General features: G+C 37.3%; 2 protein-coding genes and 2 non-coding genes across 4 annotated transcripts; 1 reads left to right on the top strand and 3 right to left on the bottom strand.

The window, feature by feature from the left end:
- Positions 1 to 19422: 19422 nt before the first annotated feature.
- Positions 19423 to 26985, bottom strand: LOC130941833 (uncharacterized). Its single transcript, XM_057870438.1, has 9 exons — positions 26760 to 26985; positions 26250 to 26454; positions 25697 to 25787; positions 24843 to 24988; positions 23557 to 23800; positions 22668 to 22772; positions 22321 to 22503; positions 20469 to 20670; positions 19423 to 19935 (listed from the first exon to the last, which is right to left on the bottom strand). The coding sequence occupies exons 1-9, from the start codon at positions 26926 to 26928 to the stop codon at positions 19436 to 19438; spliced, it is 1845 nt and encodes a 614-aa protein (XP_057726421.1). The 5' UTR covers positions 26929 to 26985; the 3' UTR covers positions 19423 to 19435.
- A 1994-nt stretch (positions 26986 to 28979) lies between these two features.
- On the bottom strand, positions 28980 to 33051 carry LOC130939664 (uncharacterized). Its single transcript, XM_057867753.1, has 3 exons — positions 31926 to 33051; positions 30172 to 31091; positions 28980 to 29342 (listed from the first exon to the last, which is right to left on the bottom strand). Exons 1-3 carry the CDS (start codon positions 33049 to 33051, stop codon positions 28980 to 28982), a joined length of 2409 nt encoding a protein of 802 aa, XP_057723736.1.
- A 10159-nt stretch (positions 33052 to 43210) lies between these two features.
- Positions 43211 to 43318, bottom strand: LOC130943013 (small nucleolar RNA R71). Its single transcript, XR_009071552.1, has one exon. It is a non-coding gene; the product is annotated as a small nucleolar RNA R71 (small nucleolar RNA).
- Positions 43319 to 53105: 9787 nt separating this feature from the next.
- LOC130943026 (small nucleolar RNA R71) lies at positions 53106 to 53213 on the top strand. The gene has a single exon (XR_009071565.1). It is a non-coding gene; the product is annotated as a small nucleolar RNA R71 (small nucleolar RNA).
- The last annotated feature ends 18876 nt before the right edge of the window (positions 53214 to 72089 follow it).

The following is a 72089-nucleotide window of genomic DNA, read 5'->3' as shown; positions in this document are numbered from 1 at the left end:
AAAATGGTCCAAATGCTCTGTCACGGCACGGCTAATCATCTGTCGGTTCTCAATCAGGTTGGAATAGAATCCATTGATTCTTTTGCGTCTGTCACTAACGCCCAGCCTTCAGGAGTTTGAAGCTCGTCACAGTCATTCAATACCGGAATCCTACTCGGAATACCACAGACAAGGTTAGACTTTCTGGATTCCCAGGATCCTACTCGGAATACCACAGACAAGGTTAGACTTTCCGGATCCCCATGAATGCCGCCATCTATCTAGCTTATACCACAAAGATTTTGTTGGGGAATCTAAGAGATATGCGCCCGGCCTAAGGTAGAACGGAAGTGGTTGTCAATCACGCGCGTTCATAGGTGAGAATGATGATGAGTGTCACGGATCATCACATTCATCAAAGTGTTGTGCAACGTATATCTTGGAATAAGAATAAGAGAGAATTGAATAGAAAGTAATAATAATTGTATTGAAACTTGAGGTACAGCAGAGCTCCACACCCTTAATCTATGGTGTGCAGAAACTCCACCGTTGAAAATACATAAGTAAAAGGTTCAGGCATGGCCGAATGGCCAGCCCCCCCAAAACGTGCTCAATGGCCTCCTAAGATGAAGAATAAAACAAAACTGAGACCAAAGATGAAACGTGGTCAAAAAGACTTCTTATACAATAGTTAAATGTTCTATTTATAATAAACTAGCTCCTAGGGTTTACATGAGTAAGTAATTGATGCATAAATCCACTTCCGGGGCCCACTTGGTGTATGCTTGGGCTGAGCTTGATCTACCCACGAGCTGAGGCTTTTATTGGAGTTGAACTCCAAGTTATGACGTGTTTTGGGCGTTCAACTCCGGATCATGACGTTTTTCTGGCGTTTAACTCCAGACAGCAGCATGTACTTGGCGTTCAACGCCAAGTTACGTCGTCAATTTCCGAATAAAGTATGGACTATTATATATTGATGGAAAGCTACGGATGTCTACTTTCCAACGCCGTTGAGAGCGCGCCAATTGGAGTTCTGTAGCTCCAGAAAATCCATTTCGAGTGCAGGGAGGTCAGAATCCAACAGCATCAGCAGTCCTTTTGTCAGCCTTTTTCAGAGTTTTGCTCAAGTCCCTCAATTTCAGCCAAAAATTACCTGAAATCACAGAAAAACACACAAACTCATAGTAAAGTCCAGAAATGTGAATTTAACATAAAAACTAATGAAAACATCCCTAAAAGTAGCTTGAACTTACTAAAAACTACCTAAAAACAATGCCAAAAAGCGTATAAATTATCCGCTCATCAACTTCCTTACCTCCTGAGTTGCCTTTCAAAGTGAGGCTCTCATTGTAGCACTTCCTAACTAGCTTTTGGTCTCCTTTGATGGTGGCAATCCCTTCGGGGTAGGAAATTTCATGCAAAGGTGAGGAGTAGAGACAACAGCTACAAGTTTATTTATGGTGGTCCGACCTTTTAGAGCATTGTAGGCTAAGTTCACGTCGACTACAATGTAGTCGATACTCAAGGTCCTTGACCTGGTACCCTTTCTGAAGGTGGTGTGTAATGGGATGTAACCAAGAGGTGGGATCGGGGTGTCTCACAGTCCGTACAGCTTGTCAAAAGCGGGTTTGAACAAGATGTCAGTTGAACTTCCTTGATCTATCAAGGTGCGATAAAGGTTAGCATTAGCCAGGATCAGTGTTATCACCACTAGGTCGTCGTGCCCGGACAGTAGGCCTTGTGCATCTTCTTTAGTAAAGGAGATGGTAGGCAGGTCGGTTAGTTGATTGTTGTTCCTGACCTGGTATACTTCTTTGAGGTGTCTTTTCCGGGAGGATTTTGAAATTCCTCCTCCTGTGAACCCTCCATTAATCATATGGATGTGTCGTTCCAGGATGTGAGGAGGATTTTTGGATCGTTCCCCTTCTTCATCCATTCTTCTCTTCCTTGGGTTGTCCGACCTGTCTGCCAGGTATCTATCAAGTCGGCCTTCTCTTGCTAACTTTTCTATGACGTTTTTTAGGTCGTAGAATTCATTGGTGGAATGTAAATAGAGCTTATGATACTTGCAATCTTCTGTCCGACTTTCAGCTTTCTTGTGCTTAATCAGACAAGGTGGTGAAAGTTTCTCTGTGTCACATATCTCTCTTTAAACATCCACTAGGAAAACCCTGAGAAGAGTGTAGTTTTGATATTTGCGAGGTTTCTCTACTCCTGGATCCTCTCTTTTCTTGGGTTTCCTTTCTTTGTCCTAAGGTGGATAGGGTGGGTTCAATCTTGAGGGAGGCTCTTTTAGTTGGGAATTTTCTTCCATGTTGATATACTTCTCGGCCCTCTCCTGAATCTCATTCAGAGAGTTCGAGTGTCTTTTAGATATCGAATGGGTGAATGGTCCTTCTCTGAGGCCATTGACTAAGCCCATAATCATAGCTTCAGTTGGTAGATTCTGAATCTCCAAGCAAGCTTTGTTGAATCTTTCCATATAGTCTCGAAGGGTTTTCCCGATCTCTTGTTTTACTCCCAGTAAGCTTAATGCATATTTTATTTTATCCTTTTCAACAGAAAACCTGGTCAGAAATTTTCTGACTAGGTCATCGAAGCTGGTGACTGACCTCGGAGGCAGGCCGTCAAACTACTTCATCGCAACTTTGGTCAAAGTTGTAGGAAAGGCTTTGTAATGTGTGGCATCGAAGGCGTCCGCCAGGTACATTCGGCTTTTGAAATTGCTTAAGTGGTGCTTTAGGTCAGACATCCTATCATAGAGATCCATGTCGGGCGATTTAAAATTTTTAGGAACTTTGGCCCTCATGATCTCTTCCATAAACGGGTCGTCTCCTCCTAAGGGGCTCTCCTCCCGAGCTGTCCTGTTGGTCCGACTTTGGAGGTTAACCTCCAGCTTCTAGAGCTTTTCTTCTAGCTCCTTATATCATTTTACTTCTCTTCTCAATTTCCATTCTGCCTCTCACTGTCGTTCAGCTTCATGTTCGGGTTGCCTCAGCCGATCTTGCTGTCCTTGGACCATGTCCAGTATCCCTGTCACCTGTGGGTAATCCTCATCCTTGGGGTGGTGTACTTCATAATGGATCCTTCTTGGATGGGGGTTTCCTGAGAGTCCTTTTCCGCGGGGTCCCTCAGTGTGTTGTGGTGGAGGATGGATCACGATGGCGTGGCCTTCCGGCTGAACTTCTCGCTCAGATTCAGATGCGGTGCGGCCATCCTCCTGTTGGTTTCTGCCATGGTTGTGAGATGAATTTCATGTCCCCGGCAACAGCGCCAATGTTCCAAGGGTTACCTGAAATGTTGATTTGGGCCTGAACGTGAGGTCTTGGTCCCTTTGAGTGGCAGCGTCCGACTTGTGGTGCTGAGGTGCCGTCTGTCTGATTCCTCTTGAGGAGGTGGGTGGTGGTACCTGCAAGAAACTCCGATGCTTAAGTTAGGAAGAGCTTTAGGCAATTTTTTAGTAGATTAGAATGTGAGTTATACCTAAAGAGTGCCAATGTATTTATGGTAGAGTAGATAACCACCTTCATTAGAGTAGTTCTATCTTTTCTGATAGATAAGGGTTCCTTTATCTTTGGAGTTTATTGAGATCCTCCTTCTTAATGAGGTAGAGATTTTGGAGAGCAGTTTATTTGCTTTGAGCAAGAAAGGTTTTTTGACCCGTGGAGTCGGTGTTCGACCTCTTTAAAGAGGTCAGACTTGTCTTGAGGTCCGCCTTTATTGGTGGGCCATTTAGTGTTTCTGGGCCTGGCTCTTATCTGTTGGGCCAGGTATGAACAAGTTTCTTTGGCATACTTGTGACTTAGACATTTGCATTCTGTTTTATACAAGATCTCTCGTACATTTCAAGGGGTTAATTAAGATTATATGCATGCATAATTCGTAATCTTAATCCAAAGTCATGCAAGTAATCACTAAATAAAAAGACAAGTATCATTTGTCGAGATCCAAAGATAGTGAACTAACAAAAATGACAAAATATAACTACATAGTTTTCTTATATGAATGTGTTATATCGAAAATAATATTTTCGATAAAGATGTTATTGAATTCTTTGACATGCCAATGTTCGACAAGTTAGACTTCGATTATTGCCAAGTGCCAAAATATTTGGATCAACCTCCAAATATATGTTAGAATTAACATTGGATTGAAGCCAATGAGGTACTCCGTTAGGTATTCTCTATTAATCGATTGACGCAAATGTGGAAATCGAAAAGGCAAACTTGTCGAGGTCAGCTGATCGAAGAAGAGGTTACTGGTGTCGAAGAAGGTTGGTAGAAAACCGAATCGAAGGTAAAAGTTTCAATCTTTAAAGCAATTTGTTAGTTAAAAAAACAAGTGAAAATTAACTACATAGTATTCATCGAGGATGGTCAATCAATGAAGGAGAGGATTTTGATCAACTAGGACTCATCAAGAAAGAGTGAAGCAATCGAAGAAGTGAAAAAGTTAATAAGTAAAGATGGTTAGTGGCAATTCCAGATGGCACTCAAGAAGAGTGGGAACAGTTATTCAAGGATTAACGTACGTGGAAGTTGTATCTGAATTTGATTGAAGACTTCTATAAATACTTGAAAGATCGAAGGAACAAATGTTAGAATCTTTTAAGAGAAAACACTCATACTCACTCACATTCCCAGCGACTTTCTGAGTTAGTCAAGAGTCTTTTTATTTAAAGGGTTCCTTCCATGTCTTTACTTTTCATTTAAATTCTCTGCAACTTTCCTTTTCATGCAATTTATCTTCTTTGCAATGTCATTTCGATTACTTTAAATTCAGTAACTTTTATCCTTTCTAGTCTTTACCTTTTAATTTGTCCTTTATTTTTCCAAATATTTTTCCTTTATTTAATTTGATTTTTCTTTTATTCAAGACATTTAAATTTTATTGTTCACTTTGAATTTCTACAAAGCTTGGTTCCTTCTACGTCATCACTGTCAAAGGCATGGATTTTTATGCAAAATAAAACTGGTACTCGCAAAGAGGAGTAGGTTTTGCTCCCAGACCATTAGATATCGAACCACCATCGATTTGCTAAAAATTGACAAAACAAATTGGCATGCCTGGTAGGACATTTTTAAAATTTAATGGTGTCAAAATTTGTTGCTTTCAACTGTTGCATTATACATGCAGTGTTGATATTTGGTGCATGCGATTAAGAATTGATAGAATTGTTACCATGTTTGATGAAGTTTCAAATGGCAATGCAGAAACAAGTAATAATACCCCAATAACTACTACACAAATTTATGCAAATTTGATTCCACATGCAGAGTATAATTCTAGGGAGAATATTGCAGTTATTGATGTAAGTGTTGGTGGTAGTGGGTGAAATTCACGCCCTAGAATCACCCCAGTGCAAAATCAACCGCAAATAACCGCAGGTTGGCTTCCATTTGGCCTTCCTCCTGGCTATACGCCTCCTATGGGCAGTTACATATTTCCAGTCAAATTTGGAAATGTGCTAGGTACGGTTTCTAACTAACCTTCTTTCTCATATCCCGACATTAATCGAGATTACAAAGTGAGCTCTTCGTCGAATAATTCAGGATCGATGGCTGAGTTTCGACAATATATTGACGAAAGCCATCATGATTTAGTCAACCTGTTGACTCACCAGATGACTACTATTTTGAATCCTATCCTGGCTGACAATGAGTCAAAATATGATCGACTGGTTAAACAAGTCGAGAGAATTGCTCGAATTGTCGATTATGATGAGGGACAGCCTATTACCCAAGATTTGGTAGTAGACCAGGAGAACGTAGGATATAATGAGGAGAATGTATTTAACAATTCTGAAAGGAAAGAAAATATCCCTTATCTCGTTCGACGAGATCAAAATGCTGATGAATTTTTGAATAGACTTCACACACAGTGTGGATATCATTACCATGTAACAAGGATTATCGAGGATGTCCTCAATGGAATGGGTATCAACGTGGGTCTCATGCATCGACTATATTTTGTTTCTACTTTTCCTTCTGCAGTGCAAATGACATAAGTGCCAATGGGTGTAAAAAATCCTAAAATAATTACAAAATTTGCAGGAGAGGTTGGAGAGTCAACTGTCGAGTATATAACTCGCTATATGGTCAAATTAGGAAATTTGGCAGATAATGAAAACCTAAGAATGAAGTTTTTTCCTGCTTCATTAACAAAAAATGCTTTCACTTGGTTTTCAAATCTAAGACCTAGTTCGATTTTAACGTTGGCACAATTAAAAAATGCTTTTCATACTCAATTTTATAGAGCAGAATTGAATGTCTCATTGATAGATTTACTTGCAAAAGAATGAGATGATGGAGAATTGATATATGACTATATAATTCGATTCAAAAATGCTCGCAATCGATGTTATGTGTCGGTCCCTAAAAGCAAGATCGTCAAAATAGCCATCAAAGGTCTTGGCTTATATATGCGTCGAAAATTACTCAATATGCATATTCCTAATTTAGCCTATTTGGTTGAGAGAGTTCAACAAGTTGAAAAAATAAAAGAAGAAAAGAATAAAGAAAGAAAAATGGTTGAATATTGATGAGCGGATATTTTATACGCTTTTTGGGGGTAATTTCATGTAGATTTTAGCATGTTTTAATTGGTTTTTAGTTAAATATTATTAGTTTTTAGGCAAAAATTATATTTCTGGACTTTACTATGAGTTTGTGTATTTTTTTGTGATTTCAGGTATTTTCTGGCTGAAATTGAGGGAGCTGAGCAAAAATCTGAGTTAGGCTGAAAAATGACTGCTGATGCTGTTGGATCCTGACCTCCCTGCACTCGAAATGGATTTTTTGGAGCTACAGGAGCCCAATTGGCGCGATCTCAACGGCGTTGGAAAGTAGACATCTAGGGCTTTCCAGCAATATATAATAGTCCATACTTTGCGCGAAGACAGACGACGTAACTTGGCGTTGAACGCCAAGTACATGCTGCTGTCTGGAGTTAAACGCCAGAAACACGTCATGATCCGGAGTTGAACGCCCAAAACACGTTATAACTTGAAGTTCAACTCCAAGAAAAGCCTCAGTTCGTGGATAGCTTTAGTCTCAGCCCCAGCACACACCAAGTGGGCCCTAGAAGTGGATTTCTGCACTAATTATCTTAGTTTACTCATATTCTGCAAACCTAGGTTACTAGTTTACTATTTAAACAACTTTTAGAGAATTATTTGGTACCTCATGACATTTTCAGATCTGAATTTTATACACTTTGACGGCATGAGTCTCTAAACTCCATTGTTGGGGGTGAGGAGCTCTGCAGCGTCTCGATGAATTAATGCAATTACCTTTGTTTTCCATTCAAACACGCTTGTTCTTATCTAAGATGTTCATTCGCACTTAATTATGGAGAAGGTGATGATCCGTGACACTCATCACCTTCCTCACTCCATGAACGTGTGCTTGACAACCAGTTCCGTTCTACATCAGATTGAATGAGTGTCTCTTAGATTCCTTAATCAGAATCTTCGTGGTATAAGCTGGATTGATGGCGGCATTCATGAGAATCCGGAAAGTCTAAACCTTGTCTGTGGTATTCCGAGTAGGATTCTGGGATTGAATGACTGTGACGAGCTTCAAACTCCTGAAGGCTGGGCGTTAGTAACAAACGCAAAAGAATCAATGGATTCTATTCCAACCTGATTGAGAATCGACAGATGATTAGCCGTGCTGTGACAGAGCATTTGGACCATTTTCACTGAGAGGATGGAAAGTAGCCATTGACAATGGTGACACCCTACATAGAGCTTGCCATGGAAGGAACCTTGTGTGTGGGAAAAGGATTTCAAGGAAGAGTTGAAGTTCAGAGGACAAGGCATCTCCAAAACCCCAACATATTCTCCATTAATAAAGTAACAATTCCTTATTCCAAATACTTGACTTCTTACAATTAAAACCAAATAACCTTATTGGTATCCTAACTAAGATTAATAAAATAAACATGCTTGCTTCAAACCAATAATCTCCGTGGATCGACCCTTACTCACGTAAGGTACTTGGACGACCCAGTGCACTTGCTGGTTAGTTGTACGGATTGCAAATTCGTGCACCAAGTTTTGGCGCCGTTGCCGGGGATTGTTCGAGTTTGAACAACTAAAGGTTTATTTTGTTGCTTAGATTAGGAAGAATTATCTTTTTTCACTAGAATTGCATCTTTTATTATCCTTTTTAAAAAATTTTTCAAAAATATTATTTTTCTTTATCAATTTTAATTTTTTCGTGAGTTTAGTGTCCTGTTCAAAGTTTGGTGTTAATTGCATATTTTATATTTTTCTTTAAATTTCGAAATTGTGTTCTTTGTTCTTCATGATCTCAAGTTGTTCTTGTTAATTTGTGTTGATCTTGAGTTTTCTTATTTTGTGTCTTTTCTTGTTTTTCTTGTGCTTTTTCAAAATTAACTTTCAAAAAATTATACTTTTATCCATAAAATAATACATCTTTAAAATACGTTACATTTTTAGCTCAGTTGGTATAGCGTTGGCTTTGTTTCTTGGCAATTGGGCATCTTCTTTTCAAAATCTTTTTTTTCAAAAATAATTTTTCTTAAATTAATCTTGTGCCAAACTTAAGTTTGGTATTTCTTGTTGATCTTTCTTTAATTTTCGAAAATTTATCTTGGTTTTCTAAAAATTTTAAGTTTGGTGTTCTTTCTTTTGTTCTTGGTGTTCTTGTGAATCTTCAAGGTGTTCTTGAGTCTTTCTTGTGTTTTGATCTTAAAATTTTAAGTTTGGTGTTCCTTGGGTTTTTCCTCCAAAATTTTCGAAAATAAGGAGCATTAGATCTAAAAATTTAAGTCTTGTGTCTTTGTGTTTTTCTCTTTCATCATAAATTCAAAATTCAAAAAAATATCTTTTCTAACTAATTTGAACTATTTTTCGAAATTTTTTTTTTTTATAAAATTCAGATTTCAATTTTAAAATTTTTTCAATTCTTATCTTTTTAAGTTAAAAAAAAAGAAAATAAATAAATAAATAAATAAATTTATCTTTTCAAAAATATCCTAACCACTTTCTCTCTCCTCACTTTTTCAAAAATCTTCATAAATATTTTCAAATTCTTATTAATTTTTTTTATTTTAATTTTCTTATTTTATCTTATTTTTATTTGGTTTTTATTTATTTCAAATTTTTTTTATTATTTATTTATAAACTAAAAATTAAATCCACATTACCCTTTACTCCAACATGGACATAAGCGGAAATGAACAGTCCAAGAGGACTTTGGGGTCATATGCTAGCCCCACTACTGCTTCATATGGAGTATATCTGTATACCCTCCATTGGAGTTAGTAGCTTTGAGTTGAATCCTCAGCTCATTATCATGGTGCAGCAAAGCTGCCAGTATTCCGGTCTTCCACATGAAGAACTACAGAGTTTCTAGCACAATTTTTACAAATTGCTGACACAGTACATGATAAGAAAGTAGATCAGGATGTCTACGATTATTACTGTTTCCATTTGCTGTAAAAGATCAAGCTAAGAGGTGGTTAAATAACCAGCCTAAGAACAGCATAAAAACATGGAAACAGCTGTCAGAAAAATTCCTGAATCACTATTTCCTCCAAACGGATAACACAGCTAAGGCTAAGCATCCAAGGCTTCAAACAGGAGATAATGAATCCCTTTATGATGCCTGGGAGAGATACAGAGAGATGCTAAGAAAATGCCCCTCTGAAATGTTTTCAGAATGGGTGCAATTAGACATCTTCTACTATGGGCTTACAGAAAAAGCTCAGATTTCTCTAGACCACTCAGCTGGTGGATCTATACATATGAGAAAAACAATTGAAGAAGCTCAAGAGCTTATTGATACAGTTGCCAGAAATCAGCATCTGTACTTAAGCAGTGAATCTTCCATGAAAGAAGAAGCTAAAACAGTAACTGCTGAACTCAGTCCTGTAGATCAGGCTAATGAATTCAATCAGCAATTAGACTTTCTAACCCAGCAACTAGCCGAATTCAAGGAAATACTACAGGAAACAAGAATGGCTAACAGGAATATGAAAGTACAGTTAAAGCAAACAGAAAAGCAACTGTCAAAACAAATAGCAGAAGAGTGACAAGCAGTTCAATTAAGAAGTGGGAAAACATTAAATACCAAACTTCAAAGCAGCAGGAAGCCAAGAAATGAACAAATGGCTACTCAAAATCCCTCTGAGGATAATCAGAGCCCAGAAAGGAATAATGCTGGCGCTGAACGCCCAGACCATGCTCATTCCTGGCGTTCAACGCCAGAAACAAGCATGAATCCGGCGTTGAACGCCCAAAGGAAGCACAGTTCTGGCGTTCAGACGCCAGTAACAAATAAGGAGGTGGCGTCTAACGCCACTCCAGCTTCCACCCCTGGCATTCAAATGCCAGTGGGGGATCAGTCACATACAAGTGCTGATAACAACCCTTCTAAAAGGCTTCCCAACCCACTTCTGTAAGTAATAAATCTGCAGCAACTAAGGTTGAGGAATATAAAGCCAAAATGCCTTATCCTCAAAAACCTCCGCCAAGCGGAACAGGATAAGCAATTTGCTCGCTTGCAGATTATCTCAGGACTCTTGAAATAAAGATTCCGTTTGCAGAAGCACTTGAGCAAATACCCTCTTATGCTAAGTTCATGAAAGAGATCTTAAGTCATAAGAAGGATTATAGGGAAACTGAAAAAGTTTACCTCACTGAAGAATGCAGTGCAGTCATTCTGAAAAGCTTACCTGAGAAGCTTAAAGATCCCGGGAGCTTTATGATACCATGCACATTAGAGGGTAATTGTACCAAGCAAGCTCTATGTGACCTTGGGGCAAGTATCAACCTAATACCTGCATCTATTATCACAAAGCTCGGTTTGACTGAAGAAGTCAAACCAACCCGGATATGTCTTCAACTTGCTGATGGCTCCATTAAATACCCATCAGGCGTGATTGAAGACATAATTGTCAAGGTTGGGCCTTTTGCCTTTCCTACTGACTTTGTGGTGCTGGAAATGGAGGAGCACAAGAGTGCAACTCTCATTCTAGGAAGACCATTCCTAGCAACTGGCCGAACCCTCATTGACGTCCAAAAAGGGGAAGTAACCCTGAGAGTCAATGAGGATGAGTTTAAGTTGAATGTTATCAAAGCTATGCAACATCCAGACACATTGGACGACTGCCTGGGCGTTGATATTATTGACTCCCTGGTGGAAGAGGTCTATATGACTGAGAGTCTCGAATCAGAGCTAGAGGACATTTTTAAAGATGTTCAGCCTGATCTGGAGGAACCAGAGGAAATAAAAGAACCTCTGAAAACTCCTTAGGAAGAGGAGAAACCTCCTAAACCCGAGCTCAAACCACTACCACCATTCCTGAAATATGCATTTCTGGGAGAAGGTGACACTTTTCCTGTAATCATAAGCTCTGCTTTAGGTCCACAGGAACAGAAAGCATTAATTCAAGTGCTAAGGACACACAAGACAGCTCTTGGGTGGTCCATCAGTGATCTCAAGGGCATTAGCCCAGCCAGATGCATGTACAAGATCTTACTGGAGGGTGACACCAAGCCAGTGGTTCAACCCCAAAGGCGGCTGAATCCAGCCATGAAGGAAGTTGTGCAGAAAGAGGTCACTAAGTTACTAGAGGCTGATTATTTCTAATAGCCCCTGGGTAAGCCCTGTCCAAGTCGTCCCTAAGAAAGGTGGCATGACAGTGGTTCATAATGAAAAAATGAACTGGTTCCTACAAGAACAGTTACAGGGTGGCGTATGTGTATTGATTATAGAAGGCTCAATACAGCCACCCGAAAGGATCATTTTCCTTTACCATTCATAGACCAGATGCTAGAAAGACTAGCAGGTCATGAATACTACTGCTTCCTGGATGGATATTCAGGTTATAATCAAATTGCAGATCCCCAGGATCAAGAAAACGGCATTCACATGTCCATCTGGAGTATTTGCATACAGAAGGATGCCATTTGGCTTGTGCAATGCACCTGCAACCTTTCAAAGGTGCATGCTCTCCATCTTTTCTGATATGGTGGAGAAGTTTCTGGAAGTCTTCATGGATGACTTTTCAGTATTTGGAGACTCATTCAGCTCCTGCCTTAACCATTTAGCACTTGTTCTGAAAAGATGCCAAGAGACCAACCTAGTTTTAAACTGGGAAAAATGTCACTTTATGGTGACTGAAGGGATTGTCCTTGGGCACAAAATTTCAAACAAGGAAATAGAGGTGGATCAAGCTAAGGTAGAGGTAATTGAAAAATTACCACCACCTGCCAATGTTAAGGCAATCAGAAACTTTCTGGGGCATGCAGGATTCTATAGGAGGTTTATAAAGGATTTTTCAAAAATCGCCAAACCTCTGAGCAATCTGCTAGCTGCTGACACGCCATTTGTGTTTGACACAAAGTGTCTGCAGGCGTTTGAGACCCTGAAAACTAAGCTGGTCACAGCACCAGTTATTTCTGCACCAGACTGGACATTACCCTTTGAACTAATGTGTGATGCTAGTGACCATACCATCGGTGCAGTATTGGGACAGAGGCATAACAAGCTTCTGCATGTCATTTATTATGCTAGCAGTGTTTTAAATGATGCCCAGAAAAATTACACAACCAGAAAAAGAATTACTTGCAGTGGTTTATGCGAACCAGTAGTAGGAGCATCCCTCCCTCCTACTGAGATCTCTGAAACCTTTCCGGATGAGCAATTGTTTGCTGTTCAGGAAGCTCTGTGGTTTGCAGACATTGCAAACTATAAGACACAAGGTTCTCATTTTGTAACCATGGAGAGGAAGCATGAAAAGCTTCTCCACTGCAGAGTCAATCAAAGCCCCCACATTCCAACTCTAAGTTTGGTGTTGGGAGGCCACAACCAAACTCTAAGTTTGGTGTTGAATCCTCACATTCAAACTCTAAGTTTGATGTTGGGAGGTCCCAACCTTGCTCTGATTATCTGTGAGACTCCATGAGAGCTCACTGTCCAGCTAAGGACAATAAAGAAGCGCTTGCTGGGAGGCAACCCAGCCAATCACAAAATTTAATTTTATTCGTTTTGATTAATTAATTGATTTTTACAGGTATATGTCAAAGTATCTTCAAGGTAAAATAGCAATTGATTGGATTCACAGAGTTACAAGGGAATTTGGAAGTCACTGGGTGAAAAAGCCAGTAAGAAAACATTTTGGGCGTTGAACGCCCAAAAGAAGCACCCACTGGGCGTTCAACGCCAGTAAGGGTAGCCATCTGGGCGTTAAACGCCAGAAAGGAGCATCTTCTGGGCGTTGAACGCCAGAAAGAAGCACCTTCTGGGCGTTTAACGCCAGATTGACAGCATCCTGGGCATTCAGAAAAACGCCCAGTGACAAAGGACTTCCTGGTGTTCAACGCCAGAAAGAAGCAACAGCTGGGCGTTGAACGCCCAAGAGAAGCAGTAATTGGGCGTTAAACGCCCAAAACATGCAGCATTTGGGCGTTTAACGCCAGGATGGTGGGGAGGAGGTAAATTCGTTTTTCTTCACAAATTTTCTAATTTTTATGTTTCAATTCATGATTTCTTGCATAAACATGTTTCCAAATATCATCCTTCAATTTCAAAAATTTAATTCTAATTTCTAAGAACCCTAATTTCTAAAATCCCTTTTTCAAAATTACATGCATCTTAATCCATAAAAACAATTATTTTCCAATCCAATCCAACTCTTTTTTTAAGTCTTCAACACTTAATTATCTTCCAAAATCTTTTCAAATTAAAATTCAGATTATTTTTAAATATCATATCTTTTTAAATTATATCTTTTCTTATCATATTTATCTTTTAAATCATCTTTTATCTTATATCTTTTTTTTAAATCTTTTTCAACTCATCATATCTTTTGAATTTCGAAATTGCCTCTCCCTCTATTCCTCTCTTATCCTTTCTTTTGCTTGAGGACAAGCAAACCTCTAAGTTTGGTGTGAATTGCCATGATCATTGAGCTAAAACTCATCAAGATCATGGCACCTAAGGAAACAGGAAGAGCAAGGATGTAACTTGAAGGAACTGAAGCATCAGAAATTATATCTGAAGGACCAAGCCCCCACAGACTAGAGGAACATCCACTTCCCAAAATAAAGGTCGTTGAGTTCTAATCTTTGCCTTAACTCTGTGATAACTGTTCTTATTAGAAATTTACCTTAGAAGTTATATATTAGTAGTAGTAATTAGTATCTCTACTTTGATTTTAATTCCAATTAAGTTATAATTTATTTTTCTCATCATCATCAAACATGAATAAAGTAGTAGATTTTTAGAATAAAGAGGCAATATTTTTTTCGAGTTCTTAATAAAGAAAATTCTAATTATTTATATGTGGTGGCAATACTTTTTGTCTTCTGAATGAATGCCTGAACAGTGCATATTTTTTATATTGAATTTTATGAATGTTAAAATTGTTGGCTCCTGAAAGAATGATGAACAAGAGAAATGTTATTGATGATCTGAAAAATCATGAAATTGATTCTTGAAGCAAGAAAAAGCAGTAAAAAGCAAGCTTGCGAAAAAAAGTGGCAAAAAAAAAAGAGAAAGAAAGAAAAAGAAAAATCAAGCAGAAAAAGCCAATAGCCCTTAAAACCAAAAGGCAAGGGTAAAAATGATCCAAGGCTTTGAGCATCAGTGGATAGGAGGGCCCAAGGAAGTAGTTCCAGGCCTAAGCGGCTAAATCAAGCTGTCCCTAACCATGTGCTTGTGGCATGCAGGTCCAAGTAAAAAGCTTGAGACTGAGTGGTTAAAGTCGTGATCCAAAGCAAAAGAGTGTGCTTAAGAGCTCTGGACACCTCTAACTGGGGACTCTAGCAAAGCTGAGTCACAATCTGAAAAGGTTCACCCAGTCATGTGTCTGTGGCATTTATGTATCCGGTGGTAATACTGGAAAACAAAGTGCTTAGGGCCACGGCCAAGACTCATAAAGTAACTGTGTTCAAGAATCAACATACTAAACTAGGAGAATCAATAATACTATCTGAATTCTGAGTTCCTATGGATGCCAATCATTCTGAATTTCAAAGGATAAAGTGAGATGCCAAACTGTTCAGAAGCAAAAGCTACTAGCCCCGCTTATTCCAATTAGAATCTGAGCTTCACTTAAAACTCTGAAATATTATTGCTTCTTAATTTCTTGTTATCCTATTTATTTATCTAGTTGCTTGAGGACAAGCAACAGTTTAAGTTTGGTGTTGTGATGAGCGGATATTTATACGCTTTTTGGGGGTAATTTCATGTAGATTAGCATGTTTTAATTGGTTTTTAGTTAAATATTATTAGTTTTTAGGCAAAATCATATTTCTGGACTTTACTATGAGTTTGTGTTTTTTTTGTGATTTCAGGTATTTTCTGGCTGAAATTGAGGGAGCTGAGCAAAAATCTGAGTTAGGCTGAAAAAGGACTGCTGATGCTGTTGGAACTTGGCGTTGAACGCCAAGTACATGCTGCTGTCTGGAGTTAAACGCCAGAAACACGTCATGATCCGGAGTTGAATGCCCAAAACACGTTATAACTTGGAGTTCAACTCCAAGAAAAGCCTCAGTTCGTGGATAGCTTTAGTCTCAGCCCCAGCACACACCAAGTGGGCCCTAGAAGTGAATTTCTGCACTAATTATCTTAGTTTACTCATATTCTGCAAACCTAGGTTACTAGTTTACTATTTAAACAACTTTTAGAGAATTATTTAGTACCTCATGACATTTTCATATCTGAATTTTATACACTTTGACGGCATGAGTCTCTAAACTCCATTGTTGGGGGTGAGGAGCTCTGCAGCGTCTCGATGAATTAATGCAATTACCTTTGTTTTCCATTCAAACACGCTTGTTCTTATCTAAGATGTTCATTCGCGCTTAATTATGGAGAAGGTGATGATCTGTGACACTCATCACCTTCCTCACTCCATGAACGTGTGCCTGACAACCACTTCCGTTCTACATCAGATTGAATGAGTGTCTCTTAGATTCCTTAATCAGAATCTTCGTGGTATATGCCGGATTGATGGCGGCATTCATGAGAATCCGGAAAGTCTAAACCTTGTCTGTGGTATTCCGAGTAGGATTCTGGGATTGAATGACTGTGACGAGCTTCAAACTCCTGAAGGCTGGGCGTTAGTGACAAACGCAAAAGAATCAATGGATTCTATTCCAACCTGATTGAGAACCGACAGATGATTAGCCGTGTTGTGACAGAGCATTTGGACCATTTTCACTGAGAGGATGGGAAGTAGCCATTGACAACGGTGACACCCTACATAGAGCTTGCCATGGAAGGAACCTTGCGTGTGGGAAAAGGATTTCAAGGAAGAGTTGAAGTTCAGAGGACAAGGCATCTCCAAAACCCCAACATATTCTCCATTAATAAAGTAACAATTCCTTATTCCAAATACTTTGACTTCTTACAATTAAAACCAAATAACCTTATTGGTATCCTAACTAAGATTAATAAAATAAACATAGCTTGCTTCAAACTAATAATCTCCGTGGGATCGACCCTTACTCACGTAAGGTATTACTTGGACGACCCAGTGCACTTGCTGGTTAGTTGTACGGATTGCAAATTCGTGCACCAAATATGAGTTTGTCGAAAACAATATTCAATGATAATAAGTATTTTTACTTTTGTCCATCTAGCAAAAAAAATCATCAAAAATAATATTTTTGACAAGATATTGTTGAATTCTTCGAAAAGCCAATGTTCGACAAATTTGAACTTTATCAAGTTACAGGTGCATATTGGAACACTTTAGAAGGAGTTGCGTACTTTATTAAGGTATGTACAAATATGTCTATAAAAAGAAGTTCTTGAGAAGCAGTTATTGGCAGTTGTTAGATATAACTGTGGAAAAGAGAAAAATTTTTATTTAGCTTTGAAACTCTATAAAGTTGATCAAATTTCAGATAAGAAAAAGCTTCTCTGTTCACTTTGGAAATTGTGAAGTTGGAAATGTGAAAAAAAATTTCTTGATTATGATATTTTCGAATCATCAAATATGACAACTCTCTGACCACAATGATCCGAGAAGGAAAAGGAAAATTACCATGATTTGGGTAATATGTTGTTATACAAAAATTCGATGAGGTATCGAAATGAATACTGAAAATATTCAACAAAATGTCGAATATCCAATAGTTCGGCAAACAACCACTTTGCCTCAAGAGGTCGAAAACAAATACTTGGGGGCATTTCTTATATCGAATATAATTTTTCTTTGATAAATTGAAAAAAATTTATTATCCTTGACTCTTCAAGAATGGCATGATGCTTCACTAATATTTTGTCATTGACTACGTAAAAATATTTATAAAAATTTGTACAATATATGAAATTGATCAAATAATTATTTGGGACCAGTTTTAAATTGATCAAGCCATTGAAAATCAGTTTCGACAAAGAAGAGTTATTGGAGTTGGATGGATCAAGAATTGGCAAGAGTTTGGTGATGGAGAAAATGAGAGAATATCAATAGCAATAGACTCGATGCAGTTATTTTGGTCGAAGCCGTGATAGAAATACCATTGAGATCGAATTGGTGATAACCAAAGTAGTCGACAGTTGAATCGTGTTCCTTCTACTTCAACTGATCGAGGTAAAGCAGTTGAAACTTCATTCCTAAAAATGGATTAACTATTTCTGAGAAAAATTTTGAGGAAGAAGATGAAGAAATAACTGGTGCCGCTCTCGAAAATATTGAATAATAGTAAGTATTTATATATTCTTCCTTCCAGTCAAAAAAATAAATACTTAGGGGGCATTTTTTATATCAAAAATAATATTTTCGATAAAGATATTATTAAATTCTTTGACAAGCCAATGTTCGACAAGTTAGACTTTGATTATTGCCAAGTGCCAAAATATTTGGATCAACCTCCAAATATATGTTAGAATTAACTTTGGATTGGAGCCAATGAGGTACTCTATTGGGTACTCTTTATTAATCGATTGACGCAAATGTGGAAATCGAAGAGGCAGACTCAATGGGGTGATTGAAGAAGAAGAGATTACTGGTGTTGAAGATGATAGACAGAAAACCGAATCGAAGGCAAAAGTTTCAATCTTTAAAGCAATTTGTTAGTTAAAAAAAGAAGTGAAGATTAACTACATAGGATTCATCGAGGATGGTCAATCGATGAAGGAGAGGATTTTGATCAACTAGGACTTATCAAGAAAGAGTGAAACAATCGAAGAAGTGAAAAAGTTAATAAGTGAAGATGGTTAGTGGCAATTCCAGACGACACTCAAGGAGAGCGGTAACAGTTATTCAAGGATTAACGCACGTGGAAGTTATATCTGAATTTAATTAAAGACTTCTATAAATATGTGAAAGATCGAAGGAACAAAGGTTGGAATCTTTTCAGAGAAAACACTCACACTCACTCACATTCCCAGTGACTTTCTGAGTCAGTCAAGAGTCTTTTTCTTTGAAGGGTTCCTTCCATGTCTTTACTTTTTATTTAAATTCTCTACAACTTTCCTTTTCATGCAATTTATCTTCTTTGTAATGTCATTTCGATTCCTTTAAATTCAGCAACTTTTATCCTTTCCAGTCTTTACCTTTCAATTTGTCCTTTATTTTTCCAAACATTTTTCCTTTATTTAATTTGATTTTCCTTTTATTCAAGACATTTAAATTTTATTGTTCACTTTGAATTTCTGCAAAATTTGGTTCCTTCTACTTTATCACTGTCAAAGGCATGGATTTTGATGCAAAATAAAACTCGTATTTGCAAAGAGAAGTAGGTTTCGCTCACAGACCATTAAATATCGAAACATCATTGATTTGCTAAAAATCGACAAAATAGAATGATTATATGTAGGACATTTTACTTTGTGAACTTGTTAGTCCAATGTTTAGATATTTAGGATGGGAAGGGTGAATTTTCAGAAGAGCTAGTAAGATTAATCTTTATTTTTATTCACGAAAAATAGTTACTAATGTATCTTTTAAGGTGACAATTCAAATTTGAAAGTGTACTTAATAATTAATATAAACGACAAATTTAAAGTTTTTTGAAATTTTCTTAAGGGGTGGGGTGTGTTCAGGAACTAGTATATAAATTTCCCAGGTCTAATATTGCTAAAAGACTCCTCATGATGAGTCCTCGCACTTACCTTTAGTTTGGATTTTGTTCCAAGAGAAAATACAGAAATGATAAGATGTTTGAAAAGAAGGACGAAATAAGAGACAGACAAAGATTCGATCTTAAAAAAAGAAATCTACAAGTTTCTTTTATGGATGACAATGACACAACAATAGATAGAAAAACATAAATTTTTTATCACTATTTACCCATCTTATTCTCGTTCCAGTTTATAGTTTCAAATTTGTCTCTTCCAGTTTCACAACTTTACTTTCTTTTTGTATATTTATTTTTATCAAATAAAATACAAAGACAATTTTTATGTCTCTGTCTATATTTTTCCGTGTCAGTATTTGTGTCTGAAGACGGAATCGAACCAGAACCTTAATCATATAAATTCTCCTTATTATATGCTAGTCCATAACCAAGAGGGAACAAGGGATCATAGGACTTAACTCCATGATCAACTAGTTGATCAAGCTGTTCAACTCTTCTGAACCATGTCATTGGTAGTTGACCCTTGAATTCATGATCACCAAAGATGACATCTGTGATTCCCTGTCCCTCAGTACCTGGCGACCAAGCAGCAACAAGAGCATCTATCTTTTCCAACAAGCATGACTCTATGACCAATGGTCTTCCAGATATCAGAATCACTAGTGTTGGGACTTTATCAGCAACCAGGTTTATGATTCTAGATCCATTAAAAGGGATTGTGAGCTCTGAATTGTCACCTCTGCCCTCAGCGTAGGGAGCCTCACCCACGACAACAATGGCGAAAGGAAACTCGTGGCGGTTGATGGTCTCTATTGATGGATATTGCTCATAAATGACTTCTGTTTTTACTCCCACTGCTTCCTTAATAGCATCTAAGATAGTTGTGCCTGAAATGGTACGAATTACTCAAAGATTTTAAGCTATAGAAGCATCAATGATCAAACTCTACCGATATTGTGAATAATTGGAAAACCAGATAAAAGACTAGCATTGTGTTAGCTGATCAATAGCCAATAAAACTCTTTGAATATTTATGACACAGATCAAAAAGCTGAGTCCTCAGTTCAAATGTAATAGTTATTAAACTAAGGAAGTTTTTCACATTACATACTTCCGTTCTACAAATTTCACAACTTCCACTCTAAAGAAAATTCAAAAACCAAGCATATCTGTATAAATGTCACAACTCAGTACCATGGAAAATATTAACAAATCAAAGAAAAAAAATATATTTCTTAGTGCAGATATTAATCCTACATTTATGATTAAATCTTGGTATTGGGGAGTGGACAGATCCAAAAACTTTCCAATCCTTTCTTTCCAGAACTCACTTTGTAAACACATCAATAATAGCAATGATCTCTTCTAAAGCAGCTTAGAGAATTATATATACAGAATCAGAAATATAACAATGGCTTACCAATTGCGATCTGGCCACTAGATCCATATTTAGAACCGGTCCACCCTCCACATTGATATCCGATATCATCAGCATGAGTTCCAGAAACAAGAATTCTTTTAGCATCCTTGCTCAAGGGAAGAAAAGGTTTACCAGGATCCTTTCCATTTTTCAACAGGACCAAGGACTTTTGAACAGCTTCTCGAGCTAGATTTCTATGTGGCTGCAGAAACAGTTTGATGGTAATTGGAAGTCTATCAATTAAAGAAAAAAAATTGTACATAACATTCAAATGACAGTATAAAATTGTGAACATTTTGGCAAGAACATATAGTAATTTTGATTCGAAATGGAACCATAACCATACAAAAAATCTTATTATTTAGGATATTTTTCCTTCAAAGATAGTTTAAGTTGAAGCAGTTTTAGTTGTGTCTCTTACAGATATTTATTGATGCTCTCTCATTCTCTTCCTTTTTCCTCATGATTATTGACTTAATTTCTTGGAGAATACTGCCTCTGCAGGCACATTGTTTTGTAGGTTAAGTAAGTACTGCTTTGGTTCTTGAGGTTTTTGTTGAAAATCAAAATCATCCCCTACGTTTTCTTGTTGTCAAAATGTCCATAATGTTATAATATAAATTTAACATGGTCCTTCCCTTAAGAATGCTAAATTTTTGGACGAACTTGTCCATGAAAAAATAATAATTATAAAGCTTTATTTTATTAAAAGAAAAACTCCAGCTTAGATTAAATGTTTGTTCGTTCCCCAAACATGTTTTTGTCCTAACTATTCTGAAATATTTAAAATCAATTTAGGTTGCTAAAAGTTAAATTGTCGGTGGCCTAGTTTTTTATCAACTTTTGTGGCTTGTTGCATTTAGCCGAAGCTCATTGTGCACCAAACAAAACCGTGTTGTATATCCAGCAGCAGAAGTAATTTTGCTTCTTGCTTCAACACATGTCCTTTTGGTATACTTGGTGAGAGTGTTGTTTTGAGTTTCTTTTATTTTGTGAGGATAGTGTGCCCTGTTGAGATAAATACTATAATGTATAAGGGATTTGGGAACTTGGGTTTGAGTGTTTGGTCATCTTTTTTATTTTTTTTGGTTTGCACCAAATATCCATAGGCCGGAAATCCAATGACTAATCCCTCGGGTACTGCAGAGGCACAAAGTGGACAACCCTCCCAAGCAAGCTCCATTCCCATCCTCCAGTGAGTATCGAACCTGGAAAAAATGGTTAAGGAACACAGACCCTCATCTAATTGTGCCAACTTGCGTTGGTAGTGTTTGGTCATCATTTTGATATCTCATTAGACATTTGATTTAAGTAAGGACTTTGCTAGGTAGATAATGACTTTTGTGAACAATGAGTTCTAAAATTGGCCCAATAAAATAAAAACACACTACATCCTCAAATTACTCACCTAAATCTTAATATTAGGATAACCATCCGCACACCTAGTAAATTAAACATCCAATATATCCATTGTTCACATTGTTTAGTATTTTCATTGTCTACCTATACCTTTCTTTTAAGTAAAATCATCGCCTATTTTGTATCTCTTTTATATTTCATAGTGAAATATTTGTTTGTTGTCTTTGTTCGTTGGCATAGGTGTTAAGTCAAACCATGTTAATCCTTTTTGTGTTGGTTTTTGTTATTCCACTAACGCTTGGGCTACTCTCTATTTCGTAACACTAATGTCTTTGTATCCTTTATTTCAAGACAATAACGGAAAACTTCTTTAGATTATGACAAAACTCACTCAGCTTGATCAGACACGGAAGTATCATAAAATATCCAAAAATGATTAGTAAAAAGCCTTAGCACTTGAAAGAGAAATTTAGTGGGAGCTAATTTTGCTTACCTTGCAACCAACTATATCAAGCAAAGATTTGTCAGTCAAAGGAAACTCAAAAAGTTTAGCAGCAAACTTCACTCTCAAAATCCTCTCAACAGCATCATCAATTCTGGCTATTGGTATTTTCCCTGATTGCACTAGAAAGGCCAACTCTTCCAAGAAAAGTTCATATCTAAAAGGGACCATCACCTGCATATTTTTGAGAATGTATATTTAAATATAAGATAAAACAGGTTTTGCTTATCAATTCTCAAGGCACCTTGCTAAAATATATTAATGCCCTTATGATACTATTTAGAAAAGCAAATAAAGCTAAGCATCATTGCTAAAATACATAGGGAATTGAAGTATACCATGTCAATTCCTGCATTGATGGCAGTGGAGATGCAGTGACGATAATCTGATCCGTATGGTTGGCAGAGTTCATCAATTCCCTCCCAATCAGAAATCACAAATCCCTATACCAAAGTATTTGGTCTATCCATTATGCTTTATATGAATTTCACAAATAAAAGAAAACACTCCCTGTGTTCCCTTTTACCAGTCACTGTAACTTTTTGGTGAATTACTGGATATTGTATCTAGATATATTGATTGAATGATGTACCAAAATGTAACAATGACATGGTTTGTAAAAGTGGTTTGCTTATGGCAGCAATTGATTAAAAGATAATAAAGTAAAGTGACAATTAGGTCTCTGAAGATTTTAACTTCGGACCAATTAATCCTTGAAAAAAAAAAAAAGTACCAATTTGGACCCCCAAGATAGCAAATGGTGGACACGTTATATCCTTCTATCAATTCATCACGTAAAACTTAACGATGGTGCTTATATATACCGTCAACTACTGCAATGTGTCTATTTTTGAAAGATTGTTATGTAAGATAACAACTTTTAGAGCAAAACTTCACCTAATTTAGTAGGATTCGTTATAAATAGAGGACAGCTGATAAAGGTTATATAGAAACTCAAAAGATAATGAATGTTTTACTGTCCAAAACTACATTGTTTCCATGCTCATGTACAACAATAGGACACACACCACTGTAGTCTGTAGATACCGAAATACATGGGCGATTCTGTTTCGTTTTGCACTATCCATTAGCGGAAGGACATAAGTGTCCACTATTTAATATCCATGGTACTTTTATTTTCTTCAAAGACTACTTAGTTCTAAGTCAAAATCCTCGAGAATCTAATTTTCACTTTACTCAAGATAAAATTTGCAGAAAACATCCCACCTTGAAGCCTAGTTTTCCTTTCAAAATTTCAGTTAGAAGAAAATGGTGACCATGGAGTTTGTTTCCATTCCAGCTAGAATATGACACCATAATGGTCGAAACTCGATGCTGTATACAGTACACGTAAGGGACCAAGTGTATTCTCTCCAAGTCTTCATATGATAACACAGTATTCCCCTCATTTACACCTTTCTCTGTTCCTCCATCTCCAACAAAATGCTTGGCACAAGCAATAACATTGTTCCTGTAATGCAACTCAGGTGAATGAATATGGCCTTGATAAAGAAAGATATGTAACTCATAGCTCATTTTAAAAAAAAATGAAAGTTAACTCATTGTGCTCAAAGAACATTTACAGCTTCTTGTTTTTGTTTATAATGTTTAGAAGTTATATAAAAGATATAGAATGAGTGGTTATGGATGCTTTTGGATCATGCACTAAAAATACTCCAAGAGCATGCAAGTACTTAAATTGCACATATGTGTAAAATAAATGACATGTAAACTAGGAAAAATGTAACAAATTTTTTAAACAAACATGTCACATTTTACAGCAGTACTTGGGATAGAAGGAAAAATAAATCTTTCCTGCACAATGAGAGTTGAGTTACTCCCTTTCACAATAACTTCAGGAAACTCAAAAGCCATAGAGATTTCCGTCTTTTTAGGATGTGTTTGTTTCAAATTCCGAAAAGAGTAATTTCACAACTTGAGATTGTGATGGCTTTTAAAGATTTATGCTGGTATATAGATTGCTAAAGGAATTTCAACCAGATGCATTTTCATTTACAATCAATTCAAAAAAAACAGTCAAGAGAAGACTATGAAGAAAAAAGATGACAAAGGTAAGAGATTTGTAGATTAAGTCTCTTAGCTAGCATTTGGTTTGAGGTAATGAGATAGAGACTAGAGACTGAGACTCAATATCATGTTTGTTGGTTTAGAGACTGGTATTAAAATTTCTATCTTTGTCCCCAAAATTTTAGTATTTGAGTACTTCCAAAAAATGGGGACATAGGGGACTAAAATTTTTAGAGATGAAGACTGAAACTTCAATAATATTTTATACCTAAAATACCTTCATTTCAATTAATTAATTCTAATTTTACCCTTTATACAAATTAAATTAAAATTTCATTCTTGTTTCAATTTCTGTCTCCCACTTTACACTAAAGAGAATATTAAGATTTATTTCAATTCCAGTCTTTCCGTCTCTGTCTCTCAGTCTCCATCTTTCCACCTCTGTCTCTCCACCAATGTAAGTAGCATCAATGGCTTTCATCTACCTTCCAGCCACATACGGGTAGCCTGTTGGGTATCCTTCCGGAGGATGGCCCTGCAAACCTAAAACAAAAGAAGTCATCTTTCCAGCAATTTCAGTGTTTTCACTGTAACTCTCATAGCATCTTCCCCATCTTGGATCTTTACAAACCTGTCCATTCAACTATTTATGTGAGTTGAATATCTGCATTTTCAGTACTAGTCTATTTGAATGTTAAGTGCCACAAATAAAAGAAAAAGAAGCACAACCTATGCCTCTTATTGTCATGGATGTTTAAGTCTTAAGTTTTCCAAAATTTCATCAATTTGAGAAGATGTTTGGTTTTTATTAACCAGAATCAATTCTCATCTCTAAATTCAGTTCAGAAGAAGCGAAACATTTTTACTCTCTTTCATAACCCTTTTTTTTTCCGTGAATGTGTGAGTATTACTATACAACTCTAATATTATTTGTAAGAGACTTTGTTGTACAGTACAGAGTAACTGTACACAGCAATAGTACTAAGTACAGAACATACACAATATTAATTGCTTCAAGGTAAAATGCCAAATAATATTTTCAAATAAGGAGTAAGGACCAAATAACCACTGCTTATCTAGGCCAAAATCTGGATTGTAACACTACATTAAGTATGATTTTGCTCTTTACTTGTAAACGTCAATATAGGGTTGCCATCTATCACCTCTTCCATGCTACCAAGAATAGATGCCGCAAAAGTACAAACCCATGCCTAACCACTGTTGACATTGCACGAATTGCTAAAATGACTCTTGTATAGAGTGGAAGTCAGAAGATTTTTTTTTAATGAGCATAACTAATTCAGAAACAAATAATGATTGGTTGATTATGATGCCTTACTGCCACACAAGGAGCAAAAGTGTAGTGAATTCCACTAGCTCTGAGTTCAAGTGAAGTTGCAGCTCCAATTCTTTGAACAAGATCTGTATCTCTACCACACCATGAATGAAAAACCAAAGTTTGTTTAAGATAACAACAAGACTTGTATGTCAAAACAAAGCATAATCTAGATGACCTAGAAGCAATCTCTTACCAAATCAAGAGCTGGAATTCATGCTCTTAAGAATTAAATTGAATACAAGAACATGAAAGTATTTGGCCTTCTAGGCATCTTTTGAAGTACACACGACCTCTTACTGCTCTGACAATTGAGCTTATCAATAATATTATATCTCAATCATATTTTCCTTGGTTTTTTCAGCTACCTTTTAATAACTCTAATCTCAATAGCTACTTATGTGGAATGACTCCATTTGAAGTTAAGGTTCCAATCACAAAGGTTTCTAGCTAACATATCAAGAAGTTTATTAGAAAATTCAGGCTGGAAGAACATGAAGGGAGAGCATACTCCCAAAACACACAACAAAGTGAAGAGAGAAGATTGAACACCAACCTGGTAGCTCCAAGACCAACATTGTGAGGAAATATAGTAGCACCGTAGACACTATTGTTACCATGAACAGCATCAATCCCATAAATGATTGGTATCCCCAACCGTGATTCAAGCGCCAACTTCTGATAGCCGTCCACCATATCAGACCAATCTGATGACAGTGCCTTCTCAAAAGGTCCATTGTTTGGAGCACTGAATACACTTCCTTCAGAAAAACAGAAATAAGTAAATGTACCATGTAAATAAAGTAATGATCACAGAATGTAGAAACTGACAAGTAGAAACGTCCATGGTTCAAACAAGTTCAAGACATTGTATATAAATCTGTCACCCAAGTCTCCTAAACCCCCAATCAAACTCAAAAGTTTACCTAAATCCGTGGAACTCAAGAGTTTGCTTAGCTGCGAAAAACACCAGTTACTGGATGTAAAGTTGTTGAAGCATTAACGAACTTTCTAAAATTCGAACTCAATTAGAAAGGGGCCAAGCTATAGATAAATAGATAGATACCAATGTTTAAGTCCTTGAGAGCAGAGGAGCTAGCAACCCTGCGCTCTATTTGGGTCATCTGAGCAATCTTGTCCTTCAAAGTCATACGAGAAAGAAGGTCTTTGAGACGAGCTTCAATGGGTTCGTTGGGATTCTTGTACAACCTATCATATTCATCCATGTCACTCATTGCAAAGCTACTTCACTGTGTCAATGAGCAATGGAACCAAAGAGAAGAAACAAGGGAGTCAAGGACAAGTAGTCAACGAAATCAATTGTCAGATCTCTCTTACCTAATGGTTGAAGTTGTATAATGGGAGTTTTATTTTTATACATTTTTTGAAGTATTGGATAACAAAAATACAATTTCCTTTTATATATTTACATTGTTAAGTACGATAACATTATGTACATTGTGACTGAGAATAATGTTCTGAACTTGGGAAATGGGAACCATGTACAACACATTCATTGCGTGAAATTAAATACTATATTTGATTGCTTCATGCCATCTCCTTTTGTCTACTTCAGACTCATGATTAATCTGACACTTGATGATGGAAAAAACTAAGTAATGGAACTCCGCTTCCTTGTGTGCCAACACCAAAAAGTAGCAAGCCTCAAACACTTGTCCAAGTGAACCACTTCACAAAGGTATATCAAGTTCTTTTTGAATTATTCATTCAATTATCAGCTTAAGTCTCTACTCATGTCAAGAAAAGGTTCACATGTTATTATTTAATTTGATAATTAGATGTAAAAAACTTGATGTAGAGTTCTTTTTTCTCCTTAGCGAATACTCTTCAAGGCCCTCATTTTTCGTCTTTGGTTCAATCAAAATTGGCTCCACTAATACCATGTTCAACCAAAACTACTGACTCTTTGGAACTTTGAGCTATCATTTGGTTTATTTGGCTTTGGTGCACTAAGATCCTCAAGCTGAAGTAACTCTTCATGCTTTTTCATTTTCGTTGTTACTCACCTCATCAATTTCATTTGTTGATTTAGACAAAAGCTTGGTTTCATTATTGCTATTATCAGATTCTAATAACTTCTCTTCCGCATCGATGATTACATCAGTGACCTTTGGTAGTGAAGATTCTTCAGAGATTTTTTGTGTGTCCAACTTGTCTTGCTTCATATGATCTTCAACCTTTTGATTTGGCTCCTTTTGCAAAAGATTCACTTCTTCTGAGGCATGATGTGACTTATCTAATTCATTCTTGTTATCACTTTCACCTTTTGATTCCGATAAACATATGACTTCATTCATATTCAAATCTGCATGTTCTCCTTCAACATCTTTAGTATAATTTGTGCCACTTGCTTCAAAATTTATTAATGGTTCCTCGGTAGCCTCTTGTGTTATTGATTCTTGGGGTTTATCTTCACTCTCTGTGTGTACTAGTGAGGATGATTCTTGCATTTGTGAGTTCATGGTCTCCTATTGAATTTTACAAGAAAGATGTATAATAGTAAGAGATTAAAAAAAAGAGAGAAAAAAAAGTGACCGACAATATTATGTAGCTAGCAACTCTATTTTTAATTAGTTGATTTCTTTGTTTTTCCTTATGTTAGCTATATGCAGACTACACAACACAACTATTGGTCATGTAACATGACCAAAAATTATCAACAAATAGTGGGATCTACATTGCCAACACCAACAGGTAATAGCGTTTTGACGGACTAATATACTAAAACATGTCAATTTTTAAAGTCTCAAATGTTACCTTATCATCAAATAAATCTCTTGATTTCTCATTCATGTCTTTTGAAGCCATCACCTCAGCTGGTATAGAGGGTTCTGCGCTATCATCTTGTCTAATTAAAGGTATCAGTTTGCCTTCATTGCTCTCGTCTTTCTTTGATTCTTCAATGAAAGTATCAGGGGAATGGCTATGCTCCTAGTCAATATCACAAATAATGCACAAGTTATGGCTTAGTCGTTGGCAAACTAGGTTACAACCATAGTTAAATTATATGAATTCTTTAAAAGTTCACCTTTAAGATACACTAATTGAGATTTATGTGAGTGAATAACGGTTTGTCAGTGATAGACCCAAATAAGATTAGAGTCAAACTAGACCAGAACATTTGATAATAGCCCAAAAGGCTTGAGTAATAAGAGTTTCATCACTCTGACTAACAGTTATAACTAACCCTTGTATGTTCAATGTTTAACTTGCTACTAAAAATATAGATAAAAGAAGCAATAAGCAAAATACTTGCTAGAACAATTCACACCTGAGAATGACTAAGGTCTAAAGGCTGATTATTTTGAGGCTTGTTGTCAAGTTTGCTTTCACCGTATAAGGTTTCTGGTACCGTATCCTCAACGTTAGATTGTTGAACGTCTAATTGCATTTCCTGATTATGAGCTGATGAAGAAGCTTGGTCTACCATGGCCTTATGGAATAATATAGACCTTGGTGAAGTTGATGAACTTGAGTTGGTTGGAACTTCATAAACTACTTCTTGTCTTACAACTGATGCACCACCACTATCTTCATTACCTTTCATGATCTGAATGTTTTCATGTTCAGTAGTTGCCGAGTTGTTTACTACCCTGTTTATCAAATTCTCTGTCACATTAATCCATTCCTGTTACAAAACAAAGTTGTGTAAATGTAAAGAAAAACAAAGTAAAAAACAGGTTTTAGATATGTTGTTGGTGTTATATGAATTTCACCATGACCAAAACATTTTTAACCCAAAAAAATTATTATCTCAACAATACACCTTCTATCTACGTAAGTTAACTAAAACGAAATGGTAGAGTGCCAAATGCTAAGTGCAAAAGGCATAGTTTGTTCATGAATTTAGAGTTCTCCTTTCCCTGCAAATGAATAAGTTTAATTTTTACTTACTTTGTCATCTAATTAAATTTATATGATTAAAAGATTATTTATGACAGTAATTTAGTGAGTTATGTATTTATGAGCAAATACTTATACACATAGTATTTTTTTTTAAAGTAATTATCTATATCAGTTTCTAAAAATTTAAAAGCGGATATTTTTACCTCCAAAAAAAATTAATATAAAGATCAAATTACAATGTTTTTTTTCATGAGACATAACAGTTTCAATCTACTTCGTGACGCAGAGTTTTACATTAATTCATATATGGGGTTGTTAAGTTTTCACCTAATAGTCACATGTGTAAGTTAACGTGCCAATTTAGCAGTTTTCGTTAATAAGCATCGCTACAAAATAATCGAAAAATCCAGTTAGAAATTAATATATATAATTTTTTTTGGAGACTAAAATATTAGCGTTTAAAATCTTGGATGATTGATTTGGTAATTATTTTTTTTAATATTGTTGGATATCTAAAATTCTATTTTTGTGATAACAATATATAACAATTAAATTCCATATATAATACGTATGTGTCTAATCACGAAGCTAACTATCAAAACAAGTCTTACCTCTTCTTTATTTGAATATTGTGGTCGACGATCAGGTGTACGCTCGGCGCTACGGCTAGGTATAAATCGCTTCCGTCGCGGCGGCACTTTGGAAGAAGAAGAAGAAGAAGGGGAAGGATGTGATCTACTGGAAATTTCTCCTCTAAAATCCATCATACCAATTCCAAAGATATTGTGATCTCTGCTTCCAGCATGAGTTGCACTAGGTGTATCTTCCGGCAAGTCTGATTTCGAAGACATTGAACTCACATCAGCCGCGTTCTCTGCCTCGTCTACGTTCAAAGAACCCGGCGAAGAAATCTCCCTCCAGTGACTCAATTCCGATATGTCTTGCTCGCTAACTCTTCGCCTCTCTCGCGCGTGCAGCGACGCTCCCCACATGTCTTCGCTACCGGACGTAACGTCTCTGTCGACGTCTCCGTCGTACAACACAGACTCTCCATCTGTGGTAGTAACGGTGTCATGGCTCTCATCGACGGTTAGGGTTGGCGAACCGACTTCGGAAACTTCAACTTGCAGATCTGAAGCCAGAGAAAGCGAAGGTGTGTGGCTTCTTAACGTACTGTTGTCTAAGGTCGCGTTTTCTTGATTATTTTTATCGTTGTTAGCGTTAGCGTTAGCGGCGGCGGCTAGGGTAGCTGGAACGGATTTGTAGACAGAGTCGTTGTCTTCTGCGATTTCTTCTATCTGTGATTGAGTTACGTTATGCTTGATTGTTGGAGCAGCATTGTTGATCTCTTCTGCTGCTTCAACGTCCTCTTCTTTTCTTTCGATGTCGTCGTTATCTTCGAATTCGCATCTCTCGTCTGCTTCGTCATGTGTGGTTTCGTCGTAGTCGCTTAGTGGATTAGGAGTTACTGATTCAGCTGCTTCAGTGCCGTATCTGGATAATTGGCTAAACCAGTCATGGTTTCCTCTACCTGCAACAGTAATAATATGTATACATTCAACTGTCATATTAAAAAGGTAAAAATTCACCTCTTTTTTCATATTAAAGTTCTTTAGCCTAAAATAGAACCTTTTTTTTTCTATTAATAGTTTAATACTAGTGGACCTAGCCTAATTTTATAATTAGAATTCCAACCCCAAAGAGTAGATTAACAAAATTGACCCTAAAATTTAAGATTTGCAGAAAACATGATACATTGAAATCACAAAAAAAATTCCTTAAAGAAATTTTAATTGTATCAAAATTTATTTGTATTCCAACATCAATCATAGTATATTTGTGTAAAGAAAAATATTAGAAGCCATTAAAATTCATTATTTTGTCGATGAATTAACTATTAATATTTAAAAATATAAAAATAAAATATGTTATTAGATTATTAGACTAAAGAAAAAAAATTGAATTGATGACACATTGATAATAAAAAATAATAAATTCTAATAATTCTTTAGTATTTTTTTTGTGTTTAAATACATGTGTTATTTAATTTATTTTTAATATTTATATTTATATTTTGTTGTTTATTTAGTAGTTGATTTTGGTGTATATATATACATATATATGCAACGATAATCTCAAAACAAATATGTTCTTGTTATTATTATTATTATTATTTGTTGTCTAATATATGTTATTATTTGAATAGAAAGTTAAATGAAATAAATATGAAAAAAACTTAGATAAATTTTTAGTTTTGGCCTTCAGTTTTTAGTGTAGTAAATGATAACATATCATTAAAGACTAAAATTAAGCATTTTGAATTTTGAAAAGATCAGATTGTTACCTAAAAGATGCCTTCTATTACTTTGATATGAGGATCCATAAAAGAAGCTTTCATGCCTGCTGAATGCCGTATCCTTGTTGGGTGGTGGACTAGAAGGGAATTCTTGGGCAAAGTTATCCCCAGTTAGATTGGGTTTCTCTTCATAAGGATCATAGGGAATATCAAAAGGACTTCTCATAGCTGGTGCAGAACCTGGCATCTCTATGCCATCAAAATCATCCTTTGAAGAATCCATAGAGTTGTTTACTTTTGCCACAAGCAATGGTGCAATGTTTTGTCCTCTGGCAGCTGATGATTTCATATCAACCAAAACTTTCTCAATGTGCAACTTCAGTTGCTCCCTTGCTCTTCTCCTTACCATCAGGTTCTCTAGCCTCTTGGTTCTCTCCGTCACGGCGATACCTATATCCATTGGAACTTTCTGCTCATCCTCTGTCATCTCACCAGATTTCTCGATATCTTCTTTAACTTCTTCATCCTTGGGATTCTTTTCATCAGTCTCTTCTTTCTTGGTATCATTGTGGAGATTAACATTGCGTGGATTCGGGGTGGCAGGCAGTGGTGGTAGTTCGGAAGAGAACACGTTTTTACACTTAGGAGTCTCATGTTTCACCACAGAGTCATAGAAATCCGAATGATCATCATCTACCCTATAAGATCTTGATTTTCCAAACATTATGTTAGTGAATTCATTTTGGAACACTTCGGTCAAATCTTTCGCCTTGTGTTCTAGATCGCCGTACACATCCAACTTCCTCCCAGTGAAGTTCCTTCTTCTGCTTGTTGCATTTTGTGATGGACACTTAACAAGGGTTCCATGCCTTCCATAGATTGGTGTATTTGGATGCCTTTTTTCAGCAATTTCATCACTCTCCACTTTCTTTTTCTTGCTGTCCTTTTTTACATCTATAATAAGGTTTTGCTCAGAGCTCCAAAAGATTTTAACAAAGATTGCAGTGCACAAAAGGAATGGGAACATGTAAAGCAAGAAGTGGTAAACATAAGAAAGGAACAAGTACAACACGAAGAGGAAAATCAAGGCACTAGAAACTAATGGGTGCCTTTTTATGAAGATCCAGCTATACTTTGATGAAAGTTGAATCACTCTACAAAGATAACTTTGAGCGCTACTTAAATTCAAACCCATCTTTGTTTTAGTGATCTGAAATGTTATGTTCAAAGAATAAACTATATATTTGGTCACAATGCAATGCAATAATCAAAATCTTAAATGGGGTGGAGTAGACATATTCTATCCGTTACCAAATTCAAATAAGTGACTATAATCACCATATGGAATTTGCATGTTCGTTACAAATCCCAGTTGAAAAAACATTAAAAGAGAAATTAATCTTCTCTAAAGAAAGAGAGATGTAAAAACATTGACTAATGATTGATTGATTGAGATAGGTTAGGAGGGTATTAATTAAAAGTGGTACATGCAAATGTAATTGAGGAGTTTTAGCTAAGAACAAAGTAGGGGATTAATGATGGGAGAAGAAAAATTGCAGCATGATGTGGTTTCTCAGTCCTGGTATATTGAAATCATTCAGAAACTGAAGAAAACCAAAGAAGGAAAAACAGACAAAATAGGTCTTCAACTCATAAATGATGGTTAACAATGAAAAATTGTTTGGCCTATCCCCTAAGAAATGGTTAGCCATTGAAACAAAATTTAGTTGTTCTTTTTTAGGAAACTATATTGTTTGGTTGAGAACTTTATAGGTCCCTTTAATATAGAAGTTTTCATTACTATCTGCTTCACTTCTATTTTAATAACCGGAAACTATGGAAAAAATGCATTTTAACAAATTAAAAAATATAAAAAATCTCTTTCACAAGTCCAAATTGGATGATTGATTGATCAGTTGTTGTCTTCAACTCATTACAGTGTTACACTCAAGTCTATTTGGTTTTGTGGCTGTGACTATAAACAATTCATTTTTGTTGAATTATTAGTAGCAAAGTTTAATAATATTTTTAATTTAAAATAAATGTATAATACATACATTAAAAATTGAATTTTATATGTTTTGTATAAATAATTTAAGTAATAAACTTAACATACGTCCTTAGAAAATACGTTAGGTAAACTCATAAAAATATAGTGTTATTTGTCTATTTATAAATTATTAAATTTCATTAATAATATAAAAAAGCTAAATATATAAACCTTTGTTTTTCTTGAAATTCGGAATATTTTAAATGCACATTCACCTTTTACTTTGTTTTCAACTTTTTTTATCATAAAATATGAAAATTTAATTTTAATATATTATTAATATAAAATAATTGTATACATGTTTAATTACATAACATTAATAATAATAATTAACTTTTATATTAATTGTATAAATAATTATCTAAAAATAAATATAATTAGATAACTATATAAAATATTTTATACCATCCATATATTAAAATTAAATTGTAAAATATAAGCGTTTGAAATAAATAACACATACACTAATACACAAGTGAAGTGAAGTTATTTCCTTTTAAGACAAACTAAAAATAAGTTTATTTATCTGAAACCAAATTAGTGTTTTTATTATTTATTTATGAGTTTAGCTAACTTATACTCTAAAGATATAAGTTAAGGTTGCTAGTAATAGAAAATTTTAAATACTTTACTTTAATAAACACAACAAATGCATTGAGAATTTAAAAATTTATCATAAAATATAAAAATTTAATTTTAATGTAACATTAATATAGAATAATTTTATATATGTATTTAAATATGTAACATCACATTAATAATAATAATTAGTTACAGTATGAATAATTATTTAAAAAATAAACATAATTAGACAATTATATAAAATATTTTACACTATCTATATATTATAATTAAATTGTAAAATACAAGCATTTGAAATAAATAACACATTCACTAATACACAAGTGAAGTGAAGTTATTTCCTTTTAAGACAAACTAAAAATAAGTTTATTTATTTGAAACCAAATTAGTGCTTTTTATTATTTATTTATGGATTTGGCTAACCTATGTCCTTAGTTAAGATTGTTAATAATAGAAAGTTTTAAATACTTTACTTTAATAAATGCATAATAAATACATTGAGAATTTAAATTTTGTATCATTTTTTATAAATATTTTTTAATTAATAATGCTCGACATCCAAGTTATATTAGCAACCAAACAACCAAATTATTTACATATACGGGCGTTTCTTCCAAATTCGCACACGCAAATTCTTCTTTCCTCATCGTCATTTTTTTGTTGTTGCTGTTATTGTTGCTTTTTTTTTCTTTTTTCCTCCTATCTTTGGTGATTTTGCAATTTCAACACTTGAAACTGTTCTGAGAAAGACTTAGTTATCACCCTATTGGTATAGTGGAGGCGTCAGGACATAAGAGATGTATCTGGTTCCTTTCTGCAATGCAGGGTGTTCACTGCAAATGGGTTGATGCTTTTGATCAGTGTGTTACAGTTGAGGTTCAGGTAAATAATGTGATTTGGAGGTGCAGTGATATCTATGGTAGTCCTCAGTTTAATACCAGAGTTATGCTATGAGATTATCTTGTTACTCAATCTTCGTCTTTCTGCGGGCCATGGATTGTTCTTGGTGATTTTAATGAAGTACTATTCTCTCATGAATCTAAGGATTGCCTGTCGCCATGCAGATCGGCTTGCTACCTCTCTAGGGGATAGTGATCTTTTTTACTTAAAGACTATTGGAAGACGATTTTCTTGGTACAGAAGGGTTAAAAATGGTATTGAGGTAGCGAAAAAACTTGACCGGGTCTGTATCAACAGTGGATGGTCATCTCTCTTTCCAAAGGCTTACGCAGAAATTTTAAATAGGCTTCAACCTGATCATTGGTCACCCCTAAGAAGTTTGGAGGTCTGGGAATTAGAGACACTTTTTGTGCTAATATTGCTCTTCTTGGAAAGCTAGTTTGGCAACTTTTTCACCATCCGGACAAGCTATGGGTTCAACTGTTGACAGAGAAATACCATTCTTCTAAGGATGATTGTTTCAGTCGGTCTCGAGGAAGGGAATCTTATATTTGGAAGAGTATATGTCAAGCCTGGGATATCCTGAAGGAAGGTTTTATTTGGCGCATTGGGGATTTGAAACAGAACGTTTGGTTTTCTAAATGGAGAAGAGAGGGGCGGATGTGTCAGGAGATGGATTATGTTCACATTTTTTATTCGGATCTCATGATCTTGGACCTTTGGTCATATGGACAATGGAACCTTGAGAATATCTATTCTCCTCTGAATCACTCTCTGCAGAGTAACATTAACTCTTACAACTCGGATGTTCAAGTTGGTCCAAAGGTCGGTTGGTGTTGGACTGGTGCGACTTCAAAGGTTTATGATGCTCGTAGTGGTTATTTGTGGCTCAGTAAGAAGATGTTTAGTTGGGAGGATAGGGGTAATTGGCTTTGGCTTTGGCATTAACATGTTCCAGAAAAGCACAAATTTTTTGCCTGGCTATGTCTTCGGGAGGCTCTTCCTACTACTGCATTTCGTTTTATGAGGGGCATTTCGCACACGAATAGCTGTCCACAATGTTTGTCAGGTCAGGAATCGGTTTTACATTATATTCGGGATTGTCCAAAAGCCCAACTAGTTTGGCAAGCTTTAGGGATCTCCGATCAACCAGTGGATTTGATGAGTTTGTTCTTACATAACAGCAAACAGCACCCCTTTAAATTCTTTTCTGGTCTCTGGTGGATTTGGCGTTTGAGAAATAACGAGATCTTAGCTTTCATCCTCATGAGCATTGGACCACAGACAAGGTAATTGGTATGGCTTTGTCCTTGGAAAAGGAGCTCCGAAATTTTTTGAGTTGCAACGACTGTTTATCCCCTCCACCATTAGTGGCTCTTGGATTCCCCCCTCAGTGGGTACCTTTAAGATTAATTGTGATGCTAGCTATCCTGGCAATGGTGCTCGAGTTGGTTTTGCTTGTGTTAGCAGAGATTGGAAGGGAAAGTGGCAACGAGGCTGTCTGGGAACAATTGAGAGTCGTAGCATTTTGTAAGGAGAGTTGTTTCCTATTTGGAGAGGCTTTCTTTTAGCATATGGGACTCGGGACAAAGAGACATTATATGTGAGACAGACTGTGTGGAGGCTTTTACTATGGTCAATAATTTACAGGATTGCTCTAGGTTTATTGATCCTTTGGGTTAAAAAATCGAGATATCATGTCTTGGAAATGGCGTGCTGATCTTCGGTTGATCTTGAGAGATGCAAATACAGTAGCAGACATCATGGCAAAGACTGCAATGAGGACCCTTTCTTCCCAAGTGGAGCTTCCGTTGCCTTGGAAGGAGTTTGAGAGTAGTATTCAATGGGATTGTCTTTCTTAAGTAGTTTCTTGTTTATTTTTTCTTTCTTGTTGTTGTTTATTTTCTTTTAAGTCACCAAAAATTGTCTAGAACAACGAGAATATATGCACATTAATAATTCATTCAAAATGAACTGAAATTTTGAATTTGAATAGAATGCATGAGTTTATAGAATGCACAATTTTCGGTTCATTTGCAGTCCAGGTGTGTTGTCGAAAAATAATTTGTCCCAATAGTTGGGATGACTTTCGAAATAAATTGAATAGAATGGAATGAAATCTAATACAATTGAATAAAGTAATAATGAATAATTTTATTCTTCTTTACTAAAAAAAGATTCAATCATCAACAAAAATACATTGAATTCATTTGTGGACGCAAATGAACCTCAATTAAACTAAGAAATGAATTGAATTACCTAAAGAATAAAAATTTTTATCAACACTTCTCAGCAGTATCAAGTAAACCTCAATTAACACACAAATGAACTAAAAAAAAAGCCCCTACCCGCCTACTTGTCACCCCTACTAAGGGCACATATTAGCTAAATTCGCTGCGGTATTGAGCTCCATTTAACAGTTTGTCACTGGCCAATGAATTATTGCATGCAGAAGACGAAATTTGAATTCCCAATACTTTCTTAAACGAACTAGTAAGTGATACTTACTAAAGACTAAACTGGTCCGAAGGAGGTAGGCCTGCCTGCTTTTCTAGCTTGGTGTGTTGCTAAAAACCTACCTATAACTAGTGTTGGAAGTGAGACGAGCTGAGTCAGCTAGACCAAACTCAAGCTCGGCTCACAAAAATTGAGCTTAGCTTACGACTCGACTCATTAACAATCGAGTCAATTTCTTAAACTCAAGCTCGACTCACCGAAAGCTCACGAATTTGCTCGAACTCACGAGCTCGCTTAAATAATAGGAACATAATCTATAATTCTATATCAATAAATTATAACTTATATATTTTAAAAAATATTTAAAAAGATCAATTTTATATATTATTTATAATTTTTTTATCTATGTCCTATATCAAAATTATATATAAAAAATAAAATTTTAAATAATTAATATCATTAATATATATAATTATATATTACTATTTCATATGTATATATATAATATTAAAAGTATAGATTAAATGTGTATATATATATATAATCGAGGCAACTCACGAGCTAATGAACTGAGCTTATTTAAGATTAAGATCAGCTCATTTAATTTATGAGTTCAATTTCAGGCTCAAACTTGACTCACCAATTCACGAGTTTATCTTATCGAACTATTAATGAATCGAGTTCAAGTTCACTTCCTGCCCTACCCATAACTACACAATCATTGGGACTTGGGAGGCTCCACCAATTTCACCTTTCATCAGTCTTCACGCGTCACCCCCTCAGCCTCTCAAAGTCCCATCCCCACCTGTGCACCACTGCACTAGATCACCACCCAAGAATAGGAAAGAAACAAGTATAACTGCTCTTGCTATGTACGTGATAAAATTGAAATTATAATTTTAAATTATTCTATTAAAATTAATTTGAATTTTAATAATTTAATTAATAAATAAATAATATGATGTGTATTGTTCGTGTTTTTTTAAATATAATATTAAATGTATTAACTCGAATGTAGCTAATAAGTGTATAAAAATTATGTTTCAATAATGAATTCTCTAAATAAAATTATCCCGTTTAAAATCTTTAAATTATGATTTTAATCATAAATTACAATCATAATTTAAAAAAATTTCTTTCATATAATATTACATTTTTTTCTCCACTTTACTATTAATATATTGATATTGCAAGTCTAAATTACAGTATTTTACTGAATCTTGATTGAAAAAGAAAATAGTTACGTGTTTCTATCATTTAATTTATTTAATACACCATTGATGAGCGGATAATTTATACGCTTTTTGGCATTGTTTTTAGATAATTTTTAATAGGATCTAGCTACTTTTAGGGATGTTTTCATTAGTTTTTATGCTAAATTCACATTTATGGACTTTACTATGAGTTTATGTGTTTTTATGTGATTTCAAATAATTTCTAGCTGAAATTGAGGAACCTGAGCAAAACTCTGATATAAGGCTGACAAAAGGACTGATGTTGCTGTTGGATTCTGACCTCCCTGCACTCGAAATAGATTTTCTGGAGCTAAAAAACTCCAAATGGCGCGCTCTCAATGGCGTTGGAAAGTAGACATCCAGAGCTTTCCAGCAATATATAATAGTTCATACTTTATTCGAGATTAGATGACGTAAACTGGCGCTCAACTCCAGTTCCATGCTGCATTCTGGAGTCAAACGCCAGAAACACGTTACGAACCAGAGTTGAAAACCAAAAACACGTTACAACTTGGCGTTCAACTCCAAAAGAAGCCTCTGCACGTGTAAAGCTCAAGCTCATCCCAAGCACATACCAAGTGGGCCCCGGAAGTGGATTTCTGCATTAATTACTTACTTCTGTAAATCCTAGTAGCTAGTCTAGTATAAATAGGACATTTTACTACTGTATTAGACGTCTTTGACCATTTGGTCTTTTTGACCATATCCTGGATTGTATTTTTGATCCTGTGATCACATTTTAGGGGCTGGCCATTTGGCCATGCCTGGACCTTCATCACTTATGTATTTTCAACGGTGGAGTTTCTACACACCATAGATTAAGAGTGTGGAGCTCTGCTATACCTCGAGTTTCAATGCAATTACTACTATTTTCTATTCAATTCAGTTTATCCCTTTTTTAAGATATTCGTTGTACTTCACCATAATGAATGTGATGATCCGTGACACTCATCATCATTCTCACCTATGAACGCGTGACTGACAACTACTTCTGTTCTACCTTAGACCGGGCGCATATCTCTTGGATTCCTCAATCAGAATCTTCGTGGTATAAGCTAGAATTGATGGCGGCATTCATGAGAATCCGGAAAGTCTAAACATTGTCTGTGGTATTCCGAGTAGGATTCAGGGATTGAATGACTGTGACGAGCTTCAAACTCGCGATTGTTGGGCGTGATGACAAACGCAAAAGAATCAATGGATTCTATTCCGACATGATCGAGAACCGACAGATGATTAGCCGTGCTGTGACAGAGCATTTGGACCTTTTTCACTGAGAGGATAGGATGTAGCCATTGACAACAGTGATGCCCTACATACAGCTTGCCATGGAAAGGAGTAAGAAGGATTGGATAAAGGCAATAGGAAAGCAGAGATTCAGAAGGAGCACAGCATCTTCATACGCCTATCTGAAATTCCCATCGATGATCTACATAAGTATTTCTATCTTTATTTTATGTTTTATTTATTGTTATTTTCAAAAACCAATATAACCATTTGTTATCCGCCTAACTGAGATTTACAAGATGACCATAGCTTGCTTCATACCAACAATCTCCGTGGGATCGACCCTTACTTACGTAAGGTTTATTACTTGGACGACCCAGTGCACTTGTTGGTTAGTTGTGCGAAGTTGTGAAGTTATGTTTAGACCATGGTATCATGTACCAAGTGTTTGGCGCCATTACCAGGGAGAGAACGAACATGAATGCCATTATCAGAAATCACAATTTTACCTATCAAGTTTTTGGCGCCGTTGCTGGGGATTGTTCAAGTTTGGACAACTGACGGTTCATCTTGTTGCTCAGATTAGGTAATTTTCTTTTCAATTTTTTTTTTCATAAATTTATCCCTATTTTCAAAAAAAAAGAAAAAATATAAATAAATTATTCTATGACTTCAAAATTTTTAAGAATGGATTCTAGAGTTTCATGTAACAAGTTAAAGCCTGGCTGGCTGTAAAGCCATATCCAAATTCTTTTGGATTGAGGCTTCCACTTGTCAACATAAAAGGCATGTATTTGGAGTTGGATGAAGTATCAGCTGTTGCATGCCTGATTTATATCCTGAAGCTGGCTGGCTATTAAGCCATGTCCAACCCTTGGATTGGAGCTTTAGGCTAATATTGAAAGATTCCTGGAATTCTAATTGAAAATTTTGAATTTCTTATTTTCTTTTTTCTATAAAATTTCGAAAAATATATACAAAAATTTTAAAATAAAAAAAATCAAAAATATTTTGTGATTCTTGTTTGAGTCTTGTGTCATGTTTTAAGTTTGGTGTCAATTGCATATTCATCTTGTTCTTGCATTTTTCGAAAATTCATGCATTCATAGTGTTCTTGATGATCTTCAAGTTATTCTTGATAAGTCTTCTTGTTTGATCTTTAAATTTTCTTGTTTTGTGTTGTATGATGTTTTTCACGTGCATTTTTGCATTCATAGTGTCTAAACATGAAAGATTTCTAAGTTTGGTGTCTTGCATGTTTTCTTTGCATCAAAAGTTTTATGTTCTTGATGTTCATCATGATCTTCAAAGTGTTCTTGGTGTTCATCTTGATATTCATAGTGTTCTTGCATGCATCATTGGTTTTGATCCAAAAATTTTCATGTTTTGGGTCATTTTTATGTTTTTCCTCTCATCATTAAAAATTCAAAAATAAAAAAAAATTATCTTTTCCTTATTTCTCTTAAAATTTCGAAAATTTGAGTTGACTTAATAAAAAAATTTTAAAATTAGTTGTTTCTTATAAGTCAAGTCAAATTTTCAATTTTAAAAAAATCTTATCTTTTCAAAACTTTTTCAAAAATCAAATCTTTTCATTTTTCTTACTATTTTTTGAAAATTTTTAATTTAATTTTCAAAATCTTTTTCTTATCTTTATTTCAAAATTTTGAAAACTTTACTAACAATTAATGTGATTGATTCAAAAATTTGAAGTTTATTACTTTCTTGTTAAGAAAGGTTCAATCTTTAAATTCTAGAATCATATCTTTTAGTTTCTTGTTAGTCAAGTAATCAAATTTTAATTTTAAAAATCAAATCTTTTTCAAAATATCTTTTCCATCATATCTTTTAATTAAATCTTTTTCATCATATCTTTTTATCTTTTTCAAAATTTTGATTTCAAAATATCTTCCAACTTCTTATCTTTTCAAAATTAAATTTCAAATCTTTTTTCAACTAGCTAGTTGACTTTTTGTTTGTTTTAACTATATCTTATCTTTTTTTTTCAAAACCACCTAACTACTTTTCCCTCTCTAATTTTTGAAAACTTCTCCCTCTTTTTAAAATTTCTTTTAATTAACTAATTGTTTTAAATTTTAATTTTTAAGTTTTAATTCTTCTTTTATTTTCGAAAATTACTAACCCTTTTTCAAAATTAATTTTCGAATTCTCTCCCTCTCATCTCCTTCTATTTATTTATTTATTTACTAACACTTCTCTTCATCTCAAGAATCTGAACCTATCTTCACCCTTGTGTTTGGATTCTTACCTTTTCCTTCTTCTATTCCCTTCTTCTTCTACTAACATAAAAAAATCTCTCTACTGTGGTAAAGAGGATCCCTATTATTATTTTCTGTTCTCTTCTTTTTTATATGAGCAGGAGCAATGACAAGAATATTCTTGTTGAAGCAGATCCTGAACCTGAAAGGACTCTGAAGAGGAAACTAAGAGAAGCTAAATTACAACAATCCAGAGACAACCTTACAAAAATTTTCGAAAAGGAAGAGGAGATGGCAACGAAAAATAATAATGCAAGGAGGATGCTTGGTGATTATACTACACCTACTTCCAAATTTGATGGAAGAAGCATCTCAATCCCTGCTATTGGAGCAAATAACTTTGAGCTAAAACCTCAACTAGTTGCTCTACTGCAACAGAACTGCAAGTTCCATGGACTTCCATCAGAAGATCCATACCAGTTTTTAACTGAGTTCTTGCAGATCTGTGAGACTGTTAAGACTAATGGAGTAGATCCTGAAGTCTACAAGCTCATGCTTTTCCCCTTTGCTGTAAGAGACAGAGCTAGAATATGGTTGGATTCACAACCTAAAGATAGCCTGGACACATGGGATAAGCTGGTCGCAGCCTTCTTGGCTAAGTTCTTTCCTCCTCAAAAGCTGAGCAAGCTTAGAGTGGATGTTCAGATCTTCAAACAAAAAGATGGTGAATCCCTCTATGAAGCTTGGGAAAGATACAAGCAGATGACCAAAAGGTGTCCTTCTGACATGCTTTCTGAATGGACCATTTTGGATATATTCTATTATGGTCTATCTGAATTTTCTAAGATGTCACTGAACCATTCTGCAGGTGGATCCATTCACCTAAAGAAAATGCCTGCAGAAGCTCAAGAACTTATTGACATGGTTGCAAATAACCAATTCATGTACACTTCTGAGAGGAATTCCGTGAATAATGGGACGCCTCAGAAGAAGGGAGTTCTTGAAATTGATGCTTTGAATGCCATATTGGCTCAGAACAAAATGTTGACTCAGCAAGTCAACATGATTTCTCAAAGTCTGAATGGATGGCAAAATGCATTGAACAGTACTAAAGAGGCATCTTCTGAAGAAGAAGCTTATGATCTTGAGAACCCTGCAATAGCAGAGGTAAATTATATGGGTGAACCTTATGAAAACACCTATAATTCATCATGGAGAAATCATCCAAATTTCTCATGGAAGGATCAACAAAAGCATCAACAAGGCTTTAATAATGGTGGAAGAAATAGGCTCAGCAATAGCAAGCCTTATCCATCATCTTCTCAGCAACAGACAGATAATTCTGAGCAGAGCACCTCTAACTTAGCAAACTTAGTCTCTGATCTGTCTAAGGCCACTTTAAGTTTCATGAGTGAAACAAGGTCCTCCATTAGAAATCTGGAGGCACAAGTGGGCCAGCTGAGTAAGAAAATCACTGAAACTCCTCCTAGTACTCTCCCAAGCAACACTGAAGAGAATCCAAAAAGAGAGTGCAAGGCCATTGACATAATCAACATGGCCGAACCTAGAGAGGGAGGAGAGGACGTGAATCCCAATGAGGAAGACCTCATGGGACGTCTCTCAAGGAAGAAGGAGTTCCCTATTGAGGACCTAAAGGAATCTGAGGCTCATATAGAGACCATAGAGATTCCATTAAACCTCCTTCTGCCATTCATAAGCTCTGAAAACTATTCTTCCTATGAAGAGGATGAAGATGTAACTGAAGATCAAGTTGCTCAATATCTAGGAGCCATCATGAAGCTGAATGCCAAATTATTTGGTAATGAGACTTGGGAAGGTGAACCTCCCTTGCTCATTAATGAATTAGATACATGGATTCAGCAAACTTTACCTCAAAAGAAACAAGATCCTGGTAAATTCTTAATACCCTGTACCATAGGCACCATGATCTTTGAGAAGGCTCTGTGTGACCTAGGGTCAGGCATAAATCTTATGCCACTCTCTGTAATGGAGAAGTTGGGGATCATTGAGGTACAGCCTGCCATATTCTCATTGCAAATGGCAAACCAGTCAGTAAGACAAGCTTATGGATTGGTAGAGGACGTGTTAGTGAAGGTTGAAGACCTTTACATCCCTGCTGATTTCATAATCTTAGACATTAGGAAGGAGGAGGATGAATGCATCATCCTTGGAAGACATTTCTTAGCCACAACAGGAGCTGTGATAAATGTCAACAGAGAAGAATTAGTCCTTCAATTGAATGGGGACTACCTTGTGTTTAAGACCCAAGGGTGTTCTTCTTTAACAATGGAGAGGAAGCATGAAAAGCTTCTCTCAGTGCAGAGTCAAACAAAGCCCCCACAATCAAACTCTAAGTTTGGTGTTGAGAGGCTACAGCCAAACTCTAAGTTTGGTGTTGAGAGGCTACAGCCAAACTCTAAGTTTGGTGTTGAATCCCCACATCCAAACTCTAAGTTTGGTGTTGGGAGTCTACAACATTGACCTGATCACATGTGAGGCTCCATGAGAACCCACTGTCAAGCTATTGACATCAAAAAAGCGCTTATTGGAAGGCGACCCAATTTTTTATTTATCTAATTTTATTTTTCTTTTATTGTTCTTTTATGTTTTATTAGGTTCATGATCATGTGGAGTCACAAAATAAATACTAAAATTAAAAATAGAATCAAAAACAGCAGAAGAAAAAGCACACCCTGGAGGAAGGACTTATTGGCGTTTAAACGCCAATAAGGAACATCTGGCTGGCGTTCAACTCCAGAATAGAGCATGGATCTGGCGTTGAACACCAGAAACAAGCAGCATCCTGGCGTTCAGACGCCAGGAATACACCCTGAGGAGAGCTGGTGCTGAACACCAGAAACAAGCATGGAACTGGCGTTCAACGCCAGAAACAAGCTGCAAATAGGCGTTCAACGCCAGAAACAAGCATCAATCTGGCATTGAACGCCAGGATTGCATGCAGAGGGCATTTTACACGCCTCATTGGTGCAGGGATGTAAATCCTTGACACCTCAGGATCTGTGGACCCCACAGGATCATCTCAGGATCTGTGGATCCCACAGGATCCCCACCTACCTCAACTCACCTTCTCTCCTCTTCACACAATCCAATAATACTCTTCCCCAAAAACCCTTTACCAATCACCTCAATCTCTCTTCTTCATCACCTCTTCACCACTCACATCCATCCACTCTTCCCCATAAACCCCACCTACCTTCAAAATTCAAAATCCCTTTTTCCCACCCAACCCACCCAATATGGCCGAACCTTAACCCCTCTCCCTCCACTATATAAACCACTCCATTCTTCTTCATTTTCACACAACACAACCTTCTCTTCTCCTCCTTGACCGAAACACAACCCTCTCTTCTTCTCCTCCATATCTTCTTCTTCTTCATCTATTCTTTCTTCTTTTGCTCGAGGGCGAGCAATCCTCTAAGTTTGGTGTGGTAAAAGCATAGCTTTTTTGTTTTTCCATAACCATTGATGGCACCTAAGGCCGGAGAAACCTCTAGAAAAGGGAAAGGGAAGACAAAAGCTTCCACCTCCGAGTCATGGGAGATGGAGAGATTCATCTCCAAAGCCCATCAAGACCACTTCTATGAAGTTGTGGCTAAGAAGAAGGTGATCCCCGAGGTCCCTTTCAAACTCAAGAAAAATGAGTACCCGGAGATCCGACATGAGATCCAAAGAAGAGGTTGGGAAGTTCTGACCAACCCCATTCAACAAGTCGGAATCTTAATGGTTCAAGAGTTCTATGCCAATGCATGGATCACTAAGAACCATGATCAAAGTGTGAACCCAAATCCAAAGAATTATCTTACAATGGTTCGGGGGAAATACTTAGATTTCAGTCCGAAAAATGTGAGGTTGGCATTCAACTTGCCCATGATGTAAGGAGATGCACGCCCTTACACTAGAAGGGTCAACTTTGATCAAAGGTTGGACCAAGTCCTTATGGACATATGTGTGGAAAGAGCTCAATGGAAAAGAGACTCCAAAGGCAAGCCGGTTCAATTAAGAAGACTGGACCTCAAGCCTGTGGCTAGAAGATAGTTGGAGTTCATTCAACGCTCCATCATCCCCACTAGCAACCGATCCGAAGTTACTGTGGATCGGGCCATCATGATTCATAGCATCATGAATGGAGAGGAAGTAGAAGTTCATGAAGTCATCTCCTTTGAACTCTACAAAATAGCCGAAAAGTCCTCCACCATGGCAAGACTAGCTTCTTCTCATCTTATTTGCCATCTATGTTACTCAGCTGGAGTTATCATAGAAGGAGACATCCCCATTGAGGAGGATAAGTGGTGCGCGAAATTGTGATCACTACACAACTTTGCACAACTAACCAGCAAGTGCACTGGGTCGTCCAAGTAATAAACCTTACGCGAGTAAGGGTCGATCCAACGGAGATTGTTGGTATGAAGCAAGCTATGGTCACCTTGTAAATCTCAGTCAGGCAGACTCAAATGGGTATAGATGATGAATAAAACATAAAGATAAAGATAGAGATACTTATGTATATCATTGGTGAGAGCTTCAGATAAGCGTATGAAGATGCTTTCCCTTCCGTCTCTCTGCTTTCCTACTGTCTTCATCCAATCCTTCTTACTCCTTTCCATGGCAAGCTTATGCAAGGGTTTCACCGTTGTCAGTGGCTACCTCCCATCCTCTCATTGGAAATGTTCAACGCACCCTGTCACGGCACGACTATCCATCTGTCGGTTCTCAATCAGGCCGGAATAGAATCCAGTGATTCTTTTGCGTCTGTCACTAACGCCCCGCCTTCAGGAGTTTGAAGCACGTCATAGTCATTCAATCATTGAATCCTACTCAGAATACCACAGACAAGGTTAGACCTTCCGGATTCTCTTGAATGCCGCCATCAGTTCTTGCCTATACCACGAAGACTCTGATCTCATGGAATGGCTGGCTCGTTTGTCAGGCGAGCGCTCGGTTGTCAGGCGATCAACCATGCATCGTGTATCAGGAATCCAAGAGATATTCACCCAATCTAAGGTAGAACGGAGGTGGTTGTCAGTCACACGTTCATAGGTGAGAATGGTGATGAGTGTCACGGATCATCACATTCATCAAGTTGAAGAACAAGTGATATCTTGGACAAAGAACAAGCGGAGTTGAATAGAAGAACAATAGTAATTGCATTAATACTCGAGGTACAGCAGAGCTCCACACCTTAATCTATGGTGTGTAGAAACTCCACCGTTGAAAATACATAAGAACAAGGTCTAGGCATGGCCGTGAGGCCAGCCCCCAAATGATCTAAGAACTAGATGTCCAAAGATGATCTAGAGATCTAAAGTGATCAAAAGATGAAAATACAATAGTAAAAGGTCCTATTTATAGGAAACTAGTAGCTTAAGAATTACAAAGATGAGTAAATGACATAAAAATCCACTTCCGGGCCCACTTGGTGTGTGCTTGGGCTGAGCAATGAAGCATTTTTGTGTAGAGACTCTTCTTGGAGTTAAACGCCAGCTTTTATGCCAGTTTGGGCGTTTAACTCCCATTTTGGTGCCAGTTCCGGCGTTTAACGCTGGGAAATCTGAAGGTGACTTTGAACGCCGGTTTGGGCCATTAAATCTTGGGCAAAGTATGGACTATCATATATTGCTGGAAAGCCCAGGATGTCTACTTTCCAACGCCGTTGAGAGCGCGCCAATTGGGCTTCTGTAGCTCCAGAAAATCCACTTCGAGTGCAGGGAGGTCAGAATCCAACAGCATCTGCAGTCCTTTTCAGTCTCTGGATCAGATTTTTGCTCAGGTCCCTCAATTTCAGCCAGAAAATACCTGAAATCACAGAAAAATACACAAACTCATAGTAAAGTCCAGAAAAGTGAATTTTAATTAAAAACTAATAAAAATATACTAAAAACTAACTAAATCATACTAAAAACATACTAAAAACAATGTCAAAAAGCGTACAAATTATCCGCTCATCACAACACCAAACTTAAATTGTTGCTTGTCCCCAAGCAACTGAAAATCAAATAAGATAAAAAGAAGAGAATATGCAATGAATTCCAAAAACATCTATGAAAATCAGTATTAATTAGATGAGCGGGGCTTTTAGCTTTTTGCCTCTGAATAGTTTTGGCATCTCACTCTATCCTTTGAAATTCAGAATGATTGGCTTCTTTAGGAACTCAGAATCCAGATAGTGTCATTGATTCTCCTAGTTAAGTATGATGATTCTTGAACACAGCTATTTATTGAGTCTTGGCCGTGGCCCAAAGCACTCTGTCTTCCAGTATTACCACCGGATACATACATGCCACAGACACATAATTGGGTGAACCTTTTCAGATTGTGACTCAGCTTTGCTAGAGTCCCCAATTAGAGGTGTCCAGGGTTCTTAAGCACACTCTTTTTGCCTTGGATCACAACTTTATTTCTTTCTTTTTCTTCCTTTTTCTTTTTCTCCCCTTTTTTTTCGTTTTTTTTTTGTATTGACTGCTTTTTCTTGCTTCAAGAATCATTTTTATGATTTTTCAGATCCTCAGTAACATGTCTCCTTTTTCATCATTCTTTCAAGAGCCAATATTCATGAACCACAAATTCAAAAGACATATGCACTGTTTAAGCATACATTCAGAAAACAAAAGTGTTGCCACCACATCAAAATAATTAAACTGTTATAAAATTCAAAATTCATGCAATTCATCTCTTTTTCAATTAAGAACATTGTTTATTTAAGAAAGGTGATGGATTCATAGGACATTCATAACTTTAAGGCATAGACACTAATGATCATAAGACACAAACATGGACAAACATAAAGCATAAATTTTCAAAAAACAAGAAAATAAAGAACAAGGAGATTAAAGAACGGGTCCACCTTAGTGATGGCGGCTTGTTCTTCCTCTTGAAGGTTTTATGGAGTGCTTGAGCTCCTCAATGTCTCTTCCTTGTCTTTGTTGCTCCTCTCTCATGATTCTTTGATCTTCTCTAATTTCATGGAGGAGGATGGAATGTTCTTGGTGCTCCACCCTTAGTTGTCCCATGTTGGAACTCAATTCTCCTAGGGAGGTGTTAATTTGCTCCCAATAGTCTTGTGGAGGAAAGTGCATCCCTTGAGGCATCTCAGGGATTTCATGATGAGTGGGATCTCTTGTTTGCTCCATCATTTTCTTAGTGATGGGCTTGTCCTCATCAATGGGGGTGTCTCCCTCTATGTCAACTCCAACTGAATAACAGAGGTGACAAATGAGATGAGGAAAGGCTAATCTTGCCAAGGTAGAGGACTTGTCCGCCACCTTATAGAGTTCTTGGGCTATAACCTCATGAACTTCTACTTCTTCTCCAATCATGATGCTATGGATCATGATGGCCCGGTCTAGAGTAACTTCGGACCGGTTGCTAGTGGGAATGATTGAGCGTTGGATAAACTCCAACCATCCTCTAGCCACGGGTTTGAGGTCATGCCTTCTTAATTGAACCGGCTTCCCTCTTGAATCTCTCTTCCATTGGGCGCCCTCTTCACAAATGTCAGTGAGGACTTGGTCCAACCTTTGATCAAAGTTGACCCTTCTAGTGTAAGGATGTTCATCTCCTTGCATCATAGGCAAGTTGAATGCCAACCTTACATTTTCCGGACTAAAATCCAAGTATTTCCCCCGAACCATAGTAAGCCAATTCTTTGGATCCGGGTTCACACTTTGATCATGGTTCTTGGTGATCCATGCATTGGCATAGAACTCTTGAACCATTAAGATTCCGACTTGCTGAATGGGGTTGGTAAGAACTTCCCAACCTCTTCTTCGAATCTCATGTCGGATCTCCGGATATTCACTCTTTTTGAGTGAAAAAGGGACCTCGGGGATCACCTTCTTCAAGGCCACAACTTCATAGAAGTGGTCTTGATGCACCCTTGAGATGAATCTCTCCATCTCCCATGACTCGGAGGTGGAAGCTTTTGCCTTCCCTTTCCTCTTTCTAGAGGTTTCTCCGGCCTTGGATGCCATAAATGGTTATGGAAAAACAAAAAGCAATGCTTTTACCACACCAAACTTAAAAGGTTTGCTCGTCCTCGAGCAAAAGAAGAAAGAAGAGAGTAGAAGAAGAAGAAATGAGGGAGAAGGGAAAGGCTTTGTGTTCGGCCAAAGAAGGGGAGAAGTGGTGTTTAGGTTGTGTGAAAATGAAGGGGTGAAGAAGGGTTTATATAGGAGAGGGGGGCTCATGGTTTGGTCATGTATGGGTGGGCTTAGGAGGGAAAGTGGTTTGAATTTGAAGGGTGAGGTAGGTGAGGTTTTATGAAGGATGGATGTGAGTGGTGAAGAGAAAGATGGGATTTGATAGGTGAAGGGTTTTTGGGGAAGAGGTGTTGAGGTGATTGGTGAATGGGTGAAGAAGAAGAGAGAGAGTGGTGGGGTTGGTGGGGATCCTGTGGGGTCCACAAATCCTGAGGTGTCAAGGAAAAGTCATCCCTGCACCAAATGGCATGCAAAAACGTGTTTTGTGCCAAATCTGGCGTTAAACGCCGGGCTGGTGCCCATTTCTGGCGTTTAACGCCAGGTTCTTGCCCTTTCCTGGCGTTTAACGCCAGTCTGGTGCTCTTTTCTGGCGTTAAACGCCCAGAATGGTGCCAGACTGGGCGTTAAACGCCCAACTGCTAGGCTTACTGGCGTTTAAACGCCAGTAGGTTCTTCCTCCAGGGTGTGCTATTTTTCTTCCTGTTTTTCATTCTGTTTTTGCTTTTTCAATTGATTTTGTGACTTCTTATGATCATCAACCTACAAAAAAAAAATAAAATAACAAAAGAAAATAGATAAAATATAACATTGGGTTGCCTCCCAACAAGCGCTTCTTTAATGTCAGTAGCTTGACAGAGGGCTCTCATGGAGCCTTACAGATACTCAGAGCAATGTTGGAACCTCCCAACACCAAACTTAGAGTTTGAATGTGGGGGTTCAACACCAAACTTAGAGTTTGGTTGTGGCCTCCCAACACCAAACTTAGAGTTTGACTGTGGGGGCTCTGTTTGACTCTGATTTGAGAGAAGCTCTTTATGCTTCCTCTCCATGGTGACAGAGGAATATCCTTGAGCCTTGAACACAAAGGATTCTTCATTCACTTGAATGATTAGTTCACCTCTATCAACATCAATCACAGCCTTTGCTGTGGCTAGGAAGGGTCTGCCAAGGATGATGGATTCATCCATGCACTTCCCAGTCTCTAGGACTATGAAATCAGCAGGGATGTAATGGTCTTCAATCTTCACCAAAACATCCTCTACAAGTCCATAAGCTTGTTTTCTTGAGTTGTCTGCCATCTCTAGTGAGATTCTTGCAGCTTGTACCTCAAAGATCCCTAGCTTCTCCATTACAGAGAGAGGCATGAGATTTACACTTGACCCTAAGTCACACAGAGCCTTCTTGAAGGTCATGGTGCCTATGGTGCAAGGTATGGAAAACTTCCCAGGATCTTGTCTCTTTTGAGGTAATGTCTGCCTAGATAAGTCATCCAGTTCTTTGGTGAGCAAAGGAGGTTCATCCTCCCAAGTCTCATTTCCAAATAACTTGTCATTTAGCTTCATGATTGCTCCAAGGTATTTAGCAACTTGCTCTTCAGTGACATACTCATCCTCTTCACAGGAAGAATACTCATCAGAGCTCATGAAAGGCAGAAGTAAGTCCAATGGAATCTCTATGGTCTCATTTTGAGCCTCAGATTCCCATGGTTCCTTATTAGGGAACTCATTGGAGGTCAGTGCACGCCCATTGAGGTCTTCCTCAGTGGCGTTCACTTCCTCTCCCTCCTCTCCAAATTCGGCCATGTTGAGGGCCTTGCACTCTCCTTTTGGATTTTCTTCTGTATTGCTTGGGAGAGTACTAGGAGGGAGTTCAGTAACTTTCTTGCTCAGCTGTCCCACTTGTGCCTCCAAATTCCTAATGGAGGATCTTGTTTCAGTCATGAAACTTTGAGTGGTTTTGATTAGATCAGAGACCATGGTTGCTAAGTCAGAGGTGTTCTGCTTAGAACTCTCTGTCTGTTGCTGAGAAGATGATGGAAAAGGCTTGCCATTGCTAAACCTGTTTCTTCCACCATTATTGTTATTGAAACCTTGTTGAGGTCTCTCTTGATTCTTCCATGAAAAATTTGGGTGATTTCTCCATGAAGAATTATAGGTGTTTCCATAGGGTTCTCCTAGGTAATTCACCTCTTCCATTGAAGGGTTCTCAGGATCATAAGCTTCTTCTTCAGATGAAGCATCCTTAGTACTGTTTGGTGCATTTTGCATTCCAGACAGACTTTGAGAAATCAAATTGACTTGCTGAGTCAATATTTTGTTCTGAGCCAATATGGCATTCAGAGTATCAATCTCAAGAACTCCTTTCTTCTGACTAGTCCCATTGTTCACAGGATTCCTTTCAAAAGTGTACATGAATTGGTTATTTGCAACCATTTCAATTAGCTCTTGAGCTTCTGTAGGCGTCTTCTTCAGATGAAGAGATCCTCCAGCCGAGCTATCCAAAGGCATCTTGGATAGTTCAGAGAGACCATCATAGAAAATACCTATGATGCTCCATTCAGAAAGCATGTCAGGAGGACATTTTCTGATTAATTGTTTGTATCTTTCCCAAGCTTCATAGAGGGATTCTCCATCCTTCTGTCTGAAGGTTTGGACTTCCACTCTAAGCTTACTCAATTTTTGAGGTGGAAAGAACTTTGCCAAGAAGGCATTGACTAGCTTTTCCCATGAGTCCAGGCTTTCTTTAGGTTGTGAGTCCAACCATGTCCTAGCTCTGTCTCTTACAGCAAAAGGGAATAGCATAAGTCTGTAGACCTCAGGTTCAACCCCATTAGTCTTGACAGTGTCACAGATTTGCAAGAATTCAGCTAAGAACTGATGAGGATCTTCCAATGGAAGTCCATGGAACTTGCAATTCTGTTGCATTAGAGAAACTAATTGAGGCTTAAGCTCAAAGTTGTTTGCTCCAATGGCAGGGATAGAGATGCTTCTCCCATAGAAGTCGGTAGTAGGTGCAGTAAAGTCACCCAGCACCTTCCTTGCATTGTTGTTGTTGTTGTTGTTTTCGGCTGCCATGGTTTCTTCTTCTTTGAAGATTTCTGTCAGGTCCTCTACAGAGAGTTGTGCCTTAGCTTCTCTTAGCTTTCGCTTCAAGGTCCTTTCAGGTTCAGGGTCAGCTTCAACAAGAATGCCTTTGTCTTTGTTCCTGCTCATATGAAAGAGAAGAGAACAAGAAAATATGGAATCCTCTATGTCACAGTATAGAGATTCCTTGAGGTGTCAGAGGAACAAAAAAATAGAAGGAAGAGGTAGAGGAATTCGAACTTAATTAGATAGAGTTCGAATTGTGCATTGAGAATGAGTGGTACTCCATAAATAGAAGGATGTGGGAAGAGAGGAAGAAATTTTCAAAAATCAAGTGAAATATTTTGAAAACATTTTAGAAAAACTTTAATTGATTTTCGAAAATCAAGAGTGGGAAAGAAATCAAGTAATTTTTGAAAAAGATTTTGAAATTAGAAATCAAAATGATATGATTAAAAACTGTTTTGAAAAAGATGTGATTAAAAAGATATGATAAAAAATTATGCTTTTAAAAAGATATGATTGAAAAGATATGATTTGAAAACAATTTTAAAAAGATTTGATTTTAAAAATTAATGACTTGCCTAACAAGAAAAGATATGATTCAAACATTAAACCTTTCTCAACAGAAAAGGCAACATATTTAAAATGTTCAATCAAATCATTAATTGTTAGTAAGTATCTTTGAAAAAGGAAAGGAATTGATTTTGAAAACATTTAATTGAAAAGATATGATTTGAAAAAGATTTGATTTTGAAAAACTTTGAAAACTTAAAAAAAAATTGATTTTGAAAACAAAATCCTCCCCCTTGTGCCATCCTGGCGTTAAACGCCCAGAATGGTGCACATTCTGGCGTTTAACGCCCAATGCGCTACCTTTTTGGGCGTTAAACGCCCAACCAGGCACCCTGGCTGGCGTTTAAACGCCAGTCTGTCCTTCTTCACTGGGCGTTTTGAACGCCCAGCTTTTTCTGTGTAATTCCTCTGCTGCATGTTCTGAATCTTCAGTTCCCTGTACTATTGACTTGAAAATAGAACCAAGATCAAATAAACAAGGCATGCAAGACACCAAACTTAAAATTAGACACTAGACTCAAACAAGAAACATAAAATATTTTTTGGTTTTTATGATTTTAAAATTTTTTTGGATTTTTCGAAAGTTATATGAGAATAGAAAATAAAGGTTTCAGAATTCTTAATTTGGATTCCAGGAATCATTGCAATGTTAGTCTAAGACTCCGGTCCAGGAATTAGACATGGCTTCTCAGACAGCCAAGCTTTCAGAGAAAGCTTCGGTCCAAAACACTAGACATGGCCAATGGCCAGCCAAGCCTTAGCAGATCATTGCTCCAATAGCAAGATTGATAGAAATCAACAAGCTCTTGTGATGATAGGTTGAAACCTCGGTCCAATAAGATTAGACATGGCTTCTCAGCCAGCCAGACTTCAACAGATCATCATGAAACACTAGAATTTATTCTTAAGAACTCTGAAGAAAAAATACCTAATCTAAGCAACAAGATGAACCGTCAGTTGTCCATACTCAAAACAATCCCCGGCAACGGCGCCAAAAACTTGGTGCGCGAAATTGTGATCACTACACAACTTTCCACAACTAACCAGCAAGTGCACTGGGTCGTCCAAGTAATAAACCTTACGCGAGTAAGGGTCGATCCCACAGAGATTGTTGGTATGAAGCAAGCTATGGTCACCTTGTAAATCTCAGTCAGGCAGACTCAAATGGGTATAGATGATGAATAAAACATAAAGATAAAGATAGAGATACTTATGTATATCATTGGTGAGAGCTTCAGATAAGCGTATGAAGATGCTTTCCCTTCCGTCTCTCTGCTTTCCTACTGTCTTCATCCAATCCTTCTTACTCCTTTCCATGGCAAGCTTATGCAAGGGTTTCACCGTTGTCAGTGGCTACCTCCCATCCTCTCATTGGAAATGTTCAACGCACCCTGTCACGGCACGGCTATCCATCTGTCGGTTCTCAATCAGGCCGAAATAGAATTCAGTGATTCTTTTGCGTCTGTCACTAACGCCCCGCCTTCAGGAGTTTGAAGCACGTCATAGTCATTCAATCATTGAATCCTACTCAGAATACCACAGACAAGGTTAGACCTTCCGGATTCTCTTGAATGCCGCCATCAGTTCTTGCCTATACCACGAAGACTCTGATCTCACGGAATGGCTGGCTCGTTTGTCAGGCGAGCGCTCGGTTGTCAGGCGATCAACCATGCATCGTGTATCAGGAATCCAAGAGATATTCACCCAATCTAAGGTAGAACGGAGGTGGTTGTCAGTCACACGTTCATAGGTGAGAATGGTGATGAGTGTCACGGATCATCACATTCATCAAGTTGAAGAACAAGTGATATCTTGGACAAAGAACAAGCGAAGTTGAATAGAAGAACAATAGTAATTGCATTAATACTCGAGGTACAGCAGAGCTCCACACCTTAATCTATGGTGTGTAGAAACTCCACCGTTGAAAATACATAAGAACAAGGTCTAGGCATGGCCGTGAGGCCAGCCCCCAAATAATCTAAGAACTAGATGTCCAAAGATGATCTAGAGATCTAAAGTGATCAAAAGATGAAAATACAATAGTAAAAGGTCCTATTTATAGGAAACTAGTAGCTTAAGAATTACAAAGATGAGTAAATGACATAAAAATCCACTTCCGGGCCCACTTGGTGTGTGCTTGGGCTGAGCAATGAAGCATTTTCGTGTAGAGACTCTTCTTGGAGTTAAACGCCAGCTTTTATGCCAGTTTGGGCGTTTAACTCCCATTTTGGTGCCAGTTCCGGCGTTTAACGCTGGAAAATCTGAAGGTGACTTTGAACGCCGGTTTGGGCCATCAAATCTTGAGCAAAGTATGGACTATCATATATTGCTGGAAAGCCCAGGATGTCTACTTTCCAACGCCGTTGAGAGCGCGCCAATTGGGCTTCTGTAGCTCCAAAAAATCCACTTCGAGTGCAGGGAGGTCAGAATCCAACAGCATCTGCAGTCCTTTTCAGTCTCTGGATCAGATTTTTGCTCAGGTCCCTCAATTTCAGCCAGAAAATATCTGAAATCACAGAAAAATACACAAACTCATAGTAAAGTCCAGAAAAGTGAATTTTAATTAAAAACTAATAAAAATATACTAAAAACTAACTAAATCATACTAAAAACATACTAAAAACAATGCCAAAAAGCGTACAAATTATCCGCTCATCAATAAGCCCATCACTAAGAAGAGGATGGAGCAAACAAGAGAGCCCACTCATGGATCCCAAGAGACGCATGAGGAAGCTCATCACCAAGAAATCCCTGAGATGCCTCAAGGGATGCACTTTCCTCCCAACAACTATTGGGAGCAACTCAACACTTCTCTAGAAGATTTGAGTTACAATATGGATCAATTAAGGGTGGAACATCAAGAGCACTCCATCATTCTCCATGAAATTAGAGAAGATCAAAGAGCAATGAGGGAGGAGCGACAAAGGCAAGGAAGAGACATAGAAAAGCTCAAGGACATCATTGGTTCTTCAAGAAGAAAGCGCCACCATCACTAAGGTAGACTCATTCCTTGTTCTTATTTCTCTATCTTTTTCGATTTTTATGCTATATGTTTGTTTATGTTTTATGTCTCTACTTCATGATCATTAGTATGTAGTAACTATGTCTTAAGGTTATGAATAATTCCATGAATCATTCACCTCTCTTAAATAAAAAATGTTCCTAATTCAAAAGAACAAAAAGTACATGAGTTTCGAATTTATCCTTGAAATTAGTTTAATTATATTGATATGGTGACAATACTTTTTGTTTTCTGAATGAATGCTTGAATAGTGCATATTTTTTATCTTGTTGTTTATGAATGTTAAAATTGTTGGCTCTTGAAAGAATGATGAACAAAGAGAAATGTTATTGATAATCTGAAAAATCATGAAATTGATTCTTGAAGCAAGAAAAAGTAGTGAAAAAGTAAAAGCTTGCGAAAAAAATAGAAAGAAAGAGAAAAAGCAAGCAGAAAAAGCCAATAGCCCTTAAAACCAAAAGGCAAGGGTAAAAGGGATCCAAGACTTTGAGCATCAATGGATAGGAGGGCCCAAGGAAATAAAATCTAGGCCTAAGTGGCTAAATCAAGCTGTCCCTAATCATGTGCTTGTGGCATGCAGGTCCAAGTGAAAAAGCTTGAGACTGAGTGGTTAAAGTTATGATCCAAAGCAAAAAAAGTGTGCTTAAGAACTCTGGACACCTATAATTGGGGACTTTAGCAAAGCTGAGTCACAATCTGAAAAGGTTCACCCAGTTATGTGTCATGGCATTTATGTATCCGGTGGTAATACTAGAAAACAAAGTGCTTAGGGCCACGGCCAAGACTCATAAAAGTAGCTGTGTTCAAGAATCAACATACTTAACTAGGAAAATCAATAATACTATCTGAAATTCTAAGTTCCTATAGATGCCAATCATTCTGAACTTCAATGGATAAAGTGAGATGCCAAAACTGTTCAGAAGCAAAAAGCTACAAGTCCCGCTCATATAATTAAGAACTAATATTCACTGATATTTTGAGATTTATAGTATATTCTCTTCTTTTTATCCTATTTAATTTTCAGTTGCTTGGAGACAAGCAACAATTTAAGTTTGGTGTTGTGATGAGCGGATAATTTATACGCTTTTTTGCATTGTTTTTAGGTAATTTTTAATAGGATCCAGCTACTTTTAGGGATGTTTTCATTAGTTTTTATGCTAAATTCATATTTCTGGACTTTACTATGAGTTTATGTTTTTCTATGATTTCAGGTAATTTCTGGCTGAAATTGAGGGACCTGAGCAAAACTCTGATAAAAGGCTGACAAAAGGACTGCTGATGCTGTTGGATTCTGACTTCCCTGCACTCGAAATGGATTTTCTGGATCTATAGAACTCCAAATAGCGCGCTCTCAATGGCGTTAGAAAGTAGACATCTAGAGCTTTGCAACAATATATAATAGTTCATACTTTATTCGAGATTAGACGATGTAAACTGGCGCCCAACGCCAGTTCCATGCTGCATTCTGGAATCAAACGCCAGAAACACGTCACGAACCAGAGTTGAACGCCAAAAACACATTACAACTTAGCGTTCAACTCCAAAAGAAGCCTCTGCACGTGTAAAGCTCAAGCTCAGCCCAAGCACATTCCAAGTGGGCCCCGGAAGTGAATTTCTGTATTAATTACTTACTTCTATAAACCCTAGTAGCTAGTCTAGTATAAATAGGACATTTTACTACTGTATTAGACGTCTTTGACCATTCGGTCTTTTTGACCATACCCTGGATTGTATCTTTGATCCTGTGATCACGTTTTGGGGGCTGGCCATTCGGCCATGCCTGGACCTTCATCACTTATGTATTTTCAACGGTGGAGTTTCTACATACCATAGATTAAGGGTGTGAAGCTCTACTGTACCTCGAGTTTCAATGCAATTACTATTATTTTCTATTCAATTCAGTTTATCCCTTTTCTAAGATATTCGTTGCACTTCACCATAATGAATGTGATGATCCGTGACACTCATCATCATTCTCACCTATGAACGCGTGACTGACAACCACTTCCGTTCTACCTTAGACCGGACGCATATCTCTTGGATTCCTCAATCAGAATCTTCGTGGTATAAGCTAGAATTGATGGCGGCATTCATGAGGATCCAGAAAGTCTAAACCTTATTTGTGGTATTCTGAGTAGGATTCAGGGATTGAATGACTGTGACGAGCTTCAAACTCGCGATTGTTGGGCGTGATGACAAACGCAAAAGAATCAATGGATTCTATTCCGACATGATCGAGAACCGACAGATGATTAGCCATGCCGTGACAGAGCATTTGGACCTTTTTCACTGAGAGGATGGGATGTAGCCATTGACAACGGTGATGCCCTACATACAGCTTGCCATGGAAAGGAGTAAGAATGATTGGATGAAGGCAGTAGGAAAGCAGAGATTCAGAAGGAGCACGGCATCTTCATACGCCTATCTGAAATTCCCATCGATGATCTACATAAGTATTTCTATCTTTATTTTATCTTTTATTTATTGTTATTTTTGAAAACCAATATAACCATTTATTATCCGCCTAACTGAGATTTACAAGATGACCATAGCTTGTTTCATACCAACAATCTCCGTAGGATCGACCCTTACTTACGTAAGGTTTATTACTTGGACGACCCAGTGCACTTGCTGGTTAGTTGTGTGAAGTTGTGAAATTATGTTTGGACCATGGTATCATGCACCAAGTGTTTGGCGCCATTACCAGGGAGAGAATGAATATGAATGCCATTATCAGAAATCACAATTTTGCCTATCAACCATGTGCTAACACTAACGGTATTTTTTAAAAAAATATATTGATAAAAATAGATATAATATAATTACAAATATAACATAAATAAATAAAATATATAAATAAATGTGAAACCAATATGTTTACCAATGTCTTTGTTAAATTTTATAAATTAGAGAATAAATTATGTATTCGGTTGCTTGGTGATCACATAGATGATCAAGTAATTGGATTGTAAATTAATCTTATAGTGTACATTTTATTTTTTTCTCATTTTTGAATGAAAGCGATAATTAAGAGAGTAAGTAGTAATACATAACGAAAAAAAATTGCACTATAACACATAATTATTACCAAAAGAAATATTCATATTAAAATTTTAAATACTACAAATCATGAAGATCAATCACAGTGTACTGGTCACTTCTCTCTATTTTTGACCATTATATAAGTTTTTATTTTCTAGTCAAGAATCTAATAACATTTAATTGAACAAAAAAAATTGAATTAAAAGTACTAAATTAAGGACAAATGAGTGAATAATATAAGAAATTATAACTTCGTACGTGTATAAAATAAAGAGAATTTACTGATTTATTTTATGTTAAACAATAAAACTAACAACAGTATATTAATAAAAGGATATATTTTTAAAAAAAGTCAGAATACAATTTCAAATATTTTCATAAATAAACTGTTAAATTTTTTGTTATTGATAAAATGATGCTATTATACAATTTTTTGGCAAAATTTAAAATCAAAAGGAAAATAATTTTGTGTGGGTTAATATAAATTAATTACGTACCAAATAAGTAGAATCGTTCATTTGTTTGTTTCAATATATCAGTACGAGAAAGCAAATTAAAATGATTATCCGAAATTTTATTATCATCGACCGTATGTACTATACGTGACTTTATCTTAAAAGATATTTTTCACGTGTGTACAGTCAGAATATATATTCCGCTTGATTTCTCAATCTCAAAATTTGAGAAGACATAGACCTTTCTTTCTACTAATTCATTCTCAAATATTTTTGTTAAATAATTCTTGATTGAATAATGAATTTTATCGTATTGCAAAATAAATTAAATATAAAAGCTATTAGCATTTACAAAACTATTAAAAAGAATTGTCTTTGACTTGTGAAATAGTATACTTATAAAATTAACTTAAAATATGAATTACAAATATTTATAAGAATTTAATTTTGATGCACTGACAATGTAAAGTAGTTTTACAAGTGCACCCAATTACGTAATGACACATAAATAAAAATAAATACCTTTCACATTGATCGCGTGAATGGTCATCCAAAAGAACGGATGTGATTGCACGACTGTGTAAAACGCTTTACACTGTCAGTGCATCAAAATTAATCTCTATTTATAACTTGAACTTAGCATTACTTGAAAAAATTTAGTAAATGAATCAACTAATCTTATCGTCTATTAGAACCATTTCTATGTAAATCGTCTTGCTATTGTCAAACATGAATAGAACTTTCTATAGCTTTATAATTCTTATCTTTATTTTCCATACTTTCTCTTCGTATAATCTACTATAGGTGATACTATTGATAGGATCGTAGTCAATAGTTATTAGGTATAAAAAAAATAGAATAAAGACTATGTGAAAATTATAAATTTTTTAAATGATAAACATAAAAGAAAATTTACTATTACTTATTATATATACTAATAATATGTCAATAATTTTAAAAATTTATTAATAATACTAATAGTTTAAAGATAATTTTACTATAGTTATAATAAATTTAGTTATTACTCTAAATAAATAAAATAAATAATATATTTGAAAACTAAAAAAAAAGATTAGCGGTAATTATGTTTAGAATATTCGTATGTTTTTTTTTTTGCTTGTCATTTTTTTACTCTCAAGAAAACTCTAAATTTAAAATATAGTAATAAATATGTCATGTGATAGAAAAATAATAAACTATATATATATATATATATATATATATATATATATATATATATATATATATATATATATATATATTATTGCTATATAGAGAGTCAATACATAAAAATATGTTATCGTAATAAAATATCACACTATGAATAATTATATTAGTCAAATAAATTTATTTATACTTTATATCTATTATATTATTTTATGTAAAATTAAAATATACTCTTCTAATTTAATATTATATATATTTACTTTTGATATTGTCCAAAATTAAATTGGGATATGACTAAAGTCTTAACACGGTAAAAAAAAATATAATTAATATCTAATATTTTAATAATTAAATACCTAAAATAAGTTAATAAATAATAATAATTAATACCTAAAATATCATATATATATATATATATATATATTTGTTTTTGATATTGTCCAAAATTAAATTGAAATTATGTTCAAAGTCTTAATACCGTAATTGAAATATAATTAATACCTAAAATTTTAATAAGCAAATACCTAAAATAAGTTAATTAAATAACAACAATTAATACTTAAAATATTGAAAAGGAATTTTTAATAAATGTGAGAAATAAAAATAAAAAAATTAATAAATAATATTAGTGTTTAAATGAAAGAATTGATAAAGAATAATAATTATAAGTAAAAATAGTATTTTTATTTTTGAAAAAAAATACATGAGAAATTGTTTAATAATCCGTGCCGTGTACATGATAATAAATTGTTCAATAATTCGTACTATGCACGTGATAAGGTTGAAATTATAATTTTAAATTATTTTATTAAAATTAATTTGAATTGTAGTAATTTAATTAATAAAAATGTAACATGTTATGCGTTTATTTTTTCTTAATCTAGTGTTATGTGTATCAATTCTAATATAGTTATTAATCATTTTTGTTAATCTACTTTTTTTTTCTAAATTTATGATTTAAAATAACAATTATAAATATTAATAATTAAACACATTATTATATTATAATTATTTACGTTTTATTTCCAAAATTGAAAACATACTATTTCTTTTTTATTTAATGGTTTTTTATTTATACTACCAGTATATATTAATCGATTAGTCAGTGATTTTTTTATTCGTAGGATATATTTATTTATTTTGTTTAAATAATTTTAAATCTTTTCTTATTTAAGTATACATATATATTAAATTACATATATTAATTATTTTTTGATTTTTTTATTATAAATATTTTTTTTAGCCTACAATCATTCAATGATTTTGTTATTCCATTAATACTATCATACGCATAATAATATTCATAAATCATACTAATTTTCGTATTTATTTATATGTATATATATCAATTGTTTAGTTAATAATTTTTTTATTTTTAGAATATATTTATTTTGTTAAATAATTTTAAATACTTCTTTATGTAGTTTATATATATTTATTTTTAATAATTTTTTATTATTAATGTCATCGTATATGTAATTTTCGTAAATTATAATAATTTTTTATTTATCTATACATATAATATTAATTTTGTAAAATAATTCTAAATATATATATATATATATATATATATATATATATATATATTAATTGTACATATAAAAATTTAAGTCGCATATATTAATATTTTTTTGTTATGATTATTTATATATATATATATATATATATATATGATTTTTTTATTCCGAGTAATAATTTTTTATTTTTTATATTCATGCGTATTTTCTAATTCCTTTTCATATGTATGATTAACAAGTTTTTTTAAACAGTGATATTTTAATTTTTTTCTTTCAATTATTTTTATATATTAGCAAGAAAGCAAAACCACGTATTGTGACTCTTTTTTCCTTTTTACACCTTAATCTTAATTAATCAATCTTGTGTCCACACAATATAATTAAACTTTTAATCATTCTAATTTATTGATGAATTATATTTCTCTTAATAATTGTATTACTAATCTGAAATACAAAAAAAGGTGATACATATATCCAAAAAAGAAAACAAACTTAAAAATAAATAAAAAATTCATATTAAAAAATTTAAAAATAATATATCCAAAAAGAATAGTCATAATATATAAAATGAGACAACAATTTAAATTTCTCTAAAACTAATTTAATCAATTACCAATATTAGAACTAAATTATTTAAATAATATTTAATCTATTCTAATCCTTAGATACGTATAGATTAGAGTCATTCTCGTAATAACCAACCAAAATAATATCATAAGATCGAACACTTAGAATGCGTACAAATTCAAACTATCTTCTTATTAAAATGGTCAAATTAAATTGACTTTTATTCTCCTCAATGGCATTGTATTAATGCACCAGAAGATCGGTAGTTTCTGAAAAAACCACAATATGTTATAAAATTATTTTTAATACAAAAAGTTTAAGAGAAAAAACTTTAAATATAGTACCAATTTTTGAATTGTATCTTCAAGGTTGGCACGAATTTTTCAAAACTGAATCTAAATTGAGGAAATTCAATCTCATTATATGCTCCACTTCGAATATTTTCGGACAATCGTAGAAAACGTGGAGGGGATGTGACTTGAACTTGACCTACAAAGCTCCTTAGAAACAATTGCCCAATCAAAGAAGAATAAAATATTAGAAAAAAAGAATGCTTTGATTCTTAGAAGATTTGGACTCACTAATCACAAAGAAACACTATATATAACCTTTAGCAGTACAAAAATAATTATAAAAATTAATTATTACAATATCAATTTACCATTGCGAATGTTAGTATCATATTTATAGTAATTAGACTTATAAATTTATGTTTAACTTTTTATATAATTATAATTAAGATATTTTTTAAATTAATTATGCATTATTCATTAAATGCTAATTGTAATATATCAATTAATTAATTTGATTAGTGTTCGGTTGAGCGGTTACCGGACGGTTCAGGGTGATAGGGTTGCCTCGCCTCGAGCGGGTGTGCCGGGACTGGATCTTCCGAGTAGCCGAACTTTCGTTGTGGAAAGATGGGGGGGTCACCTGCAAAGACACTCCGACGCTCTAGTTAGTTAGTGTGCAGGTGAGGAATAGGTTAGGTAGGATATGTGACGTACCTTGGGGGAAGGGCAGGTCCTTCCCCATTTATATTGTGTCAGAGGTGGGCCCTGAGGGGACGGGCCCACTTTCCTCGAAGCTTCCTCACAGCTGTGTTGGGGGGGCTGATGAGGACGCGTGTCCAGGCATCGTGGCGAGGGCGAGTACCCGACCGCTCGGGTCGGATTCTCAATGGGTCGGGTCGACCCGTAGGTATTTTGGGCTAGGCCGTAACAGTGCCCCCAACGCGCCGGCAATCAGCCGCATGGGCTGTTGGTGGCGGGTTCTCTTTATTCATGGTCGCTAGGTCGGCCGTTCGTGGGGGACGCGCCACTCGCGTGCGTGCCCGTTCGTTATTCGGGGCGCTCATTCGTCACCTCGTTTCTCGCGCGGGGCATTGAATGCTCATAATGGATTGAAAAACCCCATATGCAAAAGACCATTTTTCCCCTAGGCCTTTCGCACTCTCCCTAAGGCAGTTTTAAACAGTTTCGCATATTCTTCTTCCATTCTTGTTTCTCCTATCCATCTTCGCTCCTCTTTTTTCTTGCATTCCCCATCATCCAAGAGCTCTTTTCAACATTCTTGCGTGTTTTGCTCCTTGCCGAACTTTCCCAATAATCCAGGTAATTACCATCTTCCTTCTGCCTTAGTGGTTTTCTGCATGCTTGTTATAGGTGTCTGTTGCTTTTTATTTCTGTGGGTAGGTGTATTTTCTCTTTTTTTTTTTTTTGAGTATGGTGTGCCAAGGGGGGTTATCATTCTGGACTTGGTTTTAATTGGTCTCCCCTTTAGCTACGCTTAGTTTGGGTTGTAGGATAGGTGATATGTGGGTTTTTCCGGGCTCCCGACCTCATGGACTAATCGAGCGGTGCCCCCACTGTAGGTATGCCTCGTGTTGTCGGCTGGGCTTCCACTTTTGCTCCGGGTTATGACCCGTATGCCTGGGTTGTTTCCGACCTCAGGGACTCCCCCAATCAGATGGGTGAGGAGGAACTCACGGAATTCTATCAGGCCGAGTACCTGTGTGGGGGTACCGACGAAGAGGCTAATTACGACGTGTATGTTCCTGCTCCTCACGAGCAGTTGTATGAGATAAACTTCAACGCCCCCCGGGTTGCCGACTGGATCTGGTTTTACAAGGCCATGTTCACCCAAGTAGGGGTTTGCATCCCTTTCTCTCCCTTCCAGATGGGCCTTCTTAACCGGATCTCGGTAGCGCCATCACAGCTGCATCCGAACAGTTGGGCTTCAATCCGCTGCTTCGAAATGGTGTGCGAGGACTTGGAGCTGCCGATCTCTGTCGTTTCCATGATTGTTTATTCTTGCCTTTGCTGTACTAATTGCTAACTTGTTCATTTCTGGTTTGTAGTGGGACTTTCTGCCGAAGTGACCGGCATGGAGAACTTGTTCCATACTTTCCTTCAGAAGGATGACGCCGAAGAGGCCGGGGGACAATCGGCGGCGGTTCCTGAGGGCGAGGCGGCCCAGACGGCACCCACTCCTCCCGACGTCCCCGTGACCACGAATGTTGCCACTTCGAAGTCCGCGTCCCCAATTCCTCAGGAAGTGGCCGTTCCCGGGCACTCGTCTTCTTCACGTCGGGAGGAGGAGGAAGAGCTGTCTGTCATTCCCACCCCCAAGAGACAGAGGTCGCAGTATAGTCCCGAGGGGGTCCTTACTGTCATGGAAAGGAACTTTGATGCCGGGGCGTTCATAGATGCTCAGCTGCTCCCTGGCACGGAGGAACATTTCCATGGTACCGACCTCTCTGGGCAGGCACGATGGATGTACCGCACCCTCCTTCGCGGCGCGGCCATAGCCCGGAAGGCTGAGTTCGAGCTTTCGGGTATGGCCTCGCTTCGTCGGAAGCTTGAGTCCGCGGTCGCCGCTAACAACAAGTTTAAAGCTCAAGTTGAAACGCTTCAAGGGCAGCTAGTCGAGGCGGGGAATAAGCTCGAGGCCGCCGAGAAAAAGACTGTGTCGGCCGAGGAGAAGTTAAAAACTGCCGACGCGTCTGTGTCTCGTCTGACGGAGCAAGAGATGACCCTGAAGAGCCAGTTGAGCACCGCGCAAAGTCGGGTGGCTGCTTTGGAGAAAGAACGGGATGATGCAGTCGCGGTTGCTAAGACTGCTCGGGACGAGGCCGATGCGTTCAAGAAAAGACACAAGGAGGTGAAGAAGCAGGGCAAGAATGCGATTTTCATGACTGAAGTGGCCCTCAAAGCTCAAGTGAAGATTATTGCTCCTGATTTCGATGTGTCGGTAATTGGCGTCTTCAAAACCATCAAGGACGGGAAGATTGTCGACATGCCGAAGAAGTGATATTTGTAATACTGAACTTTTTGTAGAACTGTTGTTCGGATCGAAACTTTTTTTGTGCCCGTTAGTGGGTTTGCCGGTTTGTTCGTGCGTATGTTTGATTACTATGCTTGTTTTACTTCAATGTCTGCCGGTTTACTCGCCTTTACCGTTAAGTCGGCATTTATTTGAGGTCACGATTTTTCTGTTATGGCCGTTTGTTACGTCCTTGGCCTAGGGGGCTCCCGGGGTGATCAGCCCTGGGGCCGTTTATCCTCGTTTGCACGGTGGTCGCTCAAAAAAGGTAAACACAAAATAACAAAAATATAGGCAAGCATAACAATTGGTAACTAAGCAAATCTTATCACTGTAACAAAGGTATTGAGGTGTTGTTACAAAGTAAGTGACTTAGGAGTAAAACCTTCTTAAGTTATCTGCGTTCCAAGTCCTCGGGATCTCTTTGCCATTGAGCTTTTCCAGCTTGTATGCGCCCTTACCGATCACCTCTTTGACTCTGTAGGGTCCTTCCCAATTTGCTGCCAGTTTGCCCTCTCCCGAGGTCGGCAGGCCGACGTCGTTGCGCCTTAGGACGAGGTCGTTTGCTTCAAACTTTCTTTTGAGTGCTTTGGTGTTGTAGCGCAGGACCATTCTTTGCTTTAGCGCTGTTTCAGCCAAGTGGGCCATCTCCCTGGCTTCATCTATCAGGTCCTTTTCTACAGCTTCCTCTACTCCCTTCAGAAGTAGTCGTGGGCTCGGTTTCCCGATTTCCACAGGTATTACCGCATCTAGCCCGTACGTTAATCGAAAGGGGGTCTCCTTAGTGGAAGATTGCTCGGTTGTACGGTAGGACCAGAGAACCGAGGCGAGCTCGTCGGCCCAAGCACCCTTCTTATTGTCCAGCCGCTTCTTAAGTCCTAGTAGGATGATCTTGTTTGCGGACTCGACCTGTCCGTTTGTTTGGGGGTGTTCCACCAAGGAGAACCTCTGTTTTATGCCCAGGCCGGTGAAGAACTCTGTGAATTTCTTGTCGGTGAACTGTGTTCCGTTGTCTGAGATGACGGCTTCCGGGATACTGAACCGTGTTATCACTTTCCTCCACATGAATTTCCTGCAATTGGACGAGGATATGCTGGCCAGCAATTCGGCCTCTATCCATTTGGTGTAGTAGTCAATAGCGACTATGAGGTACTTGACTTGTTTGGGGCCAACCGGGAAGGGCCCTAAGAGGTCGACTCCCCATTGTGACAATGGCCAGGAAGACGTTAGCAAGCTTAGCTCAGAGGCCGGTGCTCTATGGAAATTGGCGTTTTCTTGGCATTTGACACACTTCCTAACGAATTCTTTCGAGTCTGCCATCATTGACGGCCAATAGTACCCTGCCCAGATTAATTTTCTTGCCAGGGCTTTGCCTCCTATGTGATGGCCGCAGCACCCTTCATGGACTTCCCTGAGGACGTAGTCCGTTTGGTCGGGGTGCAGGCATTTCAGTCGGGGCTGGTTGAATCCTTTCTTGAACAACTGACCCTAGATGATTGCATAGTTGGTTGCTTCCCTTCTCAGCTTCTTGGCATCTTTTTCGTTGTCAGGAAGTTTGTCGTTTTCTAAGAAGTCCGTGATGGGGTCCAACCATGAGGGGTTTAGCTTTGAGAGGTGCAGGGTGACTGTCGGCTCCTTCATCATTCCTTGGATGAGAGATCGGTTACCCTCTCCCGGTTTGGTGCTAGCCAACTTCGATAGGAGGTCCGCCCGTGTGTTCCTTTCCCTCGGAACGTGGTGGATCGTGACTTCTTCAAACTTCCGGCTCAAATCCTTGACTTTCTCCAAGTACTTTTGTAGTAGCGAGTCCCTGGCTTGGTAGCTCCCGTTCACTTGGGAGGTGACGACCTGTGAATCGCTGCATATTTCCAACCTTGTCGCTCCGACCTCCGTTGCTAGGGTTAAGCCTCCTATAAGGGCTTCGTATTCTGCTTGGTTGTTCGACACGGGGAATTCAAACTTGATCGACTGCTCGTACACGACCCCGGCCGGGCTCTCTAGGATGATCCCGGCGCCCCCGGACGTCTGATTAGAGGCCCCGTCCAGATGGAGCCTCCACCGTGTGCCCGTCTCTTCGGTTGGTTCTCCCGTTACTTCAACTAGAAAATCTGCCATCGCTTGCGCCTTGATTGCTTGTCGGGGCTCGTACCGTATGTCGTATTGGGAGAGTTCGATGGACCAAGTCATCATTCTTCCCGCCAAATTGGGTTTCTGGAGTACTTGCCGGATTCCTTGGTCTGTCCTCACGACGATCTGGTGGCCTTGGAAGTATTGTTTTAACCTCCTCGAAGTGGTCAAGAGTGCCAGAGCTAGCTTTTCCAGTTTGCTGTATCTAAGTTCCGCCCCTTGTAGGGCTCTGCTCATGAAATAGACTGGCTGCTGAGCCTTTTCTTCTTCTCGTATCAAGACCGCGGCCAGGGCTTCTCCTGTTATTGCGAGGTACAGATATAACGACTCTCCGACTTTTGGCTTTCCGAGTACGGGGGGTGTTGCTAGGATTTCCTTGAAGTGCTTGAAAGCTTCCTCGTATGCGGGCGTCCATTCGAACGCTATCCCTTTCCTCATGAGGTTAAAGAAGGGTAGGGCTCTTGCTGCTGAGGCTCCGAGGAAACGGGATAACGAGGTTAGTCGACCTGCCAATCTTTGGACGTCTTTGACGCAACCCGGACTCTTCATTTGGAGTATTGCTTGGCATTTCTCAGGGTTGGCTTCTACCCCCCTTTGGGTTATCATGAATCCTAGGAACTTCCCGGCTTCCATGGCGAAGGCACACTTCATGGGATTGAGTCTCATACCGTGTTGTCGGAGAGACGCGAATACACTTCTCAGGTCATTCAGAAGGTCATCGGGTCGCGCAGTCTTCGCGAGGATGTCATCTACATAAACTTCCACTGTCTTGCCTATAAGGTCGCCAAATATTTTGTTCATCAGTCTTTGGTATGCTGCTCCCGCGTTTTTTAGGCCGAATGGCATTACCCTGTAGCAGAAGGTTCCTCCTGGCGTTATAAATGCTGTTTTAGCCTCGTCGGGCCGGTGCATCGGTATTTGGTTGTAGCCGGAGTAGGCATCCATGAAGCTCAGATACCGGTAGCCCGCTGCCGTGTCGACTAGCGCATCTATGTTGGGGAGGGGAAAGTAGTCCTTAGGGCATGCCTTGTTGAGGTCGGAGTAGTCTACGCACATTCTCCATTTGCCGTTGTGCTTTTTTACTAGAACTACGTTCGAGAGCCAGGTCGAGTAGTCTAGTTCCCGTATGAAGCCTGCTTCAAGGAGGTTGGCCGTCTGCCTGGCCACCTCCTCCGCCCTTTCGCGCGACATCTTTCTCCTCCTCTGAGCCACCGGGCGGGCTTCCGCTTTGACGGCCAGGTGATGCGACATGACTTTGGGGTCTATGCCCGGCATGTCGGCCAGCGTCCAGGCGAACAAGTCCCCGTTAGCCTTGATCATTTCCACCAAGGGTTCCTTCAATTCCTACGGAAGGTTTCTATTAACAAACGTGAACTTGTCCTCCGTGTCACCGACCCTGAACTTCTCCAGGTCCCCCTCCGGTTCTAGTCTGGGCTTGTCGTCGACCCTGGCGTCCAGGTCAGCCAGGAGCACCCCTGACGCCTCTTTGGATTTCTTCCTTAGGGAGAGGTTGGCGTTGTCGCAAGCGACCGCCGTTTCTAGGTCTCCCCTTATGGACCCTATAGATCCGTTGTCGGTGACAAACTTCATGACTAGTAGCTTTGTGTTGATTATTGCTTCAACATCGTTGATCGTCTTCCTCCCCAAAATGATGTTGTAGGTCATGGAATCTCGGAGAACCACGAACTCAGCCATTGCTGATCTTCGGCCTTGGGCCTGTCCCGCGGAAATCGGCAGGGATATTACTTCATCTGGCTTGATGAAGTGGTCGCCTAGCCCGATGACCCCGTGCTGATGAGTCGACAGGTCGGCGTCCTTTAATCCCAGTGCGTCGAACACGTTGCGGAACATAATGTTCAAGTCCGCCCCCGTGTCAATAAGGATTCGTTTTACGAGGCCTGTTCTCACCCTGGCCGTGATGACCATGAGTGGATTTTCAGGGGCCTCATCGAACCACTGATCTTCCGGGCCGAAGGAGATAGATGGGGGCTTCTTAGAGCTTCACATCAGCGTGGAGGAGACCGCCAGGATCTTGGCGTCTTTCTTGTTAGCCGACCTCGACCTTGGTACGGTGTTTTTGGCGGTTACTACGTTTATCACGGTGAGACCATGGTCTTTGTCTTCTGGCTCTTGTCGTCGCTTTGCCGATCGGGTCTTGCCTTCCTCGTCTTGGTCGCGATGTCACCTCCTCGGCTCCCTTATAAGATGGGAGAATTCTGAGAGTTTACTGTCCCTTATGGCTTACTCCAGTGCATCCCTTAGGTCAAAGCAGTCCTGTGTTTGGTGCCCGTAGCCCTTGTGGTAGTCACAGTAGAGGCTCTTGTTCCCCCGGTACGGTCTTTGAGTGGTCGGGGCTTCGACAAGATTCCTTTCTCGGCTATTTGCTGGTAAACTTCCATGATGGGGAGAGTGAGTGGAGTGTAGTTGGTGAACTTCCCGATCCGGGAAAACGGTCTGGGTGCCCTGCTCGGTCCTCCCTCTTTGGGTTGTTCTTTCTGTCTCTCTCTGTTACCTTGTTGCCTAGGTTAATTGTAGCAGGAGTGCCGTTTATTGGCAACCACGACCTGGCTGACTTCCTCGTCATTTATGTATTCCTTAGCTACCGTTTGGATTTCGTGCATCGTCCAAACCGGTTTCGTGGTGAGGTATTTTCGAAAGTCCTCGT

The sequence above is a fragment of the Arachis stenosperma genome, chromosome 7 (genome assembly GCF_014773155.1).
Source record: "Arachis stenosperma cultivar V10309 chromosome 7, arast.V10309.gnm1.PFL2, whole genome shotgun sequence".
NCBI lineage: Eukaryota > Viridiplantae > Streptophyta > Magnoliopsida > Fabales > Fabaceae > Arachis > Arachis stenosperma.
Note: the sequence above shows the minus strand (reverse complement) of the source record. Positions and strands in the feature narration are given on the sequence as shown.

Excerpts from the sequence above, each read along its gene's own strand:
- LOC130939664 (XM_057867753.1), bottom strand. The coding sequence starts at position 33,051 with ATGGGTTTGAATTTAAGTAGCGCTCAAAGTTATCTTTGTAGAGTGATT. Across the intron at positions 31,092-31,925 it reads TTATGGATCCTCATATCAAA|GTAGAGGAAACCATGACTGG; the intron begins GTAATAGAAGGC and ends TTACTGTTGCAG. Across the intron at positions 29,343-30,171 it reads AATATTCAAATAAAGAAGAG|GAATGGATTAATGTGACAGA; the intron begins GTAAGACTTGTT and ends GTTTTGTAACAG.
- LOC130941833 (XM_057870438.1), bottom strand. The coding sequence starts at position 26,928 with ATGAGTGACATGGATGAATATGATAGGTTGTACAAGAATCCCAACGAA. Across the intron at positions 25,788-26,249 it reads GTTGGTCTTGGAGCTACCAG|AGATACAGATCTTGTTCAAA; the intron begins GTTGGTGTTCAA and ends ATGGTGTGGTAG. Across the intron at positions 22,504-22,667 it reads TCAATGCAGGAATTGACATG|GTGATGGTCCCTTTTAGATA; the intron begins GTATACTTCAAT and ends AAAAATATGCAG.